The 55,355-nt window shown below is 44.1% G+C and overlaps 1 protein-coding gene across 1 annotated transcript; it reads left to right on the forward strand.

The window, feature by feature from the left end:
- Positions 1-13,135: 13,135 nt before the first annotated feature.
- On the forward strand, positions 13,136-54,317 carry KDSR (3-ketodihydrosphingosine reductase). Its single transcript, XM_077353415.1, has 10 exons — positions 13,136-13,393; positions 32,790-32,879; positions 36,943-36,999; positions 38,780-38,845; positions 38,949-39,044; positions 43,303-43,494; positions 45,443-45,526; positions 48,273-48,356; positions 49,685-49,786; positions 51,553-54,317. Exons 1-10 carry the CDS (start codon positions 13,265-13,267, stop codon positions 51,661-51,663), a joined length of 1,011 nt encoding a protein of 336 aa, XP_077209530.1. The 5' UTR covers positions 13,136-13,264; the 3' UTR covers positions 51,664-54,317.
- Positions 54,318-55,355: the final 1,038 nt, after the last annotated feature.

The raw sequence follows: 55,355 nt of genomic DNA on the forward strand, positions 1-55,355 counted from the left end.
AGGTTCAGCCATACTGGACTTAATACTGACCAACAGGCAAGAGTTGGTGGATGAGGTGAAGGAGGTGGGGACCCTAGGGGGAAGTGACCATGTCCTCATAGAATTCCTTTTGAGATGGGGAGCCAAGGAAGCTTGTAGCCAGACGCGGATGTTGGATTTTCGTTGGGCAAACTTTAATGAACTCAGAGACATGATGAGTGTCATATCATGGACAAGATTGCTGGAAGGGAAGGGAGCATGTGAAGGGTGGGCGCTACTCAAACAAGAGCTATTGCATGCTCAATCAATGACTATTCCAGAAATACGAAAACACTGCAGGAGCTCTAAGAAGCCTATTTGGATGAACAGAGAACTTCAAGAGGAACTAAGAAAGAAAAGGAAAATGTTCAGGAAATGGAGGGAAGGACAGAGCTCTAAAGAAGAGTACCTACAGGTTACTAGGCACTGTAGATCAATCATCAGAAAGGCCAAAGCTGAGAGTGAGCTAAGATTGGCCAGGGAAGCCCATTGTAACAAGAAAAGATTTTTCAGTTATGTGAGGAGCAAACGTAAAGTAAACGAGGCAATAGGCCCGCTGTTGGGTGCAGATGGACAAACTCTAACGGAGGATGCAGAGAAAGCAGAAAGGCTTAGTGCCTATTTTACATCTGTTTTTTCCCACAGGTCAAAGTGTTAGGCACATCTAGAGATGGCCGTAGCCAAAGGATAGTGTCTGGGTGGCAGGTTAACATGGATAGAGAGGTTGTCGAGAGGCATTTAGCTGCACTGGATGAGTTCAAATCCCCTGGTCCGGATGAAATGCACCCGAGAGTACTCAAAGAACTTTCCAGAGAACTTGCACAACCCTTGTCCATCATCTTCGGAACCTCTTTAAGGACTGGAGATGTCCCGGAGGACTGGAAGAGAGCAAATGTTATTCCGATCTTCAAAAAAGGGAGGAAGGATGACCCGGGAAACTACAGACCAGTGAGCCTGACCTCTGTTGTGGGGAAAATAATGGAGCAGATATTAAAGGGAGCGATCTGCAAACATCTGGAGGACAATTTGGTGATCCAAAGAAGTCGGCATGGATTTGTCACCAACAGGTCCTGCCAGACCAACCTGGTTTCCTTTTTTGACCAAGTAACAGGTTTGCTGGACCGGGGGAATTCGGTTGATGTCATTTACTTGGATTTTAGTAAAGCTTTTGACAAGGTTCCCCATGATGTTCTGATGGATAAGTTGAAGGACTGCAATCTGGATTTTCAGATAGTTAAGTGGATAGGGAATTGGTTAGAGAACCGCACTCAAAGAGTTGTTGTCAATGGTGTTTCATCAGACTGGAGAGAGGTGAGTAGCGGGGTACCTCAGGGCTCGGTGCTCGGCCCGGTACTTTTTAACATATTTATTAATGATCTAGATGAGGGGATGGAGGGACTACTCATCAAGTTTGCAGATGACACCAAATTGGGAGGACTAGCAAATACTCCGAAAGATAGAGACAGAGTTCAACGAGAACTGAACACAATGGAAACATGGGCAAATGAGAACAAGATGCAATTTAATAAGGATAAGTGTAAAGTTCTGCATCTGAGTCAGAAAAATGAAAAGCATGCCTACTGGATGGGGGATACGCTTCTAGGTAGCACTGTGTGTGAACGAGACCTTGGGGTGCTTGTGGATTGTAAACTAAACATGAGCAGGCAGTGTGATGCAGCGGTAAAAAAGGCAAATGCCATTTTGGGCTGTATCAACAGGGGCATCACATCAAAATCACAAGATGTCATAGTCCCATTGTATACGGCACTGGTCAGACCACACCTGGAGTTATGTGTGCAGTTCTGGAGGCCTCACTTCAAGAAGGACGTAGATAAAATTGAAAGGGTACAGAGGAGAGCGACGAAGATGATCTGGGGCCAAGGGACCAACCCCTATGAAGATAGGTTGAGGGACTTGGGAATGTTCAGCCTGGAGAAAAGGAGGTTGAGAGGGGACATGATAGCCCTCTTTAAGTATCTGAAAGGTTGTCACTTGGAGGAGGGCAGGATTCTGTTTCTGTTGGCTGCAGAGGAGAGGACACGCAGTAATGGGTTTAAACTTCAAGTACAACGATATAGGCTAGATATCAGGAAAAAAAATTCACAGTCAGAGTAGTTCAGCAGTGGAATAGGCTGCCTAAGGACGTGGTGAGCTCCCCCTCACTGGCAGTCTTCAAGCAAAGGTTGGATACACACTTTTCTTGGACGCTTTAGGATGCTTAGGGCTGATCCTGCATTGAGCAGGAGGTTGGACTAGATGGCCTGTATGGCCCCTTCCAACTCTATGATTCTATGATTCTATGACAGGTTGACAGATAGGTAAAGGTACCACCGGTTGTGTCATAATTGGTACCATGCAAAACATGTAAATCAAATAAAGAAATTCAAAAAATTTCAAACCAAACTTATTAACAATTACATCCTTTGATAAACGGTCCAGAATGGTAGCATGGAGAGCAATTTGGGCATTTGGTCTTATATCTCTAAAACCAGACCGTATTCGAGCATTAAAATCACCACAAATAATAAACTGGGCTTTTGGATAGTGGTAAATCAAAAAATCCATTATAGTGGCCAATGAGTCCCAGGGATTCTCCTTATCCTGATCTAAGGAATTCTTGGGTGGTTGTATATGTTGATACACACTAGATTTCCAGAATAAAGACCCTTAATTAAAATTGTCTGGAATTGGTTGGAACAACAGTTTACTAAAACTTGCACATCAACTTTTAAGTCAACATTTACTAATATTGCTAAACCTCCACTACCCCGGCCCTTTGGGCTGATCCTAACTGCTGGGACTGAAAAGGCTTGATAACCTTGGAGGGTGGGGGAATCAGATTCTTGGGACCAGGTTTCTTGGAGACATAGGATATCATGGCCCTGTAAAAAGGTTAAAAAAATCTGAGTCATATAGCTTGTTCTTCCAACCTCCAAGATTCCAGGATAAAATTTTTAGTTGTCAATCCAGTTTAGAGATAGTATTAAGATCACCATCATGATCTAAAAAAACACAGCCATTTTTTGAAGATATTATGGAGTCAGGGTTAGTCTGCTGGTTTATTATAATCTCTGTCTCCATCTTGGTCTGTGAACAACTGAGTGATACACTTTTGGGCTTTCCAGTATTTCCAGCAGCTATTTTGGGAGGAAGTGAAAGTGGGGGAGCTGAATCTGATGGATAAGAGTCTCTTGTTTCACTTGTCGGCTTTACTACTGGCGCCTTTGGAGACAACTCATTTTTTGTACTCAGAAATTTTTGTCTTAGGTGATCCAGTCTATCAGTGATCTCAGTTTGTTCAGCGGGTGGGAGGGCTGAGAAGGAGTTCATTAAGTTCTCTTCTATGGAATAATCAGGAATAAAATGTTCACATTTCTTATTCATGGAATCAATAGAGTCAGTCCAGTTTATCAAATCTCCATGATCAGCGTCCTTCTGATCTTCAGAATGATTTTTATCTATCGTTGAGGGTTTAAGTTGCGGAGGCTTTGATATCAATGAAGTTAAAATGAGGTTATCAAATACTCGGACTGGAAATATCCCTTTTGTACGCAAAAAGGGTTTCTGGTGCAAAAAAGCTGTAGGTACCTTAGGAGTTGTGAAAACAAGCATGGTTCTTTGTACCTGATTTGAGTTGTTGAGAGGCTCAACTGAAATCAAATCAATAGGCGATATAGACTTGCCAAGGAGATCTCTTAGGTGTTGAAATACCTGGTGCTTGGTTTTCCAAAGAGGCATTTGGCCTTTATATCTGCAGACAGTCACACAGATTTTGCAAGGCTGTAATTTTAGCTGGTATTGTAGACTCTTGCCATCTTGTGTTCTTGGAATATTATCTACTGTCATGAGGAGTTTAGGATTCTGCTTTCGTGGGACAGTTTCATTAGAACTATAGTGAGTAGCTTCCCTCTTTATATGACATGCGATAAGCTGTGAAAGATTGTCAATTTTGGCATCAATTTCATTTAGCCTTTCAAAAATAAACTGCACTGTTTTAAGCAGTCAGGCGTAGAGGGTCATTTGATATGTTATCTGGGTTTCCAGGATATTCTCCTTGCAACGAATTAACTAAATCGTCTTTTTCTTCTTCACAACAATTATCAGTTGTAGGGTTGATCAGAGGAGAGAATTTATTGGCAGTTGGATGAATGCATAATACATTATTTGTGGCAAAATAATCATCTATTTTTAACTGCTTGGCTCCTGGAGGCGAGCATGATTCTTCTCGTGGCCTTTTGTTAACGTTATTAATAATTAATTAAATAATTAAAGGCACAAGCAAAAGCACCAGCAGAAAATAATTCCTAGGAGCGTCTAAAACAGATATTTTCCAGGCAAAGAGTGAGTATGAGATAAAAACAAAACGGTGTTTTCCCAGCCTGCAATCCAACAAACATCAAATTCCCCAGCTCTCTGTCACAGCGCCTCCTCAGAACTCAGACAGCTGACTGCCATTAGCTGCTAATTAAAGGATTTGCTACTTTCTTTCAATACAGTTCTCCAGTAAAAAAATAAAATTCTAATCAAAGTTGAGCCGCTAGATGTATCTAAAATCCTACTGCCCTCCAAGATAACTGTTCCTGGCTTCCTGGCTTCGAGCAAGGTCCTTAGCGTTCTTCAGCTCAATTCAAGGCTGTGGGCATTGAGGCTCCTCTTGATAAATTAAGACAAACAAAGATAAAATCCTACCAGGAACTGTAATGTTGGCAGCCTGGGCTGAAAAGTTCTTAAAAACTTCCAAGGCAGCTCACAAAGCCCTGACTCCTTGTTGCAAAGGCAATTTGCAGTTCGAATTAGGCTTATAGGAAAATAAAATAAAAGTTGCGGAGCGAGATAGCCGGAGTTTCTATCTGGACGCCATCTTTATTCTTCTCCCAAGTGGCCCGATTCAGGATCCATCCCCATGCTGTGCCAATGCTCCTTCTAAAGAGGCCATTTTTCCCAAGTGAACTTTCTGGGGTATGGGCCAACCTACTGACAAGTCTGTGTGCTTCTGCCTTTAGTGGTTATTGGTACCCATTTGTTTTTTGCTTTTGTGTTTGGATCTGCAGCTTTAGTAATTTTGTTTGGTTTAATTAAAGGACTTAGAAGAATGGAGGAGCTCTGCTGCAGGGTTAGTCAACCTGTGGTCCTCCAGATGTTCATGGACTACAATTCCCATGAGCGTTTGCTGGCAGGGGCTCATGGGAATTGTAGTCCATGAACATCTGGAGGACCACAGGTTGACTACCCCTGCTCTGCTGGATCAGACCAGTGGTCCATCTAGTGCAGCATCCAATCTCTCATAATACCCACCAATTACTCTGGAAGCTGAGCAGTTGGGCATAGATCAGAGGTGTCAAATGTATGGCCACAAGGCTGGAACCAGCTCCTCAACCGTTGTTATCTGGCTCACAAGCAGGAAAGGAAGGAGGCTTGGGGGAGGCACACGCCGTGAAATGTCTGGTCAAAGATGTCAATAGAAGGGAAATTGCTAGAGGGTAGGACTATGAAGCTGAGGTAAAACAGTTGAGGGAATAGCAGTGAAATTGGAAACAGATGGAAGCACTGTGTTCTTCCTCTCCTACCTCCTCCAGCTGCAGCTCAGTGAAGATTGGTGAAGCCACTACATGGGGGTGGAACCAGGCCCTGTTTAAGGATTTGCAGGGCCCATGGCACCAGAGCCAGAGGGGCCCTAGCAGAGCACAACTGGTGCTGTTATTTGTGCTGCACAAGTGTGCTGTCACTTGTGCAGCACAAATAACAGCACCAGTTGTGCTCTTGCTGTAGGCACCCTTCCCAGGGATAATTTGGAACTCTGGAAGCAACTGATACCTTCACTTTGCTAAAAACATTTGGTAGTATTATCCTGAACTTTAAACTTGCTTAGCATAAAAATGAAAACAATTTTTTTTAGTACACTCAAGGACTGTGATTCCCTTTGAGGGCTGTAATTCTAGTTCCAGAGCATTAATGTCTCTCCCAGGGATCCTTTTACATGTGCTAGCTATGCACTGTGGTTCAGAGGGCACCAGCAGCTCCAAGCTGCCCAGTCCGTGCCCCACGCTGCTTCCAGCTTTGCCCTTCAGTGGCTAATCCAGATGGGGGTAGGTTCTTGCATTCCCTTCAAGGATTTTCTTGCAGGGCAGTCTGTTTCTTTGCGGGTGGGTTGTCTTGTCACTTGGCAGGCTGTGGTGGAGGCCATCAAATGCAGCACGTGCTGCCTCCAGAGCATTTTCTCCCCTTTTCTCCTGTTGCACTTTGTGACTGTATGTGTGAATGTGGTAAAATGGACCGTTTATGCACTGGGAACTTCACTGCCCCGGCTCCCATGCAGGAGCACAAATTGGGGGTGGATGAGGTACACCAGGCCAAATGCTCCCCCATGTGGGTGCAGGAAGAGGTGGGCCAACCTGCCACAACTAAAACTCCAGCCTGCAACCTGGCATGAAACCTCCAGTGCGTAAACGGTCATGGAGAGCAAAGAGTTAACTGAAACCTTGTTAGGAGTGGAATGTCATCCCTTGAATTTGTTCTTTTTCCTTAGCTTTCAGTTCCTACATTAGTTGGCGTTGGGTTGCAATAAAATGTTGTTCTGCAGCTTCTGTGAGTATATTTATTCCCCACCCCCATTACCAAAGTGAACCTGAGCCATGACCCTGTCGTCTGGGTCTTCTGTGCCCAGTTGTTCAGATTAGACCATCTTGCAGGATTGGTGGTGGTGGTAGGGATAGGGTGATAGAGGAGGGGGAAGTCTAATGTGCCTCCTTGAAATTATCAGAGGTAGGAAGAGAGGACACAAAAAGTACAAGACAGATCACAGTTGTGCTCCGCTGTTAAGGTCAGGCATATGGGGTGATGAAAAACTACCTTATTTACTTGCAAAGCACCTACTAGAGTGCTTTATATATACAAGAAGTTATATATATATATATATATATATATACATACACACACACATACAAGAACTCTATATACAAGAAGTTATTAGTTTGGATGGAAATGTAAGATATCCCCTTTTATTATATACCCTGGAATTCTTGCATATGATACACTTATTGGCGCTTTTATGGATTTTCATGTAGGTGCACTTTGGACTCATTACCTGGGACTGGCAAACCATACCAGAAAATGATGAGCCCTCTTAACAAAATTCGGCAAGTTCAAAGAAAGACAAGTTTTAGAGAAAGGAGGAGTGGAAATCCAATGGCTGGAATATAACCAACTCCTTTAAAGCAGAATTCCAGCATCCATTAAATTTAGAGGCTCCAATACCAGAATTTGAAAACCTATTAATACAAGAAAAACTACACTTACAAGGACTAATATATAAACTCTTATTGAAATATGAAACTGAGATGGAACAGATAAAACCATAAAAAAAACTTATTTGTGTGTTTTACTCAATTGTTTTCAATTGACTTATAAAATGTACTTCAAAAAATGTTTTAATGGTTTTGATGATTAGCCACCTAAAGAAATTTTCAGATTTTAAATTTGACTGTAATTGGTAGAGCCTCCAATTGCAGCAGCAGGAGTGCTGTTTAGCAATTTGGAATCAGGCTCTCTTTCCAGTTCCTATGCTAGGAACTCTGTTAGAAACTTGAACAACCCGATGAGTCATGACTTGCTCTCTTTCCCATCACCCGCTAATCTACATAACTAAAAGGATTTACAAAGCACAGGAATGATCCTTTGTTCACAGCCCAGGAAGAACTTTAGCTTTTGTTTACTGACCCCCACTTCAAAGAAGAAAGGGGGGGGAGTTCTGTCATAAGACATTCTCGTTAGCAGTTTGGAAGTGTATACATTGAAAAGCTATTATGATTCAAAGTAGAGCTTCCTTAATCCGAGGTTGTCTATCTGTGTAACATTCACATTTAGGAAAATACCTGGTGAAATGCATGCATGTGCTGATATCATATTGGCATTCTAATACATGGAATTAAGAATTTCTTTTTGTTTCAAGACAAACTTTTGTTTTGCTAACCTATTTTTGGGTATTTTGAAGATGTCACAGATCCTTCTCATGTTTCTTTGTATTGCAAAACTTCTTCATTAGATTGACACCTCTCACCCTTGTTGCCTTACAGCAACTTCTAGGCACGATTACTTGGTCGTGCTCTTCTTTCCCTCTCTCAACAGATCTTCTTATCTCCTTATTATTGGAAAAGCCCCTGGGGATCTTATTGTCCCTACTCCAGAAACTAGATGTGCCTTTGATCAAGTTTCACACTTAGTATGTCAGACTTTTGTTGATTGTATCCCTCCATTATATCAAGGCTTTCAATTATTGGGTCCATTCCGCACAGGTTTAATGTAGCAGGAGTGTGGCAAATTGTAATCGCTACTAATATGCAGTTATACACAACGTCGTACACAATCTGCCACACTCCTGAAACCGATCAGCAAAAAGCGCTTTGTTGTAGCGCTTCCAGGGAAATCCCAAAAAGTGGATTCACCCTCTGGAAAGTGTTACACTCTTGCAAACAATCTGAAACAGTTTTGAAAAAGTTCTGTGCGTTACCATTGTTGCGGTTTCAGCAAAGTCCCTCCCCCTGGCTCTCTCCTCTAAACTTCCTGTGAAGCAATCGCCATTTTTTTTTCTCGGAGCGAGCGGAGAGCAACGAACCGGCGAGCCTTCATTCACCCAGCAAGGCTTCTACGGCTGCAGTCCCTTCACAGAGCTGCTTTAAAGCTCGCCTCAAGTCACCAAGCACAACACAGCCCCGTTTGCAAGTTCCCGTTATTTTCGGCCAAAAATCGCGCCTGTGCATGGAGGGGGGGATTTCTTTTTCACTTGGGGGAGGGTGGCAATGATGAATCGGCAGCTCACAGGCCAGCTGCCAGCTAGATGGGGCTCTACGTGAGGAGGAAGCAAGGAATCAAGGCATATTCGTTGCAACGTGTGTTTTTCTTTTTCTTTTTCTTTTTTAAAAAACATGTTCTTAAAGGCAAAGAGGCTTTTCAGGAGCATGGTAACAACCGCCCATTAGCTGCTCGCTTGACTGACGGCCAGGTGGGACAAAGCACGGCAAAAATAACTTCCTTTCTAGAGATTTTTGCCAAGGCTGGAAACCTGTGTGAAATGATTGAAACACAACTGGATTCCACTACAAAGGCAGGTATGCATTACGCCGAATTCCACTATTTTAAATTCCGTTTTTCTTTCCGAAAGCAATTTGCCACATTGAACCTGGTGCGGAATGGGCCTTGCTATTTTCTGGAATAATTTCTGTCCACACACTCCAAGTGGCAGTCACACTTCACTGCCAGATCGGTTAGCTCATCTCATCTTTGGTCATAAGCGTGTCCTTATAAGTGGTGCCTGTGACCTGATCAATATTGTAGTTCCTTTGACAAAGCAAGTCTTTTCACTAGCCTTTAAAAATTCTCTTTTGCTGCAATGTGCCCTTGCCGATTTTGTGGAGCAAGTTTTATTCCATTTCCCTAAAGATCCTCGATTGCTTATTTTCTCTAGTAGCTCTGTCCACTTTGAATGTCAATCTCCCACTCCCTTGGCCAATGCCCCTACCATTTTTTCGGATGGAGGCAAAACTAGGGGAGCAATTGTTTTTCAAACTTCTGTTGGCGCTTGGCAAATCACTCCTTTAAAACAATTCTTTTAAAATTAATTGAAAAGAGTGCCAGCTTGGTCTCTAAAGCCTTATTTGTATACAATCACTTAAATTTGTCTCCTCTTTTGGGCTCTAATGTTGCCCCAACATCTGCCTTGGTCATCACTTCCATGCCCATCCTGTGCTTCCTTTACCAAAGGTCTTTTACAGATTGCTGTCGGACCGGTCTACTTTGCACCGTCTGGTGCCATTGCTAACCTGGGGGGAAAAGGGTATGTTTCTGTTCTGTCACCCATAGTCCAGTATGGATTTCTGCTACAGCGATCCTCTGCCTGCGTTTCCTGTGGATGTTGTGAACTGCTGCTCTGCGCTTTCCGCCCCAGCTCACCTGCTGGTGAACTACTGATGCTTGCTGTTTACCCCAGCTCCTGCTCTATGACCCCCTGAGACCCTGGATTAGTGCCTTCACTGCCTCTTCCCCTGCTATTTCAGTCACAAAGGGGGGGAAGAAAGATCAACTTGTATGCTGAATCTGGTCCTGCACACATTTCCAACTATTGGTTTGTTTCCACAATCACTTACTAGTAGCTCTCTCTCTCTCTCTCAAAAAGTATCCTTCAACCATTTTTTTTCTCTTTCTCTCACCCCCATGGAGGAACCTCCTTTACCCTTTTCTGTGTGTTTGCAAACATCACCCAGCAATATCTTATAACAGCAACAATATATATATATGCATATATATATCAACATCTTCAACTGCTGGACCGATTGCTCATCTTCATCAATCCTCGTATTCAACTATCCAAGGAGTCTCAAACTTTTCTCCTACCTTTACCAATGGGCCAGGGGGGGGGGAGTTTTTCAAACTGTATTGTCTCAAATGTACTATGCCATGCCAGTCATGTACTTTGATTCATTGTCTGTATTCCAAATTGTATTGTGCCCTGTATTTCAACTGTCTATTGCATTGTGCCTGTATCAGTTTTCCCCATAGTTTAGCTAGCCTTGAAAAAAACAAGAAAGGGGGAGTGGCCATTTTCAAACCCCCTGCACTATGCAGGACAACACACATCCTCCACCTCCACCCTCTTTCCCTCTGAACTGTCTTGCCTTTTGATATCCAGTCCTGTGCTGCTTCCCTTCTTCTTAGCTGGGTGTTCTGTTCCCTCCACTTTCCATGCCTTCCTCTAGGGGCGTTTCCTCCTTCTGCTCTTTGTTCAGAGAGCTCCAGAGCTACCTGCATCTTCCTGCACATGCTAGCCTGGAGCTAGCCTTGTTAAGGCAGAGAGAGGGGGAGGCAGAGACTATTCTTTCCCTCCGGGGCTTGCTGCATCTCTCCTTTGTTCCTGCTTCTGCTCTCCAGGCAAGTATACTTGTCTCCCACCTGCCTGTCTTGTCTGGCAGCTGGTTTTTTATAGTCGCATATAAACTGAGGGGCATTTTTTCAGCTTTAAAAAAGGGCTGAAAAACTCGGTTTATATGTGAGTATATACGGAAAACCAATTGCTTTCACTGCTAGGAATGTTACTTTTTTGTATTTTGAGTAAAAAATAATATTTATTGGGTTCACGTGTGTCATTTATGAAGTTTATATTTTCAGTATTTTGCACATGGCCCAACTAAATAAAGTAACATTTATGACAGTTCTGGCCCTTATAACACATTAGTTTAACACCTCTGGCATAGATACTTCCTTCTGGCACTAGTATTCAGAGGTTTATTGGTTATGGATGGAGGGGTTCCCTTTAGTAATTTATTTCCTTTCACTATTTCCTTCAGAATTAAACCCAAATAAATGATGGTCATTTAAACTAAGTTCGTTATTCCAGTTTGGGCCTTGCATCTGTCAAACAACTTTACTGACCTGTATGGTAATTTTCTGCTGATCCTCTATCTATGTATGGACTGGCAACTTCCATTTCAATGTTTCAGAATAAGTGTGAGTGCACCTAAAAATTTATACCTTGAATAAAATTTTGTGGGTCTTAAAGATGCTGGATTTGAAATTTGTTCAGTTGCTTCAGATCAACATGGCTACATACCTGACTCAATCTTTGAAATGAACAGCGGTTAAACTAAGTTGGAGTCCAGAGGCACCTGTTAAGACCAATTCTGGGTATAAGCTTTCATGTGCGTGCACACTCCTTCAGATACATAAAAAAAGGTTTTCTCAAGCATTACAAATAGTAGAGCAGACTTTTTCAACCTTTTGACTGTGGAGTAATCTCTGAAATATTCTTCAGGATTCAAGTAACTCCAGAAGTGATGCCAGTTGTCCACGCTTTTTGCCACACCCTCAGAAGTCATGTTTACAGTGTGCATGGCATCACTAATAAAAGATTACTTTTTAAATCGTTCCATTTTTGTGTGTGCAGGACCTTACCTGAGTAAAGCGAGGAATCATTCATCTCAGCTCTCATAAAGCCCACCATGCACAGAAGCAATTCTCCAGAGTAAATTATCTGTGCGACTTAGAGCTTGTGGAACTTGGGGAGATCAGCCGGCAGCATGAGGAGGTTGGCAGTCTTGGCAAGACCTGAGAATATACAATTGGACTAATCCACCTGGTAAGGGTGAATTCAAGTCATGCAGTTGGTAGTGCATTAGTATGACATGACGACGTATCCATTGGCCCTCCTTAGCACAGTCCGTATAAAGACAGGGATTCGCAACCAGAGTTTTGGGGAACCTTGGAGTTATGCAAGAGCTCCCAGCAGTTATGGAGCCTTTCTCAGAGGTTCAGACTTGCCCTGTTGCTCTGCTGGCCTAGTCTCTTTTTCCATGATAAATACTGTAAATAATGGTTTGATTCAGGGGTAGTCAAACTGCGGCCCTCCAGATGTCCGTGGACTACAATTCCCAGGAGCCCCTGCCAGCATTCGCTGGCAGGGGCTCCTGAGAATTGTAGTCCACGGACATCTGGAGGGCCGCAGTTTGCCTACCCCTGGTTTGATTGATTGGCTGGCTCCTGCACCTTAAATCTGCACCAACTTCTCTGAAGAGGCATTGCGCATTTCCAGGCTTCTTCGAATCCTGAAAAAATATTTTAGCAGTTCCTCCAGTCAAAAAGTTTTAAAAGGCTGCCCAATGGGATCGCCGTGATGGCGGCGATTTCCACCGCAGTATGTTGAGGGGAAGAAAGGAAGGGGCACGGCTCCTCGAAGCCTGAAAAACATTGCAGGTGTTCCCTCCACGGTCGAAAGGTTGAAAAAAAGGCTGCTTTAGGGCGATGCCTCTGTTTTACTCTTCCCCTTCGCCAGTCTGACGGCGGCCGCGCGGCCAAGAGCCCGCCAATTCTCCTCACGATTCTCCTCACGAGCCTCCTCCCCTCCCCCCCGGCCAGTCAGTCAGGCGGCCGGCGGGCGCCGCGCTCAACTGTCCCGCTCCGCCCGCCCCCGCCAGTCATCTAGGCGCCACGGGCGGCCAATCGGCGCGCGAAGACGTCACTTTTCTCGGATCCTATTTTCTCCCTCCCCGCGGCGGCAGCCAATCGGTTCTCCCCTCCGTCAGGCAGAGACCAATAGGGGTCGCCGGCGGCTTGGCCCCGCCCTCGCGGCTTCCCCTTCTCGGCTCGGGTAGGCGTCTGAGGGCTGACCGGGTCAGTCGGGCAGCGGGAGAGGCAGCCGGGCGGAGGTCCTCTTTGCCCCGTCCGTCTTCGGTGGAGCGTCTGTCGGCGGCGCCTTCCAGAGATGCCCTGGGCCGTTCTGCTGTTGGCTGCCGGCGGGGTCGCCCTCATCTCGGCCTTCCTCATGTTGCTCTACGTCGCGTCGCTGCTGGCCAGCCCCAAGCCGCTCGCGCTGTCGGGCGCGCACGTCGTGGTGAGGGCGGCCGGGCGGGCGGGCTGCGGGTGCGGAGGGACCGGGGGGGCAGCCGTCTAGGTCTCGTCCCCTCTCCCCGTCCATCCCTTGTCCTTAACTGGCTCGCCACTTGCTTTGCTTTTGCATCTTCTTTTTAAAATAGCTCCCCCGACAGTGCGCTTTTGCTGCTGGGGTTCCCCGTGCAAAACAGGGAAACCTACCTCGGAAGTGCCTTGAAATGCATTATCCAACCTGGGCGAAATTTGTGGCTGTCCCCTTCCCCCCCCCCCCCCGGTAACCAAGTATTTACAAGAGATGTAAAGAACAATGCCTAGCCTAAAGTAAACAAATTCGCTTAATCTATCCTTATATTTCCTCTTTTTATTTTTTGAGCAAGAGGCAACGGAGAATAGGGTATATATGTTTTTTTCCCCTGTTTTGCGTTCATTTGCGCTTGCGAACTCCCTTTCCCATTTGTTTTAACCGTGGGACAAACTTCTCGTTGAATTGATTTTTTGGGAGATAGCTATAAAGTATCTATGGTAAGCTAATTAAGGTGAGCGTTACATTGCCTGTAGGTTTACATAGCGCCTTGTTCAAACTATAGAAACCTGTGATAAGAAAAAACAACTCTTGCCTGCAGGGTTGCTTGAAGCTTTGTGCATGAATGGGTATGGCCAGTCAATCTTAAGGAGGCATGTGAGGGTTGTACAATGTCAGGAGGATGTAAGTTTGTTTCTGTGGGGTGTTTTAATGAAGGCTAAGGCAGGGGTAGTCAACCTGTGGTCCTCCAGATGTCCATGGACTACAATTCCCATGAACCCCTGCCAGCATTTGCTGGCAGGGGCTCATGGGAATTGTAGTCCATGGACATCTGGAGGACCACAGGTTGACTACCTCTCGGCTAAGGGACTGGTCTCTAGCACCAGCCTAGTATGAAGAAGAGTTGGTTCTTATATGCCACTTTTCCCTACCCAAAGGAGGCTCAAAGTGGCTTACAATCGCCTTCCCTTTCCTCTCCCCACAACAGACACCCTGTGAGGCGGGTGAGGCTGAGAGAGCCCTGATATTCCTGCTCGGTCAGAACAGTTTTATCAGTGCTGTGGGGAGCCCAAGGTCACCCACCTGGCTGCATGTGGGGGAGCACAGAATCGAACCCGGCATGCCAGATTAGAAGTCCGCACTCCTAACCACTACACCAAACTGGCTCTGCAAACTGGTATGCAGATGAACTCTCTCTCCATGAATGGGAGAATAGGGTTTGTGGCACCTACGTTCAAGTGTGACCTGGCTCAGACCTAGGGTTTCCATTATGTTGTTTTTAACTGAGTTCTAGCCCTCTTCAGCCACTTTATTTTCATAGTTCCCCTCCTTCCATCTCTAGTCCAATGGATACCAAAGTAATTTATGACTATAATAATTTACTGGGTGGAAATAGTATGGTGTTGGAGTAAACTTGTAGTTTTTTCCCCACCTCGTGATTTCCTCCTTGTCTATCAAACACAATGGGGGCTGGTTCCCTCACATCTTAAGAAGGAGGGAGGAGGAAACTCATATATTTGCTATTATCTGTGTGATGAAGGGGGGGGGGCGTGTTTGCTCGATCATCACATGTAGATTTCTGCTGCTGAAAAAGGTGTTTGGATTAGGCTGTGCTTCTTTAGCTCCATTTTTCTAATTGTCTTGTGCAACTCTCTGCATGCCCCAGAGAGTTGGGAGAAGATGGAAAGCAGTTTTATTCTTACCATGCTATATAAATATTTAAAAAGCTCATAATTTATCCAAGGTCTAAACACTTTAAAATCTTCTCACCTCCTATTTTCAGTCTTGCTTAGGAATTAGAAGGCCTATAAATATTCTGCATCCTTTGTCATATGGTTATTCTTGAGTGTAGATTGCTGTTTATGTAAAACTGCAATAGCCTGTAGGAGGAAGTTGTTTGGATTATTCTGTATTAAAGGCAAGGCTTTCTGGGTGGACATATGATAGTAAAGGTTGTTTTGTGTACATAGAAACCTAAGTAGTAGTCCTCAATTCTCTCTGTTAGTCTGAACAGAATATAAAGATTTGATTTGTACACAAAATAATATATCCTATTCCCTTTTAAATACTTGCTGTCTCAGGAATTCCTGCTGGCAAAGCTTTGAACCTTTCTGACAATCTACATGAAATAGTCACTCGAAAAATACCAGCGTATGACCTGTCCTATCTTGTTTGGAGACAGAGTTCCACTTAAGATATAAATCTACCTCCAGGGAGATTATGGTCCTGACCTGGATATCCTAGGCTCGCCCAAACTTGTCAGATTTTGGAAGCTAATCAAGGTCAGTCCTGGGTGATATTAGGATGGAAGACCTCCAAAGAATACTAGGGTTGTGTCTTGGAGGCAGCCAATGGCAAAACACCTCTGGATGTCACATATCTTGAAAACTCTACAAGGTCGCAATATGTCAACTGTGAATTGACATCACTTTCTACCACCATAGAGATGCCAACAAGGTCATATACTTGTTTTGCATTCCTTTTCTGTTAGTCTCATACATAGTTAGCCACATATGGCTCATACATAATGTTAGCCTCATATAGCTCATACAAAATGAACACTCTGTATCTGTCTATCTTCCATAAAATGATAAAACTGTCGCTATAACTATTCAGTTCTGAGGATTATTGAGCTAGTCGAAGCCGGTTAACATCTGGAATATCCCTGCTCAGGATTGCACTGTTGGCTATCTTTCTGCATGGGCTCTGCACTTTCCAGCAGCACCTACAACATCATTGCTACTAGTAAGAGGCATGTGACTGAAACAACCCAGAATTTCTTGTTTATATAGATTGGTATTATAATCTCACTATGGGCCAAGCCCGTTGCATTCAGAAATACAACAGGCCCTAGATGTGGAGGTGGGGTGGAAGAACTCTGTAGATGGCCTCTCCCTGCCCCCAGGAAAGGGTGCAGACTGGAGGCCCCCTGGGCAGGGAATTCACTGGTAGGGGCAGCTCTCACGCAGCAGGGATCTGCAGCCTCTGAACCTTGGAGGGAAGTGGAAGGAGGAGGGGGTGGTCAGGGGTGGGGGACAGAAGATGATTGGCTGGCTGCTGGACAGACAGGCAAGCCGGTTGGAGGAGCAGACACTCAAGGGCAGGACTGCTGCACTGAATGGGTGGTAAGCACTGAGTGACACTTTTTTGCCTACACCCAATCCACTGTCTTTCATGGCTTATTCACTGTCTGTCTCCCTTGTTCAGAACTTGTAAAGGATTACTAAGTGCTCCCACAAAAACTGGAGGTAGAGCATTCCCCCCAAGCCACCATATCTTCTTTTCAGTTCTGTAATGTAGTGGTTCTCAACCTTCCTTTAATACAGTTCCTCATGTAGTGGTGACCACCAACCATAAAATTATGCAAGTGTTCTTTCACAGAAATTAAACTGAAACTGACCAATGGTGTGATCATATATAAACTGTTTCCCCCCCCCCCCCCCCCCGGGGTTTCTCAGTTCAGTTCTGCCTCTTGTCCCACCACGCCGATCTCGCTCTTTCTGCTGCTCCAGACAGATGAACACTCTATCTCAATCTACCTCGCAAGAGTGTTGTGTGGATGGCACCCCCCAGCCAAGCTGCTTGCTCTGCCGCGACCCCTGTGAAAGTGTCGTTCAAACCCCAAAGGGGTCCTGACCCCCAGGTTGAGAACCACTGCTGTAATGGAAGTCTTCAGCATCTGCTGTAGTTGCTGGGGGTGGGGAGCAGATAGTATGATCGATTACTACTTCCCTTCACCCAACTGTTACATAATAATGCCTCCACAACAATATTAATAAACCTCAGTCCAAAACATCCCTGTAACACAGCCTTCGTCAGCCTCAGAAACAAGCGGTTTTTCTCATATCTGTGTGCAAAAGAATGGGACAAAGAAAGTGAAAGCAATCTACTTTCAGCAGTTGCCTCAAATCCCCATCCCCAGTCTTTTTATAATGCTCATTTTCTGGCTGCTGGCTTGAGATTTCTTTACTTAGTTTTATTGACTTGGTTGTTTTGAACTGATGTCATTTTATGTGTTGTATGTCATCTCAAGCAGTTTTTCTAGAACGGGGCATAAACCTTCTAAATATTCTGGCCTTCTGATGCTTCCTAATCATTGGCTTCAGGTGTGGAAATTTTGCCATGGGGTGCTCCTAAACATGTACCATCCAGTTGCCTGATGCCTGTTCTAAAGCAGAATACCCACTGTATCTTCCATGTGGCCAGCCCAGAAGGGTTGTCATCCATGTAGTGGACCTTTGGGCTATATAGTCTGTTGTGTGTAGGGCTGTCAAGGGAAGAATCTCATGACACCTTCCTTAAAGCCTTCAATGTTTTAAAAATTTCTCAAGTGATTTTGCCCCCTTCAAAAATGCGTGTTATTCTTAAGGCAGATCAGTGTTTATATCTTTTACGTCAGAAGAAAAAATTACTAGGGCAGATTGGCCTGGCCCCAACCAATCAGATTTTGGAGCCTTGGAAATTGAAGTCTCTTCTATTGCCCTGAGAGCACTGGGGATTGCGAAAGTAGCCTTGTGCTTTGAATGCTGAACTAGTTTGCTAGTATTTCTGAAGGTTGGATGTATAGCTGAAATCTCTGCCACAGGCATGCCTTAGGCATTTTAACTGAAGCTTTGATTGTATTAATAGCAAGGCTGGAGAAACCTTTGCCATATTTGTTTTTGTTCCTAGATAATTGGTGCTAATCTGTTTTGCTAGAAGCAGGTGTTTTGAGTCATGAGAAAATTGTTTGCTTTTGTCACCACTGTTCTACTATTGCTAAACATGTATTAGTACTCTTTCAAATAAAGCCCAAGCTTCCCCCCTCCAGGCTTCAAATGCCCATATAGAAATATGACACATGCTACATCTTATTTGGATAAGAGTCCCCCCCCCCCCACTGTAAGCATTAAGAAAGTACCTGGCATGTGGGAGAAGTGGATTTTAGGGAGAAAGATGAAACTGAAAAATGACAATAAGATCATCTTGGGGCTCATTACTTTGCAAGCTGCATATATCTCACTGACAGTGAATACAAGGGATGGTTTGAGATGTAAAATTTCTGAAAATGTGGAAGCTTTGTTGGGAGGGAAAGTTCTTTTTCCGTTTAAATAAAAAGGAATTTGCAGACAATACTAAACTGGGAGGGGTAGCAAACACAATCAAAGACAGAATCAAAATACAGGAGGATCTTGATAGGCTCGAGAAGTGGGCTAAACTGAATAAAATGAAGTTCAATAGGGACAAATGTAAAGTTCTGCGTTTAGGTAGGAAAAACCAAATACATCAATATAGGATGAGGGAGACTTTTCTTGGCAATAGCAAGTGTGAAAAGGTGAAAAGGATCTAGGACTCTATTCTATAATTCTGTGAATATTTGCGGAAAATATTATAGGATCTTTTCCATCAACCTAAAACCTCTTTTTCTGATGTAGCAATATGACATGCATTAATTAGAATGTATTAAGCATATGAAATTGTACTTTCTCCCTCTGAGGGGGCGAGGACATCTTCTGGGTGATTTCTACCATTCCATCAGGGAGGCAGGACTTATTAAAATTCTTCTTCCTGTTTGAGTCCAGTGGGAGTCACCCAAACTCAGTTCATTTCCTGCCTCGCACAGGAAGATAGCTAGTCAGGTAGTGGGCAGCCTATCTTCTATTTCTAATCTATATTTCTAGTCTAATCCTTATCTAAATTCTATCCTATCTGTATCTAAACTATGAATTTTCTGGTTGTATGCCATTTCTGGTGATTCAAGGCAGCAGGAGACTGGGGAAAGACAAGCCTGTAAAGACACAGTCTCTGAGAAACAAAGGAGCATGCGGCCATTTTAAGACTCTAGGGGCTCAGGCAGCAGAGTGGCAGGCAGAGTGGAGGCTCAGAAGGTGTTCTCTTCTTGGAAATGGAAATGGAGGCTCCAGTGATTGAGGGAGAAGCAGCGAAATCAGCCGGAGTGTCCTCTCAGACCATCCTTCCCCGGACAACAAAGAGGCTCCTCAAATGGTGGCAAAGAGACAGAGATGAGAAAGACCAACCAGGGAAGCCAGCACTCTAAAAAGTGCGCCAAAAAAAGACAGCATCCATTTTGGATCTGGTGGAGCAACAACATGCCCTTAATGACAGTCCTTTGGAGGAGGAAGATACAGTAAGTGCCTTCAGGCAAAAAGATATTTCTGACTCCTTGGTACAGAAAATAATAAAAATGGTCAAAGCAGAGATTAATTAAGAGAAAGAAGCACTCATATATACCCCATGAGCATATGGGGGGGGAGGTGCAGCAGATCCCCATCACCAGGCTGCAGCTAAGTCGGTGAACAGGGAGACTAGCAAGAGAGGTATTGGAGGACTTAAGGCAGCCCCAAAATGGGTGTATTATAGAGACAGCATACAATCAGACAGAAAGGGATCCTCAAAAGGGAATCAGGAATTTTTATCTGATGAAGAAATTGTGGAGGAAATGGAATTACCAGAACAATATAAAAGATTTTTCAGCCCAGATGACTACCAATATTTACTGGAGAGGTGTATGACAGCATTACATATTAAGCAGTCTGCAGTGGAAGAAAACAACTTGTTAATAAGAGCACCCTCAGTAGGCAGAGCACAGAAAGACATAGAACTCACAATGAAAGTATTTCAGGAGTTGGAACATTTAGGAGTGTTGATAGACACGCAACACACACAATTGTTCCTGACCCAGAAAAAGATAGAAAAGATCACAAGAGTGGCCGCAGTAGTAACACACAGCCAGATGTCATTGCAGATGGAGCTGGCAGCTCTGATGGGACTCATGATCTCTACTCTAGACACAGTAGTGTGGAGAAGATTATATTCAAAGCATTACAAAGGTTTCTCAGACCTCTTCAGGAGGCAATCATGAACAAGGAAGTAAAAAGGCTAAAGTTGCCAGCAGTGTTAAAAGCTTGCAGTGGTGGACAAAGAAGGTGAATCTTTCACAGGGGAAGACGTTAAAAGGGTTAGAACTGATAGAGGTGTTTATAGATGCCAGTCTAACAGGCTGAGGAACTTCAGTAGAGAGACAAACCAGACAGGGTCATGGTCCCAAACAGAAAGCAGATTGCCAATCAACATATTGGAAATGAGAGCAATGTTTTTGGCTTTGATGCAGTTCGCACAATGATTGCAGTAGAAGGATGTCCTAATATGAACAGAAAACATGGTAGGAAGGCCTACATAAAAAATCAAGGGGGGAGTCCAGGTTCGTGAACCTACACAACGAGGCCTGGAGAGTATTACTGTGGGTGAAGAAGAATCTCAAGCCCATAAGAGCAATAAAAGGGAAAGAAAGTGACAGCCGATTGGCTGAGCAGGACGACAGTTTCAGAAGCAGAGTGGCAGCTAACCAAGGAAGTGTTCCGGTGGATCACAAACTGGTTAGGGATGCCACAGATTTGCATCAATCTCAAATAGGCAAACTGAGATTCATGACACAGTGCTATTATACACAGGCTAAAGCGACCAATGCGCTGATGGCGTGACCAGAAACACCACTTTATGCTTTACTGCTATTACCGATCCTACTTGTATTGTTAAAAAGAATAATTCGGCTTAGAGCAGAGATAATTGTAATAGCGCCCTTCTGACCAAGAAGGCCATGGTTTTCAACACGAAAAGAGTTAGCAACGCAGGGAGTTCCCAGAGGATGTCCTCACCCCCTCAGGGAGAATGACAATTAGCTACTTACTGTGAAGAGTCATTTTCTGAGGGGAAAAAAGAGGACATCCTCATCCCTCCCACATCATTGTTGAAAGAACAAAACAGAAAAGGAATCAAAGCAAAAAGAGAGAAGCAAGAAGAATTCAGTAGCCCCGGTTCATTCTGCCATAGCTGCCATATGTATCTGTTATATATGTTCACTAATTCTATTTCTTCTTATCTGCTGAATGGGTAAAAGTTTAATAGTGTAGGTGTAGAAGCTGCTGGAGTTATTGATAAGAACCTGGGTGAATCCTACCAGATTCAAACAGGAAGAAGAATTTTAATAAGTCCTGCCTCCGTGATGGAATTTATTTATTTATTTAGATTTCTATACCGCCCATTTCTTTGCAGCTCTGGGCGATTTACACAGAACATTATAACTTACATGAAACATTATGCAGACTATAACATCAAAACAACTTTCAAAAAACATCAAAGATTACAAACCACGATTATAATATAATAATAATTAACAGTAACTTTGGGAGAGTCATGGGCAGGCGTCTGGGGGGGACCAGCAGGTGTTCTGAGTCGGTCGGCCTCAAGCAAATGCCTGGTGGAAGAGCTCCCTCTTACAGGCCCTGCGGAACGCTGGAAGTTCGGGCAGGGCTCTGATTTCCTCAGGGAGCTCGTTCCACCAGGTGGGGGCCAGGACCAAGAAAGCTCTGGCCCTTGTTGAGGTCCGACGTACTTCTCTGGGGCCAGGGATCTGCAGCCAGTTGGGGGTATAGGCAGGAAGGTGGTCTCTCAGATACACAGATGGTACAAATCACCCAGAGGATGTCCTCATTTTCCCCTCCGAGGAGAAGGACTCTTCACAATAAGTATCTAACCGTCAGCTTGGTATATTTTTAAAATTTAATAGTATAAATATCTTTTTTTTTCCTGTGAAGGAAATTGCAAATATCAATCATAGAGTTGGAAGGGGCCATACAGGCCATCTAGTCCAACCCCCTGCTCAACGCAGGATCAGCCCAAAGCATCCTAAAGCATCCAAGAAAAGTGTGTAGATTGCCAGTACTTCACAAAGGTTTTCAAACTGCTATACTCTGTGCTACCAGGACTAGTGAATCTTTGATTTTGCCATTTGAGAATTAGGAGCAAGTAACTGTCGAAGGTAGAAAACAAATTTTATAGTAAAAATTTTATAGTAAAAAGAAAAGGTGTTGTTTAGACATAACCTCTTTCATAATGTCACAATAGGGAGGACTATTTATTTCAGTTAAACTTTAAAACATTGAAAACACTGCTCCTTTTAATACTGTATTATCATTTCACATATAACCTGTTGATTATTACTAAAATTACATAAATTTAAGCAAAAAATTGAAAGTACCATGTGTCTACACTACAATACAAGAGGTTTTCTTCTTCTGTTGTGCTCCTCAGAATTCTCTGTTTTTTCCATTTGAAAAATTGAAAAATATCTCACTCTTTCATGCTGTATGTTTTTAACAAGAAACAACTTGTCTTAAGGTGCATTTTTCTCATTATAAAAAAGAATATTTCATGGGGGATTCCTTTTCAGTGTTCCCTGTATTTCTTTATATACTTCCTACAGAAAAATTGAAAAAAAGACCAGGGATGGAGGGAGCTTACTTTTCAAGGTCCCTTTGGGGTCTGTCTTTCAAGTCTTCAGGGTAAACAAATTAAAGCAGGAAGTGGGTTTACTGTACGACTTAAATCCTTAAAGGGTGCTTGAGTAAGCAGGTGTTCTTCAATAGTGCTATGGACATAGGCTTGAAACCTTGTCCCCAAAGGAACAGTGTTGTGAGAATGTTTATTGTCCTAATAACTGGAAAGTAGAGGCTACAGCTAGTTTCTTTTATTTTGGAACTATTTAAGGTTGTGTGTGTTCTCTGACTCCAATATGGGGCTGGATCAAAAGATGCTCTTTAATTTATGGAAGAAATTCTGCTGCTGAAAGGCCAAGCCCAAAGCTTGGTGGGGAGAAGATCTGGCTTGTGCTACCCCTACAGCTATCTGTATCTCATAAAAGGAAACTTGTCCGACCCGTTCAAGGAGATCACATTTGTACCATTCTGAGAAAAGTATTCAAATCACTTTGTATCATTATCTCTTTTGATCATTAAACCGCACCGTGAGTGTAGAGGTTCCTGTTATATGCAGACTAGCCCCTGTGGAATCATGGGAGATGAGATACAATTTTAAGATCAAGGACTTCCAGAATTTCCTAAACAATCAAAGGCTTCAACAGGCATATTGCCCTTCCCCCTTTTTATGCTGTCAACATATTCTGTACACTTGAAGCATATTTCATTCTCATTTTTTTTAGAACAATTGGTTAACATTTTTTTCCATAATTAGAGACTCCTGAGTAGATGGTGTCAGTAGGGTAAAATATTTTGGAGGTAAAATATTTTTTATTAAATTATCTCCATTCTACAGTAGGGTAGCTGTGTTGGTCTACAATACAAAAACTAGATTTTGAGTCCAGTAGCACATTAAGGACCAACAATATTTCCAAAATATTTCACCTTTTGAGAATTAAAGCTGAATCTGGTGAAGGGAGTTTTGACTCTAACGCTTATACCCTGAAAATGTTGTTGGCCTTTAAAGCCAATAAAGGTTTATTGTATTGTTGTCCTGTAAGGGGCTACTGGACTTAAATCTAACTCTCCTGGTTAACCTCTTTTGTTTGTGGATTCCAACCAGTTTTCTGCTAGATATGGTGATTATGGGATAAGTTGATTGTCTAAAACTGCCCAATGCTAATGTCTGAGAGTAGGGACCCATTGATTGGACACACTAATATCTGTTTTTAGCTGTCATATTTCTAACCCTTGATTTTAAGGCAGTCAGTTAACTTCTCCCTCTATCCCTGGGTTTTGGCTGGAAGTAGTCTTCATATGCTCAGTAGCGGGTAATGGATTCCATTTCATATAAAAGTAGGACAACACACTTCTATATATCTGCAGCTTTTCTTTGTATTATTCATAGTGCTCTGCGAGCAGTAGACCTACTAATTACTATTAGAAAACATTATTTGAAAAGAACCATGACAGATTTTGAAGAAAGAATCCATAATGTCTGCTCTGTAGTCTGTCTTGGACAAAACTGCTTCATGAGGTAGCTTGCTTAATTATTGACATGTTAGAGCTGAGTGCAACCCTGATCTAACAGTAATGGCATATTTATTTAATCATTTATTCATTTTCTTTATTCATTAATTCAGATATTAGTGTGTCCAATCAATAGGTCCCTACTCTCAGGCATTGGGCAGTTTTAGACAATCAATTTATCCCATAATCACCATATCTGCTCAAGTTCTGTTAGGGCCCTGATCTCCTTTGGGAGCTTGTTCTACCAGGTGGGAACCAGGATGGAAAAAGCTCAGGCCCCCCTGATTGTGGTCAAGCAAGCTTCCTTGGGGCCAGGGATGACCAGGCAGTTGGAGATAGTGGAGCGCAAGGCTCTTTGAGGGGTGTAGGCAAAAAGGCAATCCCTCAGGCACACTGGGCCCAGACCACCTATGGCCTTAAAGGTGATTGCCAGAATCTTAAGACTGATCCGGAATTCGACTGGCAGCCAGCGCAGCTCTTGGAGAATGGGCCTCCATGGTGTTGCTGTGACGAACCTGGGGTATCCATATTTCTGATATGGGCATAAGTTTCCTGATTCACTCACTAGAACTGCATAAGATCTGGCTTGTGGATATCCAGGGTATTTGATATTCCATACATCTGTTTGAAGGTCAGCCTGATCCGCATAGTGTCTCTAGACTTGGAGGACATCTTTCTGTTGCTCTTTCCCTTCCCCTTTGTACTATTTCTGATACCATGGTCATTAGGTTATGAACATTTTGCATTCATTGTCAAATTGGTAGTGCTTTGGAGACTTCTGTGGTGGGGCAGTTCCCCTACACCTGTAACTTTCCAGATACTTTCTTCTGAGGTATTTCTTCTCTGTCTACCTGCCCACCTATACCTTAATTCCTCATTTCTTCTCTCAGCCTCACATTTCAACAGTTTTGTTTCCCAACTGCACAATTCTCTTATTGTATTCCACTAGATATGCCCCATGTACTTCTCAGGCTACTAGATGTAAATGGTTGCAAATTTTGGCATGACGGTTTGATATTCTGCATTTCCATACCACAGTGTCAGTGATCAAATTCCATTTTGAGAAAGCTCCCAGAAACTCCTCCCCCATTTCAGGTGATCTCCCTGGTATACCGAGGAGCTCTGCAGGAAGAAATGGGAATTGAGACGACTAGAGTGAGTTTGGAGGAATTCTCGCAACTAAAAATCGAGAATGTCTTATAGAATGCAGATGAGAGCATATGAGATAGCTGTGAAGTCAGTGAAATGCAACTTTTACTTGACTTGCATTGTGTCTGCACACTCATGCCCAGCTCAGTTATTCAGGATAGTTTGATCCCTTACTGCCCTCGATGAAGGGTGGCAAAACAGCCAATTGGATATTACCTGTGAGGCATTTGTGAGCCATTTCGCAGATAAAATCTTGACTCTCCTCAGCAACCTGCCTCCAACTTTCAACACAGAAAACAATCTAGAGGCCCCTTAGCTGTCTTTGGAGAGAACACTGAGTTGGTTTTCACTAGCTAAGGTAGACAGGACTCTAAAAGCAATGAGGCCAACCACTTGCCCACTAGATCCATGCCCAACGTGGCTCATTAAAAACAGTGGACTTAAGAATAGATGGGCCTCTCTGGGAAAAATAAACCTCTCCCTCTCAACGGGAGAATTCCTGGAAGGATGAAAATATTTAAAAACCCTCTCTGAATCCACAGAAGCTTGGCAACTTCTGCCTCGTCTCGTACTTAGTGTTTCTGGGGAAGCTGTGGACAAGATATCAATATTCCTGGAGAAAGCTTAATTGAATTCTAGATTAGGCTTTAAGGTTCTGGTAATTACCTTCAAGGCCATATGTGGTCTGAACCCAGTGTACCTGAGAGACCATCTCTCTGCCTATATCCCCAAAAGAGCACTATGCTCTGCCACCGCCAACTGGCTAGTAATCCCTGGCCCTAAAGAAGTATGTCAGACCTCAACAAGGGCCAGAGCTTTCTCTGTACTGGCCCCCACCTAGTGGAACAAACTCCCTTAAGAGATCTTGGCCTTGGTTGAATTCCACAGGACTTGCAAAAGGAAGCTCCTCCACCATACATTCAACTGAGGCTAATCTGACCTAAAAAACATCCAACAGTCCCCCTCAAGCCAAACCCTCCATAATCTGAAGGATTCTGACCTTCCTAGGTATTGATCTATTGAAATTGTTCATGAATTAATAATAGTAAACTGTTAAACTTATATTTATTGTTATAACTGTTACTGATATGTTATGTTGTGACTGTTATTTAATATATGATCTATGTTTTCCACAACATTCCATGTAAACCGCCCTGGGCCATATAGAAAGGACTGTATAAAAATCTAAATAAATAACTTGGAAAAGGTAGGCTGGCTACATTCTCAGGAAAACAAATGGCCCAGTTGTTGCACTCAGGTACAACTTTCAGTGCCGTGCTGAAGGTTGAGCCTGTAGAAAACAGTCCAGCTACCTCTGTTCCCAGCACCATTGTGCCAATAGAACTCTAGCCATTTGTCCATGCAGAAGATCAAAAGAACAGCAGAATGTGAATTAACACAGATGAGCAACAACAAGGCTTCCTTAGACTAGAGCCACTAACCAACCCCTTCCCACCACAACTGAAGTCCTGACAGGATGCCTCTGATCTAGCAGATCATGAGACACCCATCCTTTAGGTAAATCACTGATACACCATTCTCCAATCCTGCTCCATGGACACAGTTTCAGGTCTTATTGGTGGTTCCTTATTGGGTGGGTTTGGTGGATCCACTGACACTTTTATGGCCGTCATGAGTTGCTCTTTTGTATTGGGTAAATTGGAACTTTGATCTCTTTCTAACTCTTCCTGCCTTCTAGAGTGATTTACTTAATCTTCACTTTCTCCATCTGGGGCACACTGCAGTATAGAAGTTTCCCATTCATATGCTAGCTCCTCCCAAAGTATTGTACCCATTAAAACTGGGATCTTGGTCCTTGATAGGAATCAAGGGCGTATTCTGATTTCTCATTGAGTTAGATAGGCAAGAGCATTTTGACTTTTGTCTTATCATAGCTGAGCATATTCCCCTCTGGTATTCAAAACTAATCTATGCTATGCCATGGTTCATGCACTTGGGGTCCACAATTCATTCTCCTTCTGAGGTGGAGGGGACATCTTGAATAGGTTTTCCCACCAGTCACTCAGGGAGGCAGGACCAAACTTCTTTCCACTTCCAGTCTCCTTGTGTGGGACAACCTCCAGCTCAGTTTTCTTCTGCCTCAAATGGAAGAGCAGCTAGCTTTGGTTTCACTTTCAATTCCTTTTTTCTAGGTTCTGACTACCTTGTTATTATGACAGGCCTACTTATTTTTGTCCATATTGATGTGGTATTAGGTGACCAATTTCTGAGTGAAATAGAAGTTGAGGACCTGGGCAGAGTCTGCACTTACTTTCTTTATTCCATTGTCAATCCTGTTGAATTCAGATCGCTTTGAACTCGATTCTTCTCCCCCCCCCCCATTGAAACAGGAAAGTCTTCTGCATGTGGTTAGGGAGGCTCAGAAGGTGGAGGGGGGGAGCCAAGCCTTTCTTTTCTTGAAGGGAGGGGGGAGAGGAGCCAGGCAGGGAGCCTCTTTCTTTTCTTGGAGGGGAGGGGGAGAGGATCGAAAAAGGAAGAGGAGGGAGGAAAAATCCAGGACCGACAGAAGTTGAGAGAAATTAGGGGCTTCTCCTTTAAGGCAAGCGTGTCACATGACCAGGACTGCCCTGCCACTCTGCCGCCAGTTCACCTTTGGTGCTCTCCAGTGGCCACCATGGCCACGGCTCCCCCTCAGCGTGGAGCTGCGCAGCTGCTGCTGGCAGCGCCCCCCAGTGGGTGGTAGGAAGTCAGTGGTGCTGGCGGGAAAGCAAGCTGAGCAGGGGCTCAGGTGACGGTGACAATGTCACTCAGCAAAAGACTTATCTCCCTGGGCCTCAGTAAAAATTATCATGCGTTGACCAGTCCCCGGTGATAAAAAGGTTGGGGACCACTGCTGTATATGACGTGTGCAGGGCTGTTGCTTGCATTTCTGTTTCAACCTTATGAGGCGTTATAAACTCAATATATATAGTTCTGCTGATGCAGCTTCTGCCAAGTGTGTATTGCTACATGTTATGGATCAGAGTGACAGCGTCCCTCCTGGAACTTGACACACTGCTCTGGGAGTTGTCCCCCAGATGAGGAAGATGTCTTGGGTGTTTTCATGCCTCGGTTCAGGGAAGCAGGCTTCCTTCTTATTTCCTGTGTGGGCATGCCTCTCTGCTCCAGTTCTTTCCTGCCTCTGAAACGGAGAGAGCAGCCTAATTGCTTTGCTTAGCAGGCCTTCTAGGTTTCCTTTTCTATTTCTTAGCCTAGATCCTTCCTTCTCTCCCTCCCCTCTCCCTCCCTCTTTTTCAGTGCTTCCAGAGGAGATTTTTTGCCTCCTCGGGGCTAAGCACGGTCTCTTGTTGTCACTCAGGTCCCTGCTAGGTTTCCCCCCCCCCTTTGGTGGAGAATTATGGGGGGGCCCTTTTTCCAGGGGTTGCTGAGGTGCCCTCGCAGCAACCCAAAAGAGGTTGTGGCATTAGGAAGGTTGAGAACCACTGTCCTAAACTGTTTTGTTTATTATGAGACTACTATACCATCCCCTCACAATTTTTTCACCTTGGGCGGTGTTCTCCAGTTGCCTGTACATCTTGAGTTTGGGAATTCCCTAGATTCGTTGGCTGAGTAGGAGAATATGAAGGCTCAAAATGTAGGTCATTAAGTACGGACTCCTTTTCACTCATCTCACTTCTGATTAGCTAAGACCACAAATACATTCCTAAAGTCAAATCACACATATGCTACTATGTATAAAGTTCTCAATCAGTATTCCATCTATCTGTCATATAGGTTTCTGGGGGGGGGGAATTGCCCTCTGTGGTTTTGATTGTCCATTATAATCACCTTTCCAGACTTTCAGTTGGAATAAAGGGAATCTCTCTTTGTGTATCTGATTCTGACTATTTCAGGTACCACCCATAATTTGGAATCTCTTCCTACTGTCTGCACTACCTCTCAGATTTTCTGAACTATGTATTTTCCACAAGGGCTCCGTCCCTTTCTTACCAATTACTGAATTTCCATGTCACCAGCCTTGTCATTCCAATATGACTCCCTAGTTTATATAGTTTTAATTTCCTGATGCTTTAGCATGCCTCACTTAGATATTTAATCAACATTTCCCTATGTGATCAACAATTTCATCTCATAAATCTGAATGTGCTACTAGCTTTCTGTCTGATGTGCACGTACCATGAGATTTCTAAATTGGAAGCCAAACTAATAAGGCTTGCCTAGTTAAATCTGAATATGTAAACATTTACTAGAGCCTCTTGTGGCGCAAAGTGGTAAGGCAGCAGATATGCAGTCTGAAGCTCTGCCATGAGGCTGGGAGTTCAATCCCAGCAGCCGGCTCAAGGTTGACTCAGCCTTCCATCCTTCCGAGGTCGGTAGAATGAGTCCCCAGCTTGCTGGGAGGTAAACGGTAATGACTGGGGAAGGCACTGTCAAACCACCCCGTATTGAGTCTGCCATGAAAACGCTAGAGGGCGTCACCCAAAGGGTCAGACATGACCCGGTGCTTGCACAGGGGATGCCTTTACCTTTTTAAACATTTACTGTTTCACATTCAGCTGCAAACCCTTTTTTGACAGCAGAACCCTCTGTGGCTTGTCCTGAGCAAGATCTTTCTCCAGGCCATTTAGACTGGCCAGAGATACTGGTTTTCTTGGGAGAGGGGCCATCATCTGGACATGAAATAGGAGTCCGTGTGGGTGGGCATATATAATATTTGCTGGCGTATAAGACTACTTTCCCCCCCTGAAAAACATGCCTCCAAGTGGGGGGGGGGGTCGTCTTATACGCCAGGTGCACTTCAGTTGAGATAGACATAGCTGCCCATAGCGGCCCATAGTACTGTATTTTGAGTGGAAATGTTGGGGGGTCGTCTTATACGCCAGCAAATACGGTAATTGTGAGTGCCCTGCATTGTGCAGGGGGTTGGATTAGACTCCATGATTCTGTGGTAAATCCTGATGATCCCATAACCTGTTTTAGCTTTCCGTTTCTCATAATAAGACCCATCTACAAGCCAGACTTCATAGCTTTTCATCAGAAACTCCTCCAGGATCTGTCCAGATGTCACTGGCCAATTTATGTGCACATAAAGAACACTCGTATTCTTATCCCTGAATGATTAGCCCTTATGGGCTAGTGACAGCACTTTCCCCATGTCTATCCGAATTCCTCTGTTACTATGGTTAGGATTCACTGTGCTATCCTTGGGGTACTAAAATGACCATCCCAAATTTTCCACTAACCATGTGGACTTTGGTTAGTGTGCTGTCTCCTGCTATGTAGTCCCATAGTTTAGTGGTTAGGAGTGCGGACTAATAATCTGGCGAGCCGGGTTTAATACCCCGCTCCTTCTCCACATACAGCAAGCTGGGTGACCTTGGGCTCGCCCCAGCACAGATAAAGCTGTTCTGACTGAGCAGTGATATCAGAGCTCTCTCAGCCCCACGTACCTCACAGGGTGTCTGTTGTAGGGAGAGGAAAGGGAAGGAGATTGTAAGCCATTTTTAGACTCCTTCGGGTAGAGAAAAGCGGCATATAAGAACCGACTCTTCTTCTTCCATTGGTACAGACACCAAAAAAGTGACATTTCCTTTTGCATGGAGTGAAATTTTGCTGAGCTCTGCTGAAACCCCTGGATGCACAGGCTACCACTCTGTTTCCCAACCCGATTTTGAATTAAAGTGGCCCCTATGGCTGTATCTGTCGATGGACTACAAATAACTGCCCCATTTGAGGGTATTTCAAAGATGGAGCCTGAGACAGGTCTCATTTTAATTGTGACTGACTGTTCTGGGCCTCATTCCTATTTACAATTCTAGTTTAGAAGAGCTCATAAAGTATGGATTTTCACAGCAAATCCCTCCATGAACTCCCAGGAATAATTTAATATTTCTGGGGCTGTTCCTAAAGGATGGACATTAGTTGGAGCTGGCAGTTTTCATATGGTTCCATGGTTTGAGGGGGTCTTCACTCTTATCCCAGTTGATTTTAAATCCTATTTTCCCAAGAAATATCAGAATTGACCTAGTTCAGGGATGGCCAAACTGTGGCTCTCCAGAAGTCAATAGACTGCAATTACTATAAGCCTCTGTCAGCATGGGGCTCATGGTAAATGTAGTCCAGGGAGGTTTGGAAAGCCACAGTTTGGCTATTTCTGCCTTAGTTGTTTCAGAACAATCTCTGGGCATTTCTGCACAGTGGTCAAAATGGCAAGACATATGTGACTTGCAATAGCATGATATTAAATCATGCTATTCCTTCCCCCACACTTCAAAGCCTTCCTGCCACATCATCCCCTTCATGTGTGCTGTGCAAACAGCAAACGAGAGAATGACATGCTATTTCTCTCCTTGGCCTGTCAATCAACGGGGCGAACCAATCAGTGGTTTGTTAGTCTCACCCCCTTTTTTTTACTTGAGACTTAATACGTACTAATGCCTATTCAGTTCTATGAAAACGCATTGCTATGTTATTTAAAGCCCCTCCCCCCAAAAACATGGCTGGCAAGCAGTTGGCACAGTGAGGGAGGCAGATTTCCCCCTCCCCATCATTTAAGATGGCTGAAAGGCTCTCGGGGAGCTCCGGCAAGCTCCCAGCCACCACCCAGCTGATCTGGGCAAATTAATTGTGGGTGGTTAACACATCCCATCACCCCCACTCACTCCCTCTTGGAGAAGGAGCACTCCTTCCTTCTTGCATCCTTTGCTCAGCAGAAAATGGAGGGGGGAAGGCGGGAATGAAGGTGAGACAAAGCTGAGCAGCCTATAGCGCATTTCATCCTCCTTACCTCTTTTCCGCTGGTTGTCAGCTGGTTGTATGTCGGTGGATCACACTTTTTAGAATTGTGAATCCACTTTTGGGGATTCCCAAAGTTGCGCTTTAAAATGGAGGATGTAGCGAGCCAGCTGCTGCCCAGCTGCTGGATGTAGGCGACAACATGTGGAGGGGCTAGGCTCTGCTGCCTACATTTGGCAAACATTACCCTACATTTATCACATGCGGAAATGCCCTCTCAATCCCTGTACAGAATGATTGCATCGTTAATATAAGACTTAGTGGCTTCCCGGCGCTCTGTGGGATGCTTATCCAGCATCTGAACAAAGTACTTCTGTCACATACTTGGTGAGAAATGCAAACACTATGGTGATAATAGCTGAGTGTTTGTTTTAACAGGGATAGGGGATTGTTTTAAATGGTTGATTATTTGTATTGTATATGAATTTGTATTGGATGTGTATTTATAAGACTATAAACCGCCGGGAGCCAGTTCTCTGAGAGTGGCAGTTACATAAATCCAAACATAAATAAAATAAAATAAATATATTGTGTTCTACAAAATATGAACACAAATTTGTACTAACAGGACTCCACCAGAGGAATAGGATAGTAACAGTGCAAAGTTCTCATTGCCAGACAAACCCCTCCCCCCAGGTACAGTTTAGTCATAATAATGAATTAACTTTAGTTCTTTTCTTTTACAGGTTACTGGTGGCTCCAGTGGCATTGGAAAAAGTATTGCCGTGGAATGCTTTAAGCAAGGTGCTTTTATAACACTACTTGCAAGAAATGAGGTAATGCCATTTTTATTGAACAAGAGGTTTTTGAATACTGTAAGCAGTTGGTAATGATTAAGGACCAGCTTTTCAACTGCAGTGTTACAGTTCCTTGCCTTTGGTCTACCTAAGTTGTGACCCTCCCATTGAAAGTAACTGAAACTAAGGAAGCCATGACTAGATTATAGCTACAACAGCAACAAAGCCTTTAATAGCATATTTAAAAAAATACAATATAAGAAAAATGCAGAAGGATTCACTGCAGTACAGAATAAACAAAGGCACATATCATGCTTTAGAGTGGGACAAAATACATTCACGATCTCTCATGGCGAGATATAAAAACTTTGCAACTGGTTCAGTTATATCAGGGTTGTGGGATGACAAAAGAAACTGAATTTTAAATTCATCCGAATGCAGTTCTCTTTTAAAAAGTAGTGAGTTAAGAAATTTAGCTTGGATCACAAAATAAAATGCGCAATGGAAAAAAAACGTGTGATTGATTCTATTTTTTAAAATTTATTTATTATATTTGTATACTACTCTTCCCCGAAGGTTCAGGGCGGTTCACATAAAACAGAACAGAAACAATACAGGTAACTTAGATTAACAATAATGAATGAAGTGAAACAACAAGCAACATGGAACCATAGAAAAATTAAACATTAAAGTAAGTCATACTGATAGCCCAGTGGGTTGAGTGGAACTGCAGTGGGTGCCATAGGAGGGAGCTCGGGAGGAGGGCCCTTGGGAAGAGATGGTACAGGTTGACCTCAGCCAAATGCCTGGTGGAGGAGCTCCCGTTTGCAGGTCCTGCGGAACTTGTTCAAGTTCTGTCAGGGCCCTGATCTCCTCTGGGAGCTCATTCCACCAGGTGGGGGCCAGGATGGAGAAAGCTCTGGCCCTGGAGCGAGCTTCCCTGGGGCCAGGAATCACCAGGAAGTTGGAATTGCTAAAGCGTAAGGCTCTTTTTTGGGGGGGGGGGGGGTTGTAAGCAGAGAGGCGATCCCTCAGGTACACTGGGCCCAGACTGCATATGACCTTGAAGGTGATAACCAGAACTTAAGTCTATACATCATTGTCCATAGGGTCAAAGGCTAGCTGGATATGGGATCTGTTGAAATCTCCCATGTAGCACAGCAGAAGTTAGAGCATTAGTTCTAGCTAGTGTAAATGCTCTATGCTGTTGCGGGATGGTTAGATGATACAAATATACAGCTAGGGCCTGAGAACCTGGTGAAATCCCCAAGCTCATTGGAGAGCAGGTATTTCTAGATTTACTGCTAAGTTCCTGCAGTTCTATGTCTAGCAGTCTGCATTTAATTAAGTCAAATGCAACCTTTTCAGATATCAGATACAGGGAGTCTAAAGAGATTCCTATAGATTTATTTTCCCCCTCAATATTTCTTAGCCATGTAGATGATTCATGTTCAGCTAGCATAAGGGAAATTATTCGGGTCAGATCTGAAATGCATGCGAAAGTTGAACTTGATTGTTAAACATGCTCTGGTTTTCAATAATATTAGGCTTGTTTTCAAACATAGGACTGCATAAGAGACAGAATTCGGGGTCCTGAGTATTTTGCACAGGAAGACAGATTGGAGACTTTTGACAGCTTGATTAAAAGCATTGATCCACATAGGGATGCCATAGAGGGGAGGGTCGTCAACCCCCGGTCTACGGCCCGATGCCGGGCTGCGACGGCCTGTAGCAGCAAGAAGCTAGCTGGGCCACAAGCCGATTTGGCGGCGATTTGGCGGCCGCTTCTCCGATTTGGCGGCCGCTTCTCTCGCGGCCTGGTGAGTTTCTCGCTGTGGGGGGGAGGGGAAGAGGCAGGCGTGGCTGTTGGCGGACACAAACGCACTTGCGCGGAGCTTCCACGCATGTGCATTAGCGCCCCTGGTGGTGAAAACGCGTACACGCGGCAGCTCTGCGCATGCACATTTTTACCACCAGGGTGCACTAACGCGTGTGCGCATCACCCAGGCCACTGGCTCTTCCCCACTTCCGGAGGCTGTTCCCGACCATCAAAAGGTTGGGGACCACTGCCATAGAGCATAATCATCATAGAATCAGAATAATAGAGTTGGAAGGGACCTCATGGGTCATCTAGTCCAGCGGTCCCCAACCTTTCTGAGGTCAGGGAGCACCTCCAGGGGTGAGGGGAGAGCCGATGGCCCAGGTGCCGCGCACACGCGCACGAGCAGTTGCCACACATGCACGTTTTTGCCACCAGGAGGTGCAAACGCGCATGCGTGGCAGCTGCACGCATGTGTGTTTGCGTTGCCGGCGGCCGTGCCTGCCTCTTCCCTTCCTTCTCGCTGTGGGAAGGAGGCAGGCGCAGCTGCCGGCGGCCCAGTACCGGGCCGCAGACCGGGGGTTGATGACCCCCGATCTAGTCCAACCCCATGAACTATGCAGAACACTCACAACCCTATCGCTCGTCTACTGTAACCTGCCATCCCCTTCAGCCTTCACAGAATCAGCCTCTCTATCAGATGGCTATCTGTTTAAATATTTCCAAAGATGGAGAACTCACCACCTCCCGAGGAAGCCTGTTCCACTGAGAAACCGCTCTGTCAGGAACTTCTTCCTGATGTTTAGATGGAATTTCATTTGAATTGGCACTGGGCACGTGGTTTTGCATTGAATACATTGAGAGCTGCTGACACATATTAATTACCTCTGGTGTAGAAGAAACATGTAATTGTCAGGGAACTGATTTTTGCAGATGTGATTGCATATTTTCTCTGTGTTTGTATTATGTTGAAAATATATTCCCAAGTATTTGAAGTGAGTGAGTTACAGCAGTCTAGTCTAGAAGCGAACATTGCATGGATTACTGTGGCGGAGTGATCCATGGAGAAGTAGGGCGCTAGTACCTATGCTTGGCACAGATGGAAAAATGCCATCTGGGCTATCTTCATGACCTGAGCCTCCATAGTTAAAAAGACATCAAGGAGCTTCCCCAAGTTCCTGGCCATTGGTGCAAATGTGAGTTTCAAGCTGAAGTAACTGATAGCCATTTAAATCTAACAGCTGATGGATGAACCTGCCAGGCTAAAATGAATGCAAGCCATTTAAGGATCTGCCTGTGGTGGGGAGGTCTTGAGAGAATCAGCCCCAGCTGATCAGTATAGATGAATATCACTGAGTAAAAGTGGGGAAAATTTGGTTTTTATTTAGATCAACAGTACCAGTAGCTGAAACAGATTTGGCTTAGAAAACAGAAAGAAAATGCTGAAACGGTAAATTTTGGGGGTATTTTTTTCCTCTTAATCTGAGCTGATGAATGCACACTCCTAATATTTAATGTAGAAGAAACTGATTATATTCAGCATAAAGGCATGATGCCGATTAGTTCCATAGTTTTATGACAATGAAAAAGAGTTGGTTTTTATACCCTGCTTTTCACTGCCTGAAGGAGTCTCAAAGCAGCTGACAGTCTCCTTCCTTCCCTCTCACCACTGCAGACACCCTGTTTTGTTTGGTTTTTTTTTTTTGCTTCCTTATGCTTGGGACATGTGCACCCATCCACTGTGAGACTAAAAGGGTTGCTAGCTATTTAAAAGCTTTTGCTTTCCACAATTTGAAAAGAAGTGAAACTGTTTAAATGACCCAGACCCAACTGGACAAAAGGTCCAGGAAATTAATATTCTTTAAAAATGTACAGGAATAAGTTACATAAGAGGAGGTGGTTAATTGTGGCATGTATAGTAGATTAGATTGGGGGGGGGGAGAACAGTGTATCTGTCTTACGTATTTAAGAAGATCCTCAAATTGTTTAATGAATCAGGGCACAGTAAATGTGTTGACAAAAGTAAAAGAGACCAAACAAAAGTGTTAGCAAAGTACAGAGACACCTACAGAGCTTAAAGTCGTGAGATCCAAGTTGCAGGGCCTGGACATGGTTAGCATTCATTTTATTATGTGGCATATTAAACGGCCGTACTGAGAACACAAAAATAATACTTTCCTGCAGATCTACAATGAAGGCATAACTTTCTATATTACCTGAAAAGGTGTTTAATTGTGTTAGTAATTATTTTGTTACAATGTCCCAAATGTGCTTTCATTCCAGAATCGACTATTAGAGGCAAAGAAAGACATTGAAAAATATGCAGTCAATGATAAACAGGTAAGCTCACTTTCTGGGGAAGTAGTAGTTGACCTGCCCTTGTTGTGACACATAATAGAAAATATTCTGCTGCATTATGGTAACGGAGACCAAATTCTAAATGGAACAGTGCTTGCCCTCAACCAGGGCCAGAGCGGTCTCCATTCTGGCCCCCACCTGGTAGAACGAGCTCCCAGAGGAGATCGGGGCCCTGACAGTACCTGAACAGTTCCACAGGGCCTGCAAAAGGGAACTCCTCCGCCAGGCATTTGGTTGAGGCCGACCTAAACCATCGCTTCCAATAGGCCCCCAAGCCCCCCCTCGAACTACGACTGCTACGAATCTGCCTAATCCACTGGGTCTCAGTAAGAGTTGAGCTGAGGCTCTTGCAGTTCCATCATTCTCTAATGTCATTGTTGTTATCATGTTAATGTTGTTGTTGTTATCACCTGTTGTTACCATATGATGTTACCTGTACCTTTTTCTTGTTTCCTGTAAACCGCCCTGAGCCTTTGGGGAGGGTGGCATATAAATATAATAATTAATTAATAAATGAAATCAGTTCACAGATCCCTTAAGAAAGTTATACAGTATTGGATGGAGTGTGAAGATGTTAGTTGTGCTCTGTCCAGGCAGTGTAGATGCACTTCCCTCTTCTGGTCCTTCCTTCCCCAGCCACAGGATCCTTGTCTCCGAGGGATTAAGTCTCAACCAGCTGACACAGCTTCTGGGCACTCAGTCAGAGCAGCTAGGGGTGTATACAACCAGCTGCTGATCAGCAGTTAGAGCTGGGTGTTATCCGCATACCGGTGACAACCTAGGGGTAGCCAAACTGCGGCCCTCCAGATGTCCATGGACTACAATTCCCATGAGCATTCGCTGGCAGGGGCTCATGGGAATTGTAGTCCATGGACATCCGGAGGGCAGCAGTTTGACTACCCCTGACCTAGCCTATAGTTGGATACCCACAAGGATGGCCAGGTGGCCAACAACATTTGGAAAGCTTTTACTGCAGCATGTCACTTATCTGACCAGGAAGACATGACTTTAAATGGAGAAGTGGTTCCTTTTTAAAGCTACTTTGAAACTACTTCTCTGAGTGTCTTATTTACGTTCTAGTCCATCTTTCCCATTGGTACCCAAAGGTAGATCACAGGTATCATGATAGCTTTGCGGATTATGAAATTGCCATATATTTGGCAATATGAAATTGCCAAGAGAGCCAGTTTGGTGTAGTGGTTAGGAGTGCGGACTTGTAATCTGGCATGCCAGGTTCAATTCTGCGCTCCGCACATGCAACCAGCTGGGTGACCTTGGGCTCGCCACGGCACTGATAAAACTGTTCTGACTGGGCAGTGATATCAGGGCTCTCTCAGCCTCACCCACCCCACAGGGTGTCAGTTGTGGGGGGAGGAATGGGAAGGCGACTGTAAGCCGCTTTGAGCCTCCTTCGGGTAGGGAAAAGCGGCATATAAGAACCAACTCTTCTTCTTCTTCTTCATATATCCTTAATAAGACGAAGTATTGCATTTGTGCACAGGCCTTATGGCTCAGAAACTGTTACTGTTAATTAAAAAGGAGAATGGTTGACCAGGCTGTTTGTAACAGCTCAGTGCTGTTATAATTAGTGGAAGTTAAATATAAACTGGACTTATTTTCTTACATACTACCTGTCCCGTTTTGCAAGAGAACTTGCAAGAACTTGTTGTGGCCTCCTTAATGTCAGATCTGTAGCCACTTAGCTTCAACAATACCACACTGTTACTAATCTCTCTGTTGTTCTCACGGCCGTTTCACATAGGTTGTACACTGCATCTCTGTAGATGTTTCCAAGGACTGTGCAAATGTGGAGCGGGTCTTAAAACAAGTAAGGAAACTTTGGGCTTTGATTACATTTTGTCTGTTTTTGCATGGTGTGTGTGTGTTATACAAGTGCATCTGTCTTGGACTTACTAGATTACCCTTTCTAGGCTCAAGAGAAGTTGGGTCCCGTTGACATGCTTGTAAATAGTGCTGGAACATCGGTTACAGGAAAATTTGAAGATCTTGATACCAGGAATTTTGAGGTAAATGGTGATATTGAAGTATTCAGTACTGGTTAATTTAACTGCAGATTGATTCAACTCTATTCTGAGAAAAGAGCAAGGGTCCAGGAGCACCGTAAAGATTAACAAAATTCATGTCAGAGCATGAGGTTTCTTGAGTCACTGCTCACTTCTTCAGAATAAATGGATGTAAGTCTGGCATTTGAAATCACATTCAAGAACCAGTGGGGGGGACAGTTTATCCTTCCAGTACATTAAGTTGCTAACCTGAGAGTAGCAGAGCTCTTACAAATGAATTTCAAAGTGAGATTAGAATGAGAGACTGCTGAATTGCTGCTGGTAATGAAGTTCAAGATAGTGTTTCCTCCTGGATTGAATTAGGACCTAGGTTTCCTGTCCCATTATCAATGCTGATTTCTCCATGCCTGTCACCCCTCTGAATATCATACCTAGTCCAGTCCCACTTATTATTGTCATTCAGCATCTGAACTTATTCCACTCCAAGATATAAGGGCAGATGGACTCACATTCTAGCTGCATCTGAAAAAGCGAGCAGTGACTTACAGAAGTTCCTGCCTTGCCACAAATGTTGTTAGTCTTGAAGGTGCTACTGGATTCTTCCTCTTTGCTCCTGCTACCGATAGACAAACCTGGCTATCCATCTTGGTCTTTACTCTGAGAAGACAAATTGTTCACATTTTTGAACTGGCTTGAAGGGTTGACCATTGCCCTAGTAATTAAATATTGCAGATTAAAAAACTGTTTAAAGTGTGTTCATACATCTTAAAAAAAAATCACCCTATGTACAACATAAAATCTATTTCTCATATGTAAAAATGTGGTCCTGCCGAAGTACGAGCCAGTGTGGTGTTCTAGTTAAAAGCGGCGGAGCTGAGTTTGATTCCCTGCTCCCCTACATGCAGCCAGCTGAGTGACCTTGGGCTCATCACGGTCCTGATAGTGCTGTTCTGACCGAGCAGTCCTGTCAGATCTCCCTCAGCCCCACCTACCTAACATGGTTTCTGTTGTAAGGAGAGGAAAGGAAGGCGATTGTAAGCCACTTTGAGACTCCTTCATGCTGTGAAAAGCAAGGTATAAAAAACCACGCTGCTGCTTCTTCTAAGTGGATGTAACCACAAAGTTCTGCTGTAACATAGATCACCAAGCACTGTTGAGACATTCCTTTGGTAAACAGTTGTTTAAAACGATACATGCGAGTACAGTACATGATATTCTAATACTAATATTAATATGGTATAGTATATTAATATAGTAAAACTCAACAATGGCCACAGGCTTGGAAAAGGTCAGTTTACATTCCAATACCAAAGAAGGGCAATGCCAAAGAATGTTCAAACTACCGCACCATTGCACTTATTTCTCATGCTAGCAAAGTTATGCTCAAAATCCTACAAGCTAGACTCCAGCAATATGTGGACCGAGAACTTCCAGAAGTACAGGCAGGATTTCAAAGAGGCAGAGGAACTAGAGATCAAATTGCCAACATACGCTGGATCATGGAGAAAGCTAGGGAGTACCAGAAGAACATCTACTTCTGCTTCATTGACTATGCCAAAGCCTTGATTGTGTGGAGCACAACAAATTGTGGTAAGTTCTTAAAGAGATGGGAATACCAGAGCATCTTATTTGTCTCTTGAGAAACTTATATGCAGGTCAAGAAGCAACAGTGAGAACAGAACATGGAATCACTGATTGGTTCAAAATTGAGAAAGGAGTTCGGCAAGGCTGTATACTGTCGCCTTGCCTATTTAACTTATATGCGGAGCACATCATGAGAAAGGCGGGATTAGAGGAGTCACAAATTGGGATCAAGATTGCAGGGAGAAATATCAACAACCTTAGATATGCAGATGATACCACTCTAATGGCAGAAAGTGAAGAGGAACTAAAGAGCCTGTTGATGCGGGTGAAGGAGGAGAGTGCAAAAGTTGGCTTGAAACTCAACATCAAGAAATCAAAGATCATGGCATCCGGCCCTCTCAATTCCTGGGAAATAGATGGGGAAGAAATGGAGATAGTGGCAGATTTTATTTTCCTGGGGTCCAAGATCACTGTAGATGGGGACTGCAGCAAAGAAATTAAAAGACACTTGCTCCTGGGGAGGAAAGCTATGGCAAATCTAGACAGCATCCTAAAAAGCAGAGACATCACCCTGCCAACAAAAGTGCGTTTAGTCAAGGCTATGGTATTCCCACTTGCAATGTATGGCTGTGAATGTTGGACCATAAGGAAGGCCGAGCGTCAAAGAATTGAGGCTTTTGAGCTCTGGTGCTGGAGAAGACTCTTGCGACTCCCTTAGACCGGTCAGTCCTAGAGGAGATCAGCCCGGACTGCTCGTTAGAAGGCCAGATCCTGAAGATGAAACTCAAATACTTTGGCCACCTCATGAGAAGGAAGGACTCCCTGGAGAAGAGCCTAGTGCTGGGAGCGGAGGGCAAAAGAAGAAGGGGAAGACAGAGAATGAGGTGGCTGGATGGAGTCACTGAAGCAGTTGGTACAAACTTAAATGGACTGTGGAGGATCATTTTTCATGGGTTGCGAAGGGTTGGACGCGAGTTCGCACCTAACAGCAACAAATAGTATGTTGGCATTGTAGAACTAGAAATAAATTATGCATTCCAGTTTTGGCGTGCCCAAGAATATGGGGACAACTCCCCAGAGTACATAATTAAACTCTGTTTCATGCTAATAGACAAGAGTTCAGCATAGTACGAGCACAGCAACCTGCCTGACTTGGCTTAACTAGGGCCTAGAACAGGAACATTTTACTGCTAGGAACTGGGTACTGTACAAATGTGGAACCTGCAAGGATTTGTGTGAAGGGGAGAGAATCTCATTTTCATGCGACACAGCATCCTTGTTGCAAATCCTGTTTTAAAGTTATATACCAAATGTTGTGAGGACCCAGTCCTAATAGCAAGAGCTGAAACAGCCGTGTTGGGGGGGGAGAGATACCGCTCTTGGTAAGATTATGGGGATGCGGTGGGAGACAAGAGTGCCTCATTCTGCTGCACTGCACCATCATGTCTATTTGGGATCTCAGTGAAGGCCCAAAGCTCTCCCATGGGAAAAATATTAGAAGTCCTGGCAAACAAGGCCATCAGACACATGTTCTTGTCCTGAGGAAGAAAAGAGAAACTGCCTGGAAGTTGTCCAACATTCAGCTCTTGAGAACTTCTTCCCTCTTCCACAGGGGTAGTTGAGAAATGCATCACCCTGGCAAGAGAAGGCAGAACAATTTGCTGGAAACTCTGATTGACAGCTCACGGATATGTTGTTGCTTGCTCTTTCCATGATTCACTTAAGTCAGTGACAAGCACAGAAGGCTGCTACTGCAAGCAGTCTTTTTCGATCCAGTGTATGCTCTTCATGTTCTTATGGTGCAATACCCTAGGAACTTTTTAAAGCAGAGAAGTGTTTCAGTAAAGAAACAACAGGGGAGAAATTGGTCGGTTTTCTGTCCCCCGGTCCAGGGATATTGATGCAGTGTGAGAAATGGTTGAAAACAATCTTCCTCACATTGTGCCATTTTGATTGGAAACTACCATTACCAGGTTCTAACATCACTTCTGGCCCTCACTTTGAGGTTCTTATGACAGCGGGGGAGAGGAGCTGACCCTTTCTGCAAATTCCCTTGGCCCCTGGTTGGTGTGTCTTAATTAACATAGAACCCACAAAATGACGGCAGCCTTTAATCAACTTCATTCCAATGTTTATGTGAATGGTTGCATGCCCTATTCCTCGATAGTGGAAGAAAACGAATACTGGAATTAAAGGTTTTTCACAGTCCCTCAGCCGTCTCTGCTATATGCTTGCATTATAGCTATGGTCGGTGGTTCCGGTATTATACCAGCAACTCCTCTGCTGTTCTGAGGAGGACTTTTTGCACTCCATTAGGTCTGCAGGAAGTGTGGATTAAAATGGCAGAAGCTGAGCTCATCAGTGCTGCAGGTTGCACCATCTCCATTAAGATTGCATTAAGTATGCATGGATTACTGGATGTCGTGAACATTTTCAATTGTGAAATCAGCACAGAGTTTGAATCCAGGGGCTCCTTTAAGCCCAGCCAAGTTTTATTCAAGGTATAATCTTCCGTCTGCATGTACACAGGAGCTCATGCCTTGAATAAAACTTGGTCGGGCTTAATGGGGCGACTGGATTCCCAACGTCAGTCTGCTACCTCAGACCAACTTGGTGATCTGCCTGAATCCACTCTGCAATCAGCTGACTGTTCTCAGACTGGTGTCTGTTCTTTCAGGAATTGATGTCTGTCAACTACCTGGGCAGTGTTTACCCAACTCGTGCAGTAATTACCACCATGAAGGAACGAAGGATGGGAAGGATTGTGTTTGTGTCATCCCAGGCTGGGCAACTTGGACTGTTTGGTTACACAGCTTATTCTGCAACAAAGTTTGCGCTGCGAGGATTAGCGGAAGCTTTGCAAATGGAGGTAGGATTATCTCTTCCTCTGCCTGCACTATGCCTTTGGGGGTGGGGGAAGGGATTTGATGTAACTATAATTAAGAAGCTTCTCTTACAGCACGACCAATTGTAATAAAAAAGCCAAGCTTTAGCCTATTTTACCCTATTTTACTTTATAGAGCCTCTTGTGGCGCAGAGTGGTAAGCGGCAGAAATGCTGTCTGAAGCTGTCTGTCCATGAGGCTGGGAGTTCGATCCCAGCAGCCAGCTCAAGGTTAACTCAGCCTTCCATCCTTCCGAGGTCGGTAAAATGAGTACCCAGCTTGCTGGGGGGGTAAATGGTAATGACTGGGGAAGGCACTGGCAAACCACCCCGTACTGAGTCTGCCATGAAAACGCTGGAGGGCATCGCCCCAAGGGTCAGACCTGACCTTGTGCTTGCACAGGGGATACCTTTACCTTTTTTACCCTATTATGTTCTACCCTTCTCTTATAGGTTTATTATTTTTACTAGGGGCCAAGTCCATTGCATTCAGGAATACAACAGGTGCTAGATTGGGGGGTGGGGGTTGGAAGAACTCTACAGATGGCCTTCCCCTCCCCCCAGGGCCTGGAAAGGCTGCAGGCTGGAGGCCCCCAGGCAGGGAACTTACTGGCAGGGGCAGCTCTCATGCAGCAGGGATCTGCAGCCTCTGAGCCTCGTATGTGAGTGGAAGGAGGAGGGGGTGGTCGGGGTGGGGGACGGATAATGATTGGCTGGCCACTGGACAGACAGGCAAGCCGGTTGGAGGAGGAGGTACTCGGGCAGGACAGCCACCCTGAGTGAGCGTTAAGCGCTGAGTGGCACTTAAGCCATTAGACCAGCTCCTCCTCCAAGCCCTTACTAGGAATATTAAGTGGAACTGATTCAAAAGCCAAGCTGTTTTAGAACTAGGTTAGAAACAGAGTCATCGTTTGCAATATGGCTTGGGAACTTTGTGGAGAAGATAGGTTTGTCAGCTTGCAACTACTTGCACCTTTTCTACTACCAGGGCAGCACATCAAGAATACTTTTAAAAGACATGCACACCAATGATTCAGTGCTCTTTAGTGAAGGTTACACTGGTTAATAAAATAGTCTTATGTCCACATTGGGCTGCCCTTTTGCTATCCTTGTAACGGGGAAACCTTTGAATTTGCCACAGTGCTTGCAGTTTGCCTCCTGATGTTTGATCAAACGTAATGTCCATTCCTCCTAACACTCTGACATTTAGTTGTCTGCTTCATACTGTTTGAATGTCAACAGGTTATCAGTTACCACTGATTGCAGCCTTTTTCAGATCAGCAGCTGCAAGTAATGTGGCAGTAGTTCTCCTTAGCTGTAATATATATTGGTGATGGCAGCTGTGATTGAAACAACTTCCATCTTTGTGAAGTTCTACATGTGCAGTACAGAAACAGCTCCCAAGTTTCTAGAGCAGGGGTAGTCAAACTGGCAGGGGTGAACGCTGGCAGGGGCTCATGGGAACTTTAGTCAATGGACGTCTGGAGGGCTACAATTTGACTACCCCTGTTCTAGAGCTGAAAGGTGACACTCGAATCCCAAGGAAACATTCTATCTGCACATGCTCCAAGATCCTTGAACATTAGATACAAACAAAGTAGCAGTCCTGAAAATGTGAATTTGTCTATAGTTAAGGGCATAATCTGAAGTATTGTTTTATTTTATTTTTTTACATTATTGACCGCTGCTTTCAGGCCAGCTGGCTTGCAGCTGTTCAAAACAGGACAATAAAACCAGAATAAAATCACAAACAAATGAGTAAAAAGCCCCGACCCCTCCCTCGTAACCTCACCCAATGACCACCATTGTTTGTACCTTTTAAACAGTGTTATGTTAATATCCATCTTGACAGCTAGATAGGCAATAGGCACATTTTTTCAAGTCATACTTCATATTCGATATACGTGAATCAAATATTTTTCTTCCCAAACTAGGTAAAGCCCTATAATGTTTATGTAACTGTTGCCTATCCTCCGGATACGGACACACCTGGCTTTGCAGAAGAAAGTAAGACAAAGGTAATGTGTTAATTCCTTTCAAAGCTTGGCGTAGGGAGGTGTCGAACGTCACACCCATATTCTTGGCTTGAGTGTTCTACTGATAGCTGGACCCCATCCAGGCAGTTCAGTCACGCTTCCTCACTGGGACCCTTCCTACTGATGCACAGGGCTTCCGTCTTTGAAAGCGGCTCTGCTTGAGCCAATCCATTACTGCTTCCAGACATCTGGCTAATGAGTCTGGGGGAGAATCAGGAGTTTGAGCTGGGTATCACTGGTGAATTGATGACGTCCCAGTTCAAACTTTCATACCTGCTGGGCTAGAGGACACAAAGATGTTGAGCAGGATTGGGGAGAGAACCACTCTTGGTGGCACCCTGCATGGGAGTTGACAGTGATGAGATTGGTTCTCTCCAATTGCTACCCTCTGTTCTCGACCCTGGAGAAAGGAGATCAGCCATTGAAGGACTGTCCCACGTATCCCAGTGTTGGCGAGGTGAGCTAGCCCAGTGGATAATATATTATCCCTTGCAATGGTGAACTTCAAGACAGGGAGAATAATCTTTGCTCCTAGACTTTTTTTCATACTCCGCTCACATCCCTGCCGTTTCCCTCTTTTAGGCCTCCTGCTATCTAGTAAGCCTCTTCTCCAATCTCCCTTTTTCTTCGGGAACTGAGATTCTCCTGCATAGGCCTATATAGACTCTTCCCAATACCTACTCGGATTTTACCTGCTAGTTCTTAGAGATCCTGCCAGTCTTCATTGCCTCCCTGCAGTGCCTAGGAGATGGATGGGATGTGGGTCCTTTACTCTAGCTAACCCCATGCACACTGGCATTTAGAAGGGAAACCTTGTTGGAAACCGTTTGACTAGTTGAACCTCTGAAAGTTCCCAGCCTGTAAATTCAGTGTTTGCCATACCAAACTGCAAACATTTACATCAGGGGTAGTCAAATTGCGGCCCTCCAGATGGCTATGGACTACAATTCCCAAGAGCCCCTGCCAGCATAATGCAAATGAGCCTCTGCTTCTCAGCCCTGTTACCAGGAATCCCTTTTAATTTTCCTACTGGAGAAGCCAGTGATTATACACCTTTTTTCCTGGGACTGTGCTTCCTCCTCCTCCTTCCATGTGAAGATCATGCTAATTTCCTTTGTGTACATGTGAAGGTAGATAAAGATCTGATTTTCACAAAGTTGTGGTTCAGACTGAGTTACAGAATGCTTTAAAAATCTACAGTACAATCCAGCTTCATCATAATCAGCAAGAATTCTGTGGTTGACTTAACTACATCCTCCTTTTTTCTTTGTAATGCTGAGGTATGGAATTAGGGGAACTGGAATTTCTTTATTTAAGAGGCTTCTTGGCCCACACTTTGATAGCTTTGCACAATTTTTTTCATAAAGATGACTTCTATGGGTGTGCAACACAATTGCTTATGTCTTAACTGCAAATAGTTTCATGAAACAAACTTCAAACGCCTTTTACCTTTCATTTTATACTTTTGAGATCGCAACAGAATGCTTTCAGAAACACAGCATTCAAGTTCCTTGCCTCTTAAATCCCAGTGGCTGTTGAGACCTTAAAATATGTATCTCATAACAATACATGATAAGCTTGGAGGGGGAAGGGTAATTTTATTCTTACACACAATTATAAAGCAGTTTATTTTGCAGCTTGTGGTACAATCCGAGCATTGTAGGGACATTATAGGCATTCTTTGTAAATAGCACCCACTTCTCCTTCCCATCCATTTTTCTTTGTGTACATGTCGGATCATGCAAATGACTTGGGGGGGGGGGGAATTCTGTTTCAGTCTGGGATTCCCATAACTCTGGTACTGCTCATGTAGATACATGTTTGTGAACCAGAATGCGGTGGAACAAAGTTTGAGTCCAGTTGCACTTTTAATTCAAGCTATAAGAACAAGTGTTGAGTCCAGGGGCACCTTTAAGAACAAGGTTTTATTCAAGGTATATGAGCTTTCCTGTGCATGCACAAGGTGCCACTGAACTCAAAATTTGTTCTGCTGCTTCAGACCAACATGGCTACCCACAATTTTAAAACGTTAAAGCTATTACAAGAACCATTTTTCATATCATTACTCTAGAACAGCCTTTCTCAACTTTTTTACCATTGAGAAACCCGTGAAATGTTCTTCTAGCATTGAGAAACCCCAGAAGTGGCACAATTGTGCAGAATACGGTTGGGAAGCAGAGCTGTATCTACGCCCATTTGGGGCTCTTTCCCTTTCCAAACCCCCTCCAGGCCCATCATAACCCTACCATATATGGTCATATCATCTGGCAAATATTTTATATGTATATGTGTGTGTGTGTATGTATATGTATATAAAAATTTAATTAACTCCCATGCATCCAGGAAACCCTTCCAGGGCTGTCAAGCAACCCCAGGGTTTCATGAAACCCTGGCTGAGAATGCCTGCTCTACAATTGGCTGCTTCTTTAATTCATCAAGGAGATTCACAATACCAAAAGTTAGACATATACAGGATCAATTATATCAGTCCATGAGTCATAAAACTTATGCCATAAAACTTTTAGTCATAAAATAGTAAAGTCATAATTGTAAGGTGCTGAATTGCTCTCGAAATACAGATCTTGCTTTACAGGGCAAAAATTGGCAATAGTTGCATAATGCTGACTGGATATTTAGCAACCCTAGGCTATGTGAATTCATTGGATGGTGAGGTCTCTGCTGCTGCTGGGTTTGTCTAACCATGAACTTATCCTTGCTTTTATTCAAGCTTTTGGAGACCAGACTTATTTCAGAAGCATCCTCTGTCTGCAAGCCTGATCATGTTGCTAGAATCATCATAAAAGATTCCATAGTAAGTGAAACACCGCTTATGGTGCTCAATGTCGTCTGCTAGTCTGTAGTAGTAAACCATCTAGGTATGAAACCGTGTGTTTATTTTTGTCACAAAATACTGGAATCTTTCTACTATACCTTTAGTAAAAAAATAAAAATTGTGCATGTGCAGCATTAATGTGGAAAATGCTTTATAGCAGTGGCCCCCAACCTTTTTATCACCAGGGACCGGTCAATGCTTGACAATTTTACTGAGGCCTTGGGTGGGGGTAGTTTACTAGAGGACCCATCATTGGATGGCACCAGAGGGGCGGGCTTAGCTGGCGGCCGCTACGGCTCCTCTGATTGGGCAAATGGACGAGAAGGACGGGGGAGCAAGCTGGCCTCTGTTTCTTTTCGCCCTGGTCGCTGAAGGCAGCGGGCAGGAACCTCGTTGCCGCGGAGTTGTGTGGGCTGCCCTGGGAATAAGGTGCTCCTGGACGTGAGATGAGGGAGTCCTGGTCAGAGCAGGAATGGAGAAGGGGAGCTTTGTGACCTGGACTTCTGCTAAGTTGGGTTGACGTTGGTGGGCTGAGGCATCTAACTTCTTAGAGCCGCGGCCCGGTACCAACTGATCCACGGACCGGTCCCGGTCCCCGGACCAGGGGTTAGGGATCACTGCTTTATAGGACATCCGTAGTACAAATGTGTCCTTGCCCCTCTGGGTTTGCAAGCTAACAGGAGGGCAGATTAATCAAGAGGCAAAAGTGGGAAGGGCTGGATGGGAACGAATGCATAAGATTGTTATTGTTATTATTGGATTTATTACCTACTGCTCTCAGCAAGCTGGCATGTGGCAGGTTGCAACATTAAAGCCCCACAGTTAAGTATAACCATCCCCAGCTGGATAGGGGCTCTCCAAGGTGAGGACTCTAGCAGCTGCATTCTGCACCACTTGTAATTTCCATGTCAAAGGCAAGGGTAGGCTCACATAGAGCGCGTCACAGAAGTCAAGTCTGGAGGTGACCGTTCCATGGATCACTGTGGTCAGGTGCTCAGTCGACAGGGCGCTCGTAGCCTTGCTTGGCTTAGAGGGGAAAACGCCTGTTGGGCTTCTTTCATGGCTTGAGCCTCCATCAATAAGGAGGCATCCAAGTTCCAGCGGATTCTAAGTAACAATCCATTTTTGTTTTCTGCAGACTAGCAGTTAGTCACGATTGTTCTTCCCCTGCTTTGATAGTGGCAACCTTGACAGTATTGTGCAAGGGCAACTGTGCTTCTGTTGGTCAAGGTTTCCTTGGCATAGGCTCACATCCTGTTTTGGAGGGAATCAGTCGGTAACCAACTGATTTATTTTACCCCACCCAGCAAGGAAAATTCAGCAGTTCCGTTGGTACCGATGGCCGCATGTTGAATATTGTAACAAGTGGAATGTCGCCAATGTCTTCTCTTGGTGAAGCTCTGGAAACAGTAAGGCAAACATCAGATTTTTCTACCTCTAATTTTAATATACAGCTCTTTTGGCGTAATGTAATAAAGAATCATGTCAGTGATGAAATGTCACAGGTGTAAGGAGCACGACTACTATTTTCTGTAAGTTCACAGGATAAACTCTAGAGCCTTTCAAATGTACCTTGCTCTGTGTTTTTGTGGAATTGGGAAGTCAGTCATTTAGTTTGTCAGATTCATTGACTACTTGTTTGGTTTCCCCCGCCCCCGACCTCCCATTTAGGGTTGTGTGCGGTGGCGTCCAATTCGGCAGTTCCAGGCTGCCACAGCCAGTGCCGCACCGCAGGGGGGAGGGGAGTGTTCCACGGCACGGCACTGGCTCCCTCCCCCCCCCTGCGGCACAGCGCTGGCTGCAGCGGCCTGGAACCACCGATTCGGATGCCGCCGCGCACAACCCTATTCCCACTTTCTCAACAAACCATAAAAATGGCTCTTTGCTTCAGTGGGGGGGGGGGAGCACACAGCCTACCCTTTGCCAGGCTATATTTGTAGACTGTGGTATGTTTTAGCAAAGGGTGAATCTATGCATTTATGTTTACTTGCTACTAGACAGCCATGAGCCTCTTGTGGCGCAGAGTGGTAAGGCAGCCGTCTGACAGCTTTGCCCATAAGGCTGGGAGTTCAATCCCAGCAGCCGGCTCAAGGTTGACTCAGCCTTCCATCCTTCCGAGGTCGGTAAAATGAGTACCCAGCTTGCTGGGGGGTAAACGGTAATGACTGGGGAAGGCACTGGCAAACCACCCCGTATTGAGTCTGCCAAGAAAACGCTAGAGGGCGTCACCCCAAGGGTCAGACATGACTCGGTGCTTGCACAGGGGATACCTTTACCTTTACCTTTTAGACAGCCATAGAATTCCTTATACACCAGAGTAAAGGAAATAGAGGCCATTATGTATGGCTAAAATTTCTGGTAGGGGTTAGTGTCCCAGATTAGGATCTGGGATGCCCAGGTTTGAATCTGCACTCTGCCATGGATGTTGGATGGGTGACCTTGAGCCAGTCACACACTCTCTAACACTTTCATCCTAATCTTACCTCCCAGGGGCTTTGTAACGATAAAACAGAGGAGTCCCCAGTAGGGAGAAAGGTGGGTCTAAATGAAGTAATCAAAATGAAAGCAGGTGGGTAGCTGTGTTGGTGACCAACAGGGTTTGATTCTGGGTATAAGCTTGCATGTACATGCATGGAAGTGTGTGCGCACACGAAAGGTTATACCCAGAATAAGGGTTTGTTGGTCTTAAAGATGTCACTGGACTCAAACTTCATTCAAGTGAAAATGTTGCACTAGCAAAACTAAGAAAGTGCAATCCATAGTCCTCTTAGATTTAAGATTTTATCATGTTCTAATGTGCTTATTGTAGTTTAAACACTGTGAATGTAAAAGAGCACGGAGATGGGTGCCCCCCTCCCCTGGAACTGATTTCTCAACTTGAATATGTTGGGCCAAAACCTTTGCAGAGGAGCATGGATATTGTCCACTTTCGAAAGTGTTGCGAGTTGATGACTGGTAGAAAAAGTTACAGTGGAAGGAGAAAGACAAGATTGTCCCTGACTAAAATGTATCCATGTTAACATTAAAAATGAAAGTAAAGTATCTCTTCTTGCTTTTGAGGAAGTCATTGCTGGATCACATAGTTGAGCGCATTAAGAACAGTATTTTAAGTACTTAGTTGGCAAAAGCATGTTGAATAAGATGGCTATTTTCTCCTTCCTGTCTTGACTTCTAGGTTATTTGTACGGGTTTTCTCCGCATCCTCGGCCAGTACTATATAGCCAGCTTTGACAGCATAGTTCGCCGCTGCATGATACAAAAAGAGAAGTCTGAAAAAATGGACTGAATGTGAGCATTGCTTAAAAATTTAATTTGCTGCTAAATGGGACTCCCTTTCTGGCCTGAATAGACGTGTGCATGACAGGAGGAGTGGTCCCCTGTGGTGAAAGAAGGAAGCCAATGTATAGCACTAGAAAACGAGGCTATGCAAAAGCGCTAATGAAGAAGACTGTGTCTTCCCCCCCCCCCCAATGCTTTGAACTACTAATCAGATTGTTGCCTTAGAAATGAGCCTTTTGAAGGAGTCGAGCTTCAGTGGCCTCTTTGCTCTCCACTCTGGGCCATCATTAATTACCCCTTTGTTAGCAGTGGTGAAGGATTGATTCAGTGATGTATATCTTAACCTAAGGGCTGATTCTAATGTGTTCTGTGACTTCCCATGCCACTATCCCACCCCAGATTTCATAAGGAGGGGTGATGTGTGCATGCCGGGGAAATGAATTGGGTGGTTGCTGCTGGGGGCATAGGCCCCTCCAGTGAATTGGAGTCAGCCAGTTTACAGGGGAAGCAGCCAAGTGTGAGTTTCAGAGTTGCTAAAAAAAAAAGTGATCTAAGTGCATGGCTTTGATGTAGGGGAACTTTTAAAGAGAGCACCCCTCCCCACAAAATCTATTGTGTTACCAAAATTGAGTAAAAGGACAGCACTTTTTCAGAGAATAAATATTTGAAATGCCCTTAAGAATGCAGTCCTGAAGATTAGCTTGGGTTTCTTCCTATCCAGTCTTTAGGGTCTTGTCTAACACTGAATATTTGACTAATCTTTCCCACTCCTGATGATATAGAGTAACTTTTGTGAAGTATTTCCCATATTGTATTAACCAAGCACTATATTATGTAATATATATGGAAATCCTTGATGGCAGAACTGTACCTGTATGATCCTAAGTTCTCGGTGTAGGAGTAATGAAGTATGCTTTTAGCAATTGTGTATCTTAAAGGGAAATGAAGGAACTTTTTCTTCACTGAGCAACACTTAGGAGAGTATTTCTGTCCATGATAGAGGAAATCCATTTTAAGCAAGGCAGGTAGAATTAGAAGTGTTTTTGTCAATGTCTTCATTCTCTGTAACTTCATGTGTGTCTCTGTCAGCTGTGTAAGAGAGGTGGCTCTTATATTGTTGTAATTCAGGCTTTAGAAAGACAAATGAGCCAGTCCAATAATAGACTGTACTACAATGAAATGTAGCTCAAGGATGTGCCAGGGTCCTTTTTTGGTGGCAGCACGCCCTGTGCTTACTGTGTTAACCCCCAGGCGTCAGTCAGCTAATTACATACATTCTAGGTTTGGAAGGAGCCAGCGGCAGTAGCACTGACTTGCCGTCTCTATGAACGAAGACTGGTTCCTTCTTAGGTCCAGATTTCATGTAGCCCCAATGCCCAGCTCCTCATGAGAATTCCCGCTCTACCCTGACATTATTTAAGTGCCTAATACGAGCCTTTCTCGCTACAGCCTCAGCTTTAATGTTTGTTCAGTAGGGATACACACACATATACAAAGTGGTTGAATTCTGATTTTTTAAAAGTCCTCCAGAAAACATCCTTTGGTTCGCTAGATCATTCCCACCAAATTCAACTCTCAGCGAGTCTTCTAAACATTAATAGATCTTGAGATTCTTCTAGCTCAGGGGTAGTCAAACTGCGGCCCTCCAGATGTCCATGGACTACAATTCCCAGGAGCCCCTGCCAGCATTCGCTGGCAGGGGCTCCTGGGAATTGTAGTCCATGGACATCTGGAGGGCCGCAGTTTGACTACTAGCTCATACAGTTTACATTGTTAATTAGAGAGATGCTGAGAGGCCAAATTCACTTCTGGGTTCTTGGGCACAGGTCTTGGTTTTCCAAGTGCTGTGTAAGCGAACCTACATATTGCCAACCTTAACTGCGCTTGAGCTGTTCTGGCACTTTGAGGGAGGCCTGTTCAGAGGCCTGTGTCAGTGGCCTTTGGGGACTTGTGTGCTGGCTTTCATGCTAAGGGCACAGACAGCGGAAGCTCTCAGTTCATTTGCAGTTGCCTTGGAAATCAGCAGCTTTGCATGTACTCCTTGGGACCTTTTTATGGGAAATTTGGCAGCAGAGTCTGCTACGTTGGACTTGGCTCAGGCATATACTGGCAATGATATTTTTTACAGCTCTAGACTATTCTGATTGGCTCACAAGTTAACGGGGTCAAATTCTGAAATACCGTAAAGCAAGTCAGAAGTGCCAGATATTTTAAGGGGCCATTCAAGACGTCTGGTTTTTCACCACCTCTTACAGTTAGTTGCTTTGCATGTTTAATTTGAATGGAAGGGAGCAAAGGACATTGAGCTCTTGTACTGAAATGGACAGGATTTATGCATGCCTGTCTGACCAGATCACGTTCTTGGTGGTTTCTTTGTTTGTCACATTTCCAAGTTTGCTTCAGCTTTAAAAGCTAAACTTAGTCTAATGTTGTTCAGCATTTTGGATCATGTTCAGATTTAACAGTGTACTAAATAAATAAGAAGGATATGAGTAATTATCCTAAAATTGTTGACTGTGAAACATTAGGCACTTTTTAATGTTAGTACTGAACATGGCTAAAGCCCATAGCCCAGTTATGATTGTTGCTTAACAAAGTTTTGTGCCGAAATTGTAAATGTCAATATTTTGTATTTCACAAAATAAACTGGGAAAAATTGTATTTAAATTCTTCTGAATATTTCTTTAAAACTGATTTAAATTATCATTCTGTGGTCCTGATATGCGAGTCTCTATTAAATTATCACATTAAGTTCAAAAACTTTGAAAATATTGGTTACTTTACAGGTTAAAGAATTACTGCACCCTTTGTAAATTTAAGAGAAGCAGTTTCTAGAAACTCACCACAAAATTAATAATCTGAGATGCGTGGTAAAATGTGCAGGGTCTCAGAGGCTTCCCATGTGAGACATGAGACTGAAGAAACAAAATGGGGTGGAGAAGCTGGCAGAAGATGTAGCAGTAGTAGCATAAACTGATAACCAGTTAGCAGCAGGTCACATGAAAAAAACATGGATCGACTCACAGGATAAACATTCAGATGCAACTTGCGTTTTTAGATGCTTATTAAGCACCTCAAAAAAGGATGCAGTTTTCAAAGGCAGCCACCACTAGTCTGGAAATACAGAGACAAGGGATATGAATGCAGTTTTGGGAAAAGAATCTTGAGCAAAAATGTTTCCATCTGCTTGTGGTGGCAAGGAGGATGAGGAAGGGCTTTCAACATAAGAACAGAAGCAGAATCTGGGGTTCAAAGAAGAAGAAGAGTTGGTTCTTATATGCCGCTTTTCTCTACCTGAAGGAGTCTCAAAGCAGCTTACAGTCGCCTTCCCTTTCCTCTCCTCACAACAGGTGGGTGAGTCTGAGAGAGCCCTGATATTACTGCTCGGCCAGAACAGCTTTATCAGTGCTGTGATGAGCCCAAGGCCACCCAGCTGGTTGCATGTGGGGGAGGGCAGAATCGAACCCGGCATGCCAGATTAGAAGTCCACACTCCTAACCACTACACCAAACTGGCACCAAACAAGATGACTGGCAGATACAAGTGGAGGAACAGGAAGCAAAAGAAGACAGTTTAAACTGAACACAGAATGATAAAGAATGCCCGTGAAAAAACTGTTAACTATAAGGGGCATGTGAAGCTATCATGCACAGCAGAATCTAGGCACCATTGTCATGCCTGGCTCCAGGTGAGGACCTT

Source organism: Paroedura picta, chromosome 9, assembly GCF_049243985.1.
Source record: "Paroedura picta isolate Pp20150507F chromosome 9, Ppicta_v3.0, whole genome shotgun sequence".
In the NCBI taxonomy this organism is placed as follows: Eukaryota; Metazoa; Chordata; class Lepidosauria; order Squamata; family Gekkonidae; genus Paroedura; species Paroedura picta.

Excerpts from the sequence above, each read along its gene's own strand:
- KDSR (XM_077353415.1), top strand. The coding sequence starts at position 13,265 with ATGCCCTGGGCCGTTCTGCTGTTGGCTGCCGGCGGGGTCGCCCTCATC. Across the intron at positions 32,880-36,942 it reads CACTACTTGCAAGAAATGAG|AATCGACTATTAGAGGCAAA; the intron begins GTAATGCCATTT and ends CTTTCATTCCAG. Across the intron at positions 39,045-43,302 it reads TTGATACCAGGAATTTTGAG|GAATTGATGTCTGTCAACTA; the intron begins GTAAATGGTGAT and ends CTGTTCTTTCAG.